The sequence below is a fragment of the Melampsora larici-populina genome, assembly GCF_000204055.1.
Source record: "Melampsora larici-populina 98AG31 unplaced genomic scaffold MELLAscaffold_32, whole genome shotgun sequence".
Taxonomy (NCBI): Eukaryota; Fungi; Basidiomycota; class Pucciniomycetes; order Pucciniales; family Melampsoraceae; genus Melampsora; species Melampsora laricis-populina.
Window position 1 is genome coordinate 135110 of NW_006768796.1, and position 70414 is coordinate 205523.

The 70414-nt window shown below is 40.6% G+C and overlaps 13 protein-coding genes across 13 annotated transcripts; 8 read left to right on the forward strand and 5 right to left on the reverse strand.

The window, feature by feature from the left end:
- Positions 1–3622: 3622 nt before the first annotated feature.
- MELLADRAFT_72467 (uncharacterized protein) lies at positions 3623–4918 on the reverse strand (the record flags this gene model as incomplete). The annotated part of the gene is made up of 1 exon (XM_007412762.1): positions 3623–4918. The coding sequence occupies one exon, from the start codon at positions 4894–4896 to the stop codon at positions 4048–4050; it is 849 nt and encodes a 282-aa protein (XP_007412824.1).
- A 4497-nt stretch (positions 4919–9415) lies between these two features.
- MELLADRAFT_65188 (uncharacterized protein) lies at positions 9416–10358 on the forward strand (the record flags this gene model as incomplete). The annotated part of the gene is made up of 2 exons (XM_007412633.1): positions 9416–10170; positions 10250–10358. 2 exons carry the CDS (start codon positions 9416–9418, stop codon positions 10356–10358), a joined length of 864 nt encoding a protein of 287 aa, XP_007412695.1.
- Positions 10359–16406: 6048 nt separating this feature from the next.
- Positions 16407–16728, reverse strand: MELLADRAFT_89696 (uncharacterized protein; the record flags this gene model as incomplete). Its single annotated transcript, XM_007412761.1, has 2 exons — positions 16407–16525; positions 16596–16728. The coding sequence occupies 2 exons, from the start codon at positions 16726–16728 to the stop codon at positions 16407–16409; spliced, it is 252 nt and encodes an 83-aa protein (XP_007412823.1).
- A 9107-nt stretch (positions 16729–25835) lies between these two features.
- Positions 25836–27448, reverse strand: MELLADRAFT_65189 (uncharacterized protein; the record flags this gene model as incomplete). The annotated part of the gene is made up of 2 exons (XM_007412760.1): positions 25836–26196; positions 26277–27448. 2 exons carry the CDS (start codon positions 27446–27448, stop codon positions 25836–25838), a joined length of 1533 nt encoding a protein of 510 aa, XP_007412822.1.
- Positions 27449–27740: 292 nt separating this feature from the next.
- On the forward strand, positions 27741–30752 carry MELLADRAFT_49296 (uncharacterized protein; the record flags this gene model as incomplete). Its single annotated transcript, XM_007412634.1, has 10 exons — positions 27741–27834; positions 27910–27942; positions 28024–28131; positions 28264–28707; positions 28795–29062; positions 29182–29240; positions 29324–29332; positions 29413–29557; positions 29649–30142; positions 30245–30752. The coding sequence occupies 10 exons, from the start codon at positions 27830–27832 to the stop codon at positions 30303–30305; spliced, it is 1626 nt and encodes a 541-aa protein (XP_007412696.1).
- A 266-nt stretch (positions 30753–31018) lies between these two features.
- On the forward strand, positions 31019–31686 carry MELLADRAFT_37697 (uncharacterized protein; the record flags this gene model as incomplete). Its single annotated transcript, XM_007412635.1, has 3 exons — positions 31019–31098; positions 31172–31423; positions 31551–31686. 3 exons carry the CDS (start codon positions 31019–31021, stop codon positions 31684–31686), a joined length of 468 nt encoding a protein of 155 aa, XP_007412697.1.
- A 1099-nt stretch (positions 31687–32785) lies between these two features.
- Positions 32786–34631, forward strand: MELLADRAFT_108806 (uncharacterized protein; the record flags this gene model as incomplete). The annotated part of the gene is made up of 6 exons (XM_007412636.1): positions 32786–32939; positions 33390–33471; positions 33550–33591; positions 33683–33700; positions 33815–33902; positions 33975–34631. The coding sequence occupies 6 exons, from the start codon at positions 32786–32788 to the stop codon at positions 34629–34631; spliced, it is 1041 nt and encodes a 346-aa protein (XP_007412698.1).
- Positions 34632–38553: 3922 nt separating this feature from the next.
- Positions 38554–40896, forward strand: MELLADRAFT_78438 (uncharacterized protein; the record flags this gene model as incomplete). The annotated part of the gene is made up of 2 exons (XM_007412637.1): positions 38554–40242; positions 40311–40896. 2 exons carry the CDS (start codon positions 38699–38701, stop codon positions 40894–40896), a joined length of 2130 nt encoding a protein of 709 aa, XP_007412699.1.
- A 673-nt stretch (positions 40897–41569) lies between these two features.
- MELLADRAFT_124168 (uncharacterized protein) lies at positions 41570–42322 on the reverse strand (the record flags this gene model as incomplete). Its single annotated transcript, XM_007412759.1, has 5 exons — positions 41570–41595; positions 41668–41736; positions 41822–41935; positions 42033–42092; positions 42178–42322. The coding sequence occupies 5 exons, from the start codon at positions 42320–42322 to the stop codon at positions 41570–41572; spliced, it is 414 nt and encodes a 137-aa protein (XP_007412821.1).
- A 1898-nt stretch (positions 42323–44220) lies between these two features.
- MELLADRAFT_124165 (uncharacterized protein) lies at positions 44221–44949 on the reverse strand (the record flags this gene model as incomplete). The annotated part of the gene is made up of 5 exons (XM_007412758.1): positions 44221–44240; positions 44312–44380; positions 44453–44566; positions 44662–44721; positions 44808–44949. The coding sequence occupies 5 exons, from the start codon at positions 44947–44949 to the stop codon at positions 44221–44223; spliced, it is 405 nt and encodes a 134-aa protein (XP_007412820.1).
- Positions 44950–46472: 1523 nt separating this feature from the next.
- MELLADRAFT_117181 (uncharacterized protein) lies at positions 46473–49557 on the forward strand (the record flags this gene model as incomplete). Its single annotated transcript, XM_007412638.1, has 10 exons — positions 46473–46671; positions 46703–46809; positions 46893–47005; positions 47105–47190; positions 47262–47484; positions 47559–47628; positions 47873–48231; positions 48321–49109; positions 49222–49329; positions 49399–49557. The coding sequence occupies 8 exons, from the start codon at positions 46473–46475 to the stop codon at positions 48457–48459; spliced, it is 1296 nt and encodes a 431-aa protein (XP_007412700.1).
- A 1289-nt stretch (positions 49558–50846) lies between these two features.
- Positions 50847–53909, forward strand: MELLADRAFT_65196 (uncharacterized protein; the record flags this gene model as incomplete). The annotated part of the gene is made up of 11 exons (XM_007412639.1): positions 50847–50968; positions 51064–51268; positions 51341–51433; positions 51496–51708; positions 51773–52003; positions 52068–52298; positions 52363–52593; positions 52655–52891; positions 52953–53189; positions 53249–53509; positions 53571–53909. The coding sequence occupies 11 exons, from the start codon at positions 50847–50849 to the stop codon at positions 53907–53909; spliced, it is 2400 nt and encodes a 799-aa protein (XP_007412701.1).
- A 6439-nt stretch (positions 53910–60348) lies between these two features.
- MELLADRAFT_89705 (uncharacterized protein) lies at positions 60349–61845 on the forward strand (the record flags this gene model as incomplete). Its single annotated transcript, XM_007412640.1, has 7 exons — positions 60349–60639; positions 60955–60978; positions 61023–61139; positions 61228–61242; positions 61321–61496; positions 61560–61784; positions 61827–61845. The coding sequence occupies 7 exons, from the start codon at positions 60349–60351 to the stop codon at positions 61843–61845; spliced, it is 867 nt and encodes a 288-aa protein (XP_007412702.1).
- Positions 61846–70414: the final 8569 nt, after the last annotated feature.

The following is a 70414-nucleotide window of genomic DNA, read 5'->3' on the forward strand; positions in this document are numbered from 1 at the left end:
TGAAGGTTATAGATGATGATGTAATATTACAGGAGCCAGAGAGTAGGAGCAATGGCTATGTAAAAGGGTAAAAATGGGTGAATTTTGTCAAAAATGAAGGTTTTCAGCTGATTACATATGTCAAATGATGTCAGAATTGGATGGTAGATAGCTCATTCAACGCAGAAGAGTGGATCACATAATGTACAAAATTTAGATCATTATCAACAGAGGTTTGTGAAGAAAGGTATAAGAGGAATAAGGAATTGGTGTGAACTTTGAATTTTACACTTGCATGCATACATGTAACAGCATTTACATACAAAAACCTTAACTTCACAACTCAATAACTCATTCATTACTGATCAGAAAGATCTGATATAGCACCAATTATTGATCAGTGTCACAAGCTCTAGAAGACGCACTTTAGTAATTCAAATTTGGACATCATCTGAAAAAGCCCATGAGTTCAAAAGTAGGTTTTCAGCCAGTTTACAAGGAAAAAATCACATCTAATTACATCATTGATCACTTTGGCTTAGGGCTGTGGCCCGGACCTGAGAGATCAGGGCCGGCCTCGCAACCAGACCCAGACCTGATGTGACCCGATGGCTTCCAAAAACAGCTCGGCTCACTCAGGGCAGGGCCAGAAGTTGAGCCCAGAGGCTTGGCAGGGGCAATGGGTGATGATCAGCTGGCAGGTAAGTTGTATGTCACCTGTTTTTTCATTTGAACATTGTTTTTTGATAGGCTTAATCACCAGAAAAGCAGTGGCGACCCGGTTGGGTTGGGCACCCGAGACGCCCGCAGGGCCTTTTGGAGCATAGGTCTTGTGGCCCCGGGCCCGGCCATGTGGACCATTGAGATGTGGTCGGGCAAACCCGGTTGGTCAGGGTCGGGCCCGGGCCACAGCCCTACTTTGGCTGTGTAAATTAAATCATCTAATAGTAACAAAGTCATTATGTTGCGTCATTACATGGTTTTTAGCGCTGTTGACCATTGTAGGAGTTGTCACACATCAATATATAATTTTGGGATTGTTGTTCCCCTTTCTGCATCTTATTACTTTGTTGTAGTGTTATAAATCATCATTTATTTACTACATTTGTACTAAGTTCACTTAAATATGCCCCTTCAACACAAGGAGAAATTTATTTACATGTGTTTAAGACTATAAGTCTCTTTGGGAATAATACTTACCACAGTATGGCTAGTAATTGATATTGTTTTGTGGTCTTTTTGCACTTGAAAACTGGAATAATACTTATTAAAAGTATTGAGAACATTTCCCTGGTGCCTATTATCTTTTTCTCTGTTATCACAAAGGGGTCAGCAAGTGCCCTTGTGCTGGTTTCTTTGAAGAAGGTAGTCTTTAGGCAACTTTTACTGTTCTCACATTAGTAGATTATCCCTTCTTAGGTGTTGTAAAGCTCTTGTTGAGCTTTAAATACACACCGTGTGCGCAAGGAAAGTTTTTTCCTCACATCTCCCATCCACCGTTTCACCACCCTAGTCAACTCTAGACTAGTGTGCAACTTTGAAAGTCCATCATTCATCACTTACAAAAACTCAAAAGCAGATGCTTCACATCGTTAGAGTTTTTTGTCCAAAAGACCTATTAGATAATTTCATTTTTTTTGCTATAACACAATAAAAAAGATGGAAGAAGTGATTGCACAAGCCGAAGCTAAGGCCACAAAACTGACACTAACAAAAATGAGGTCAGCCCCAACTGGGCAACAACCAGGCCTCCCTGTAGCAACACCAAGAAGGGGTGGTGGAACAGCACCAAGGGCAACAGCTGAACCCTTAGACAACAAACACCTAGATGGGGAACCAATTGTCAAAGGTGAAGAAGAAATTGATGACTGGACTGAAGACCTTGATGCTCTGGCCATTCTAAACAGATCACTAATCCCATCAGACAAAAGGGGTTCTCAAAGTAGGCCCGGTTTGTAAAAACCCGGTTGACCCAGTTGACTTTTTGGCTGTGATCTGTCAAAAAATGTCAACTCGATACACAAGGTTACTGCCAAAAAGCAACCGGGTCAACTGGGTTTTCTTGAAACCGGGCCAACTTTGAGAACCCCTAAAGAAGACAACACCTTGTGGAGACTGGGACAACAACCTACCACAAAGGGGAAAGGACAAGCAGAAAGCCAGTCATCCTGGAAGTCTCATCACCAAGATTCAATTCTGGTGACAAAGCTCAGCTACCCTCCAACAATGGTGAGCCCACTTTTCATATGTAAAACTGATGTTTCAAATTACCACAATTTGTTAAATATGATTAAAAACATCCTTTCCTTTACCTCCTTATGATACTTTCCATACCAAAAAAGAAATTCAAAAAGTATGCAGTGTCATATATTTATCCTTTGAAATTATGTTTTTGATATACAAAATGTCATAAACTGATATTTTCAAATTCCCACAATTTGTCAAATATAATTAAAAACATCCTTTTACTTACCTCCTTGTGATATTTTCCATATCCAAAAAATCCAAAAAAGTATGCAGCATCACATATCTATCACCACATTTAAGGGTACTCAAAGTAAGTAAGTATGTGTATACTTTTTGTTATCTACTTTTTTTTTGGCAGGGAAAACAAGTCCAAAAGGATATTTGTTTTTTTTTCCCATTAAAAAAAGTATATGTAGCACTACTTACTACTTTGAGTACGCTTATTTGCTTTAATTAGTATGTATATAACCTTCTTTTGATCATTCCAAGTTTTACACTTAACATACCTCAGGCTCTACCTCTTCAAACTGGATAAAACTAACTAACATTTCTTAAACCCAAAAACCAAATCTATAACCATTCAAAATAAAAATCCATGTCCCAAAATCAAAAGTAAAAAACAAACTCATTTCTGTATTCCAGCCATTACCTTCTAACCAAACCTTTTCAACATTTTCCACACATTTTCTCATTTTGTTTTCTTTTGTAATCAAGTCTGACTCCCAGTAAGTCTCAAACACACATCCAATAGTAAAGTATACAGTCCTCAAATACGTTCTAAGATTCTTATCCAAGCTATCTTTGTTTTAAGTTCTTTCAATTCCTTTGTGATTTGTTCAAACTTTTACTTCTTGGTATTAGTAACATCACCAAACCACAATACTCTACAGAACAGAAACCTCTAGGAGTTATTAAGCCTAACATAGACTTATTTGTGGCACTACAATGTATATTGGATTTCAAGCACCTTTAGAATATAAGGAGGTATACAAGACCCAAGAACATTTGGTCATAAAAGAAAAGAAATTTAAAATTGGTTAAAAAAGTTTATGAAAAAAAAATTTGTAAGTGAAGCAACTAATCATGGAACAGATGTAAGAACACATCTTATCTTGATTTTCTTTATTTATAAATTCATTCAAATTCATAATAATATTAATCATCTTGACTTCTTCTTCACAAACACGCAAAAATCAAACACACAAAAATAAAAAAAAAATCAAAAAAAAAGCAAAAATCAAAAAATCAAAAAGAACCAAAAAAATTAAAATTAAAACAACAAAAAAAACAAAATCAAAACCAAACTCTTCAAAAAAACCCATTGAATTCATTCAAGCATTAAACGAAAAAGAAAAAACCCCATCATCCTGGATTTTCAACTGGATCATCTATTCATCCATTCAACTGGATCATCCATCCATTGATCTAGATCAAATCCATAACACAAAACAAAAACCTCTCTCTCTCTCTGATGATAAAAAAAAATGAAAAAGAAAAAAACACTAATACACCCAAATTAAAATCATAAGAAACCACTCAAAATGAAAACCAGATATATAGAATACAAATACAGAACACTCAAAAAACTTAAAACGCAAAACCAAAAAGACCAACACATTTTTCTTTTCTTATTTATATATCACTTTAACTCTTGCAAAAAAGAAAAATCATAGGAAACCCTTAAAAGAAATCGTATTCCAATCTACGACCATTAACTACCAGCCGATCACTCATCGCTCATCATGTTTCAGTCTTTCTCTCCAAATTCTTAAACTTAACCCCACTGAAAAAAAACTAAAACATTCAAAAAACCCATCAAGTTTACCAAACCGGTCTATATAATCCTTTTGTATTAAACGGTTTAATCACTTCTTTCTCAACTCCTCCATTTCCCTTTCCAACTCCAGCACCAGCACCAGTTCCTTGATTCCCATCAACTTTAGGTTTCAACCCACCACCAACCAAACCATTCTGCTTCTCCTTCTCCTTCTCTTTCTCTTTGAGTTTCATATTCACATTATTCACATTCCCATTCATCATCAAATTAGACCCAGACGGATCATTCATTCTTCCTCCAATCGGTCCTGTACCCATCAAGTTATTCCTCAACTGTCTTTCCCACAACAAGTTTCTTCTAACCGATTCAGTCATCTCATTAGCCAACATATTCCTACGAGTAGTTCTAGGCGATAAAGGAATTGCCGCCACTTCTCTTGTTGAAATCATCATCTCATCATCATCATCTTCTTCTGTTTCTTCCTTGCTCAGTTGATCTTCTTCTTCATCATCTTCATCTGATGAATATTCAACATCTATCGGTGGTTTTCTTCTGATCGGTGAAATATGTGAAACAGCCTTCAAATTCGTCATGACCGATCTATGAATCCCTTGGTTAGGTGGTTCACTAGGATGACTACCAGATTGTAAGATCGGATCTTGTGAATGATTCGAAACTAAGATCGGCACAGCTACAGTCGACTTAGATTTGATCAACGAACTCGGTCTCATTGCTGCCGTCATGATCGATGATGAACCACTCATGCCTTCAGTTCTTCTTCTCAACTCAATCGCAGATTGGTTTCGTCCAAGATCTTCTTTCAATTTGTTTTTAGAAGAATTTATCGTCTTGGGATGATGTCTAGACGAATTCGTTTCAGGATGAAACAACATCGAAAGTCCTGCTCGTTTGATCGGTGTACTAGGCGGATCGACCGTAAAGGATTTCTTGGCAAACAACTGTCGATGGTACTCTTCCTGTGCTTGTTTTTTTCGTTGCAGTTCGGCTTCCTCTTCTGCTTCATCTGATGAATCTGTATAGGATGAATCCCATTCATCTTCATCATCTTCTTCTGATTCTTCTGCTTCTGAAATCACTCGTTCTTCTACTGGTCTTAAACGTCCGTTGATCGGATTGCTTGGATTGTTAGAAGATGTACTAGCTATTGTACCTTGTGAAATCGGATTAGGTGCTAATAAGAATCGACAAAAAAACTCAATTAGTTTAAAAGTCAAACCATGAGCTAAAGAAAACGAACAAACCATTGATAGGCGCTGGATTAGGAACTGAAGGTGGAGAAAGTACACCATCATCCTCAGTTTCATAACCATTAAAATAAAACTGAGCCTTCTTTTTTCCATTGACCGCTTGAAGATTAGGATTCGGAATTCGAGCAGCAGCCATAGCATTTGATTTTTCAATACCAGCTGACATGGTCGTCGGTAAGGGAACACCATTCTCAGCTGGTGTAGGAGGAGGTGCAGATGGTAAGAAGATTGAAGGACTGTTGTTTGGAGAGTTCATCTTGAAGACAGGTGTGTTGGAGACTTTTGAATTATTAGGTGTGACTGGGATAACAGGTGACATGAGACTACTACTTGAACAACTGGTTGGATTTGAATGATTCCCACAAGTTGATTCGTCTAGCAAGTTCGGTAAGAGTGAAGAGCTAGGTATAGGAGAAGGACGAGCAGTAGGAAGGATGAGAGGACTTGGCTCATCGACCAGAAGGTTCGAAAGCTGAGATGGACCAGCAGCTATAAGAGATGGACTTTCAAAGGTAGGGATGCTGGGAAGTTGATGATCTTTATCATTCCATTCTTCTGATTCTTGTTTAGAAGGCCCTAGATTAGGACTCGCAGATCTTGTTGTAGTTCCACCACCTGAGACCGAACGAAGATATGAAATCGGTCTCCGTGTAGATCCCAACCTGATCCCAGAGGTTGAATTCGTTCGTCTTGGGTTTAAAAGATGTTTAGCACCAGCAGGTCCACGAGTTGAAGGTTTTTTAGATACAGTCTTTCCAGAGTTCGATGTTGATTCTCTCTCGTCAACTGAAGGTGATGTACCAATCGATTTGAATCCAACACTACTTGTGGTGGTTGAACTTGAGCTATATCGTTTCACACTCAACGGTCGACGAGGCTGAAGACCTGAAAGTTTGCTCTTTGAGGTTTGTCGAGCGGTAAGATTGGTGGTGTTGATAGGTTGAAGGCCATCTGATTCATGAGAAGGTGAAGAAGTGAGATGAGAAGGTAAGGCCAGTGAAGGAGAGACTGTCAAAAGGCTTTGAATGTGAGAGAAAGGTAATTGGGTAGGTGATGAGGATGAGACGGGACCCATGATAGGACTTGTAGGTGCAGTGACAGCAGGAGAAGCTGAAGGAGGAGTAGGAGCAATGTTGACGATTCGAGGAGGAGCCTTGAGACGGATAGGAGTATCGGAAGAAGCTGATGAGGAATGATTGGATGAAGAAGATAAAGCCTTCAAGTATGGTTGTTGATGAGTGCCTGGATCGGGAGGGTGTTCGTTGTCGAGAAGAATGACATGAGGAGTGAGTGAAGTGGCATTGAGCTTGGTAGTAGTGGTGATGGCGGTGTTGTTAGTTTTGGTTGTAAATGCCAGGAGTTCCTTGGCATGTGCTTGTTCAGCTACCAAATCCATCGGTAATAAAGTGTCAATGATGGCACCAAATGAGATGGGAGTGATAGAATTCGGCCTAGGAGGTGGTAAGATATGAGAGACATCACGAGGAGATTGAGGAGATTGATCTGATGATGGATGAGAAGGTGAATGTGAATGTGATTGAAGTTGAGAGTGAATTGAAGAAGGACGACGACGGATGAGCGGAGTTGGAGTGGGTGATAGGTGAGTTAGATTAGTGTTGGATTGAAATGATTCAGGTTGATGAGAAAAGTTGGAGATTGAAGGTGAGGTTGGAGCTAGATGAAAAAACAAAAGATTGATTTAGTAATCAGACTTCAACCGAGAGATGGTCAAAAGAAATTACTAACTTGTGAATGAAGAAGAAGAAGAAGGATCTGATAAGATTGAATTGGGTTTAAATGAAGTTGAAGTCTTGATTGAAGAAGAAAAGAGATCATTTGAATGAAGTTTAACACCCGAGACCAGAATCTTTTCTCTTTGCCAGAGTCTCCAAGTGATATTTTCAAGTCGATAACCATCTGAAAGTACTTTTTTACATTTAGTAAAAGCTAAAAGGAAAGAAAGAAAGAAAGAAAGAGAAGCTGATTAGTTTGATGGTTTAATGAATTGATGATTTTGATGAATTGATTACCATTCCAAAGACCAGCCAAATCATCTGAATCGAGAGTAGTAGTATCCCAAGAAGTGAGACTGATGGTATCGAGATGAAGTAGAGGTGGAGATGATTGTTTTGATCTTAATTCAGAAAGTGCTGATGAATGCATTTGAAGTTAAAGTAAGTAAAGTAAAGTAAAGAGTAAAGAGTAAAGTCAAATCAAGTGAAGTGAGATGGTAAAGAAGAAGGTAAACAGTCAAGATGATTAAATGATTTGTTTTTTTGAATCGAATTGAGAAAATCAAATTTGGATTGATGATTTTGAAGTTTCTTCTTCTTCTTCTTGTCTGCTCTTGACTCTTGACCAATCACATTCAAGTTATTTGTAAAAATTAAAAAAATCAAGAATCAAGAAAACTAATTTTGTAAATTTACAAACTCAAGTCTTTCACCCAGAAAAATGCGGGGAAACTCACTCACTCACTCACAAACACCAAGATTGGATTCAGATTCTATCCTGTACATACATCTCTCTCTCTCTCCACATGACCTGTAGATTTCAATTCCATTCAAATCTCAATCTCATCCTATCCAAAAAAAATTAATCATCATCATCCATCCATCCATCATCCGTCATCTGATGAGGAATTTTTAATCATCTGAACACCCAACTCTCATTGATCACGCGCAGTGGATCCAGTTGATCAAAACAAACTGAATCAAATATCACACCGAGCTGCGTCTTAATTTAAAGTCTTGGTTTAACTTGGATAAAGTGTCATGTATGTACAGAAATCGATTTTGCTTCTCGATTGTTACGTAATGTACATAAACCCATTTCTACTCAATACAACCGGTTCAGCTTCCGGTTCGAAATTTCAACTTGTACATACACTATTTTTACATACATAATTCATTTTGATAGGAGATACATATCTCCACCAGATGATCAGGAGCGATCTTGTATACACTTATCTAATCAACATCCTTTTATCTCCCTTCTATGACCCCTTTTCTTTTTTGACTTTCCAAGTTTCGGTGGTCAGGCAGTCAAGACGGTTTTGAAGATCACTTGGACTTGGTTTCTTTCTTCGATCGCTTCTTTTTAGGTGCATACAGTCAAACCTGCTCAATCACATAATTTGGGTGGAAGACTTTTCCTATGCATTTTGACGGGTTATGAAATTCCGTTGTCAAATTTGGCAGTAAAAAGCATCAAGATTGAGGAATTTTTCTATGCATTATCACGGGTTATGCAGCTGCGCGGGTATGCAATTGCGCGGGTTCGACTGTACATTGCTATTTTCTTGATCATCGGATCAAGGATTTTTGAGATCGAAAAGATTTATGGAATCTTTTAGGTTTCGGAATGAGCATCGAAAAGATCTTGGCTTTGGAGTAGAACGATAAGAATTGAAGGATCAAAAGCTGTAGGAAACTTTTCATTCAAAGAGGTTTATGTTGAGAGACAACCCAGTCTCTCATGATCTTACTTAGGTTTCAGCTATAGTGAAAGTCTAATTGACACTTGACTTATTACAAATACGCTACCCCGCTTAAACTTAGATCATAGTGGCTGAAACTGAACTAAATCTAACAATACTATTAAGTCAAACCTAAACCTAGAAGTTCCTTTATTTGAATTGCGCCTCCATCAATTTGGGCTAATACTCTTTTCCTTATCCGCTATTCTACGGAAGGAAAAGAGTAAGCCCCTTTCACTATTTCAATTCTATCATATTCTTTCTTTATCTTTCTTTCATTTCTATATGGATGTTACTAATTGTTTCTCGTCATTCATATCTTCATGTTTCACTTGTTTGTTAATCGGCGCTAGAATCGTAGCTAAAACTTATACGCGCCGATTCCTTTTCTCCATCTTATTCTGTGACCTGACTATACCTCATAGGTTAGTGAATCAGGTCTTGTGACTGAGGTGATTGAGACTCATCTCTAGGTATTGTCACGGGGAAAACAGGTTAGTGAATCAGGTCTTGTGACTGAGGTGATTGAGACTCATCTCTAGGTATTGTCACGGGGAAAACAGACCTCATAGGGAAAACAGATATCTCGACTAGGAGACTTGTCGCTTTTCATGGTAGCGAGAGTTTGGTTCAACTCTTATCTATTCTAATCGAAACGCAAGTCTTATGTCAAATAGAGAAGATATTCTAGACGATTCCCAGTTGCCTACACCTGCATCTACCCCAGCTCCAAGTTCTGAAGAGATTGACGATAATCACGTCGATTCTGATTCCAGCTCAATTGATTCAACCCATTCAGCGCACACTATGGTCCCAGCATCTCATCAACAGATCAACATGGCAACTACTGCCCCTGAGATTTTAGATACTGATACTCCAGCACAACGACAAGCCAGTAAAATGACTTCGATTTTACATAAGGTTGCTATTTCCACGAAGCTGTCGTCGTCTAATTACGTTGCTTGGTCAGATAGCATACGTTTCGGATTAATGGCGGCATCATACGATCATTATCTTGATGCTGAGGAAGTGACAGGACAAACCATCGACCCTGAAATCATCTTAGCCACGAAGAAAGCCATCTTCTACTGGTTGCTCGCTAGCATCGAGTCCACCCAATCCACCCGATTCATATCTATGATCTCGAAGTTCGAAAACGGCATTAAAACTACCCCTCCATCGCCTTCGCTTCTATGGAAGACTATCAGAGATTACCACATCAGTAATTCGGAATCTGTTAAACTCATGCTGAGAAGTGATATCACCGATTTGTCTCAAGGCTCTACGAAGGATCTCCTTGATTACATTGATACTTTCAGAGCAAAAGTGGACGCTTACCTCGGCTCGAACGGAGAGATGTCTGAAGAAGAACAAGCGAGACAGTTTGTTAGGTCACTCAATCGGGAGTGGGCTGAGAAAGGGTGTGACCTTTTGGACGCCGGTCATGTCAAATTTCGAAATCTTGAGACCGAGCTGAAGAAAGCTTACCAAACCCGGAAGATGTTTTCATCGAATCGCCAACAAATCAGTCGAGCTGCCGAATCCTCTGAAGCCAGTCAAAGTCGTCGAACTGGAAGATGGTCGACGTGTAACAAAAACAAGTGCTTAGGACGTGATCATCCGACTAAACCTCATGAACAGTCCGAATGCTACCATCATCCAAATAACGCAAAGAAGATGGAGGACTGGAAGCGATCAAAACAAGAATCTGGGGAGTGGGTGGAGTACCCTCGTGGCAGTCGTGGTTTAAATCGAGGTGGTTTTCGAGGAAGAGGTCGAGGCCGTGGCAATCCACAACCGGCCAGAAATCAATCTAATCTAACCGATTTCCCAAATTCCGACGATCTCTACTCGGTATTTGAAAACCTTCGACTTGAAGACAGAGATGTTAGCTACAATGTTGAAATCGATGGTCAGTTTTCCTGCACTGCTCGTCCTCAGTTAGCATGTGTTGGAGACCGGTGTGATCTTGTGGCGCTCATCGATACTGGAGCGTCACATCACATGTTCCACGACGCCAGCTTGTTTGAAAGCGCCACGCTGATGGCTAACCACGACCCGGGTGCCAAGTTAAATCTGGCTGGAGGCGGTGCCACACTCGACATACATTCCATTGGCAACGTGAATCTATTGAATTCAAAAGGGGAAATTATCAAACTTAAGGATTGTTTATATGTACCTGACCTTTCTCGAAATCTGATCGCTGGTGGGAGATTATTAAGAGCTGGAGCTGTGACTACTGTACTTGCCGATCCAAATTTCAGAATCGATCATGGGAAGAAGGAATTGTTTATTGGCCAATTCATAGGAGAAGGTAGTATGATGTATGTGCCAATCAAATCATCGGTCAGTCATCATGCTCTTCGGTCTTCAATATCAACAGCAAATCAACTCACCATTCTCAAACTCCACTATTCTCTAGGTCACCCAAGCGAGAAGTACTTAAAGAGAATGTGGAATCTGGGTTATTTTGATGATGTCTTACCAAATAATGTTAATACCAACGACTTTGCAATTATAACAAAGTGTCCTATTTGCCCGTTAGCCAAAAATCATCGCCTGCCATTTTCTTCAACCAGACCCAGAGCGACTAAGTTTCTTGAAAATGTACATGTGGATTTGAGTGGCATCATAAGAACCTCAACTGTAAATCAAGAAGAATACTATATATTATTCACAGATGATTACAGCAGTTATCGTATCTCTTTCGGCCTGCCTAATAAAAGCGCCGAGACTGTTTTTGAATGTTTCAAACGATACATCTCTTTCTCAGAAAGACAGACTGGGGAGAAATTGAAGATGTTCTCATTTGATGGAGGAGGCGAATTCATAAATGGAATTCTTACCCCGTACTTAGAAGATCTCGGCATCAACACACGAATCACTTCTCCTCATACACCAGAGGAAAATGGTGTTGCTGAGCGTTCTAACAGAACTATCAACACAAAAGCAAGGTGTATGTTAATTCAATCATGTATACCTGTAAAATACTGGTATCACGCAATCTCGTACGCTGTAATGCTACAGAATAGAACCGTAACCACGTCTCTGAATCTCAAAAATACCCCACACTCTCTCTGGAAGAATCGACAGCCTAGTATGAAAAGATTTCACCCATTCGGATGCCTTGCTTATCGCCACATCAGGAAGGAGATCCGTGGAGGGAAGTTTGAACCTGTCTCTCGACCAGGCGTCTTACTAGGAGCCGCTGAAGACAATCACAACTTCGTCGTACTAGATTTAGAATCAAATAAAATTTACACAAGTCACGATGTGACTTTTCAACCGCTAGTCTTCCCTTTTATGAAGGATGCCGAGAACAATCCAGACTGGATGTTCATCGAAGACCTCCCAGTTGAACCTACTGAGGATGGTGAAGAACTTATTGATCTCAATCCCAATCCACCTATGTGTCCTGATCTCTGTGACGAGGAGGATGATGTGATAGAGGAGCGTCTCACTCCCAGAACCATCACAGAACCTCCCGCTTTAATTGAGGAAAGCGAAGTCGAAACCGAAGAACCAATTCCTGAACCTATTGAAAAGGAACCCACTCCTGCTGCACCAACTCCGCCTGCTATTGAACCTAGAAGGTCAGGAAGAGAACGTCATCCTGTGGAGCGTTACTCTCCTGGAGACTCGAACTGGATTGAAGCTCACCCTATGCGAAGTATTGTACCAAAAGGTATGAGATGTGATATACTATCCAAAGTATACCAATGTCGTGAAGCAATGAAGGCAAGAGCTGAACCAAAGAGCTACAAGATGGCAATGAAGATGCATGATGCTGAGAAATGGAAGGCAGCGTGTGATAAAGAAATGCAAAATATCAAGAATATGGGAGTCTGGGAAATTGTTGATCGTCCTAAAAATGCGCCCGTAGTAGGAGGAAGATGGCATTTTAAATATAAAGTGAATCCCGACGGAAGCATATCAAAACATAAAGCTAGATATGTTGCAAAAGGCTACACACAGACTGAAGGCATTGATTTCAATGATACGTTTGCTCCCACTGGACGATTGGCTTCATTTCGGATTCTGGTTGCCGTTGCCGCTGCTAAAGACTGGGCTATTGAACAGATGGATGCAATAGCGGCGTTCCTCAACAGCGACTTAAAAGAAGAGATTTATTTAGAATTACCAGAAGGCTATGATGCTGAACGTGCAGATGGAAAGGTAGCAAGATTGAGAAAGGCTCTATACGGCCTGAAGCAGTCTGCCCGATGTTGGAGCGATGAAGTCAAATCCAAACTCACGAGCATTGGATTGATACAAAACCCTCATGATGCGTGCTTGTGGTATGGAAAAGATGAATATGGACTAGAGACATTACTTTACCTTCATGTTGATGATATGGCGATCACTGGAGACAAGATTGATGAAATTAAGGATTTGCTGAAGCTGAAGTGGAAGATGGAGGACCTAGGACCTGCTCACTGTGTCGTAGGTATTGAGATTCATGCAACTGACGATGGTGGTTATGCGTTAAGCCAATCATCCTTCATTCAAACTGTTCTTGAACGATTTAACTCAGAAGACTGCAAGCCTGCATCAACACCATTTCCAGGTGGAACGAAGATCCTGAAAGCCAGTGAATCTGATGTTATTGAATTTCAACAATCAGGACTCCCGTACAACAGCCTAGTTGGAAGCTTAATGTACATAGCTCAAGGAACCAGGCCGGACATTGCGTATGCTGTTGGTGCGCTATCTCAACACTTATCGAAGCCATCTCTCACAGCTTGGCAGATGGGAATGCACGTCTTGAGGTACTTGAAGGGTACTCAATGCATGGGGTTAAATTATTCACCCAAAGACAATATCATTTCCGGTAATCAGAGCTGGTCCTTCCCGGAATGCCATACGGATTCAGACTGGGCAGGAGACCCAAGTACTCGACGGTCAACTACTGGGTACCTTTTCAAACTCAATGGCGCCGCAGTGAGCTGGAAAAGCAGGCTTCAACCTACAGTTTCGCTATCGTCAACAGAGGCTGAATACAGAGCAACAACAGAAGCAGGTCAAGAGGTGGTATGGTTAAGGGGTTTGTTATCCAACATCTCACTCAAGCAGAATTTTCCTACAATCTTATGCAGCGATAGTACCGGCGCAGTAGCTCTCACTCAGAAATCTATATTCCACGCGCGCACGAAACACATTGAAGTGCAATACCACTGGATAAGAGAACAAGTCGAGAAGAACCTGATAAAACTTCGACACATCAGCAATAAAAATATGTTTGCCGATACTTTAACTAAGCCTCTGCACCCTGGCCCTTTCAAAGAGCTACGAAACCAGATAGGGTTAGATGTTGTAGTTGGACAGCTGAAACAGGGGGTGTGTTGAGAGACAACCCAGTCTCTCATGATCTTACTTAGGTTTCAGCTATAGTGAAAGTCTAATTGACACTTGACTTATTACAAATACGCTACCCCGCTTAAACTTAGATCATAGTGGCTGAAACTGAACTAAATCTAACAATACTATTAAGTCAAACCTAAACCTAGAAGTTCCTTTATTTGAATTGCGCCTCCATCAATTTGGGCTAATACTCTTTTCCTTATCCGCTATTCTACGGAAGGAAAAGAGTAAGCCCCTTTCACTATTTCAATTCTATCATATTCTTTCTTTATCTTTCTTTCATTTCTATATGGATGTTACTAATTGTTTCTCGTCATTCATATCTTCATGTTTCACTTGTTTGTTAATCGGCGCTAGAATCGTAGCTAAAACTTATACGCGCCGATTCCTTTTCTCCATCTTATTCTGTGACCTGACTATACCTCATAGGTTAGTGAATCAGGTCTTGTGACTGAGGTGATTGAGACTCATCTCTAGGTATTGTCACGGGGAAAACAGGTTAGTGAATCAGGTCTTGTGACTGAGGTGATTGAGACTCATCTCTAGGTATTGTCACGGGGAAAACAGACCTCATAGGGAAAACAGATATCTCGACTAGGAGACTTGTCGCTTTTCAGTTTATCAAATCATTAAGAAAGTCTAGACACTTATTTTTTAAATCAACTGATTTCCAAACGCAAACATGTCTTGACTCTTGATGGACACACAAGTACAGAGAAGATGTTGCATAGTTCAGAACTTTGAGATCATATGTCATATTATTTGTTTTAAACATTCAAATTGATGATCATCTGAATCTCATCATCCCAAAGATTTGAAAAAAAGAATCATTTGTAGAAACCATGAAGAGAGAATGGAAGAATCTGGTTTTCTTGCTTGCTTGTTTGTTTGTTAGTGACAGATTAGATCAAGAATGATAAGATCTCAAACCCTGAACCATTCTTGTACAAACATCTTCTCTTTTTTTGATCTTATTTATCTGATTCAGTTGATCATGATGTATCAAGATCATAAATAATAAAGAAAATCATTTTATACATCAGAGATTTTCTAGTTTGTATGATTTTTTTACATATTGTGTTGAAAATTTAAACAAGTGGTTCATAAGAAGAAAAAATCTTCATGAAAATATATAACTTGGGAGTAGACACCTAAAAAGCCTATATAGTCCTGCTTAAACAGGTTTTCCATGTCATACAAGTAACAGGCAAGATTCAAGAAACCTAAGAATAAATAGAAAAAAAAACTAAACTTGGAATCCCTTGTTATCAAATTCCAATAAAAAAATAACCACTTGGTTTGAAAGATATGGAATAATTAAAAGAGGATGAAATGATCTAAACCAAAATTGGTATCATGCTGAACTTGCAACAGAGCCACTATACTATACAGTAGGAGTGTTCAAACATGAAAACTTCATATTTTGAAAGAGATTTTGAAGCGAAAATCTTTGAACCGTGATTCTCGTACAGAAGAACTGTGATTCTGGTACAGGTATGTATGGATGTATCTCGAGCTCTGGAGTGTGCTCCACTTCAAAATGATAGGGAGGCACATCCATACTCAGTGATACTCCCTTCTGATCATATCTGTACAAGAATCAATGTTCATCTGTACAAAAATCACAGTTCAAAATTCTCGCTTCAAAATCTCTTTCAAAATGTCAAGTTTTCAGCTTTGAACACTCCTAGTATTGTGATACTGTAGTATAGTACTGAGTTTTCACTACTATACTTTGAAAGTATAGTATCGGACTACCTTTTTATATGGATCCCACTATTTAGCGCCCTCGGAACAGTATCCGGCGCCCCCTCTCGGGTCGGACACCAGGCTACAAACATTTCAGGCGCCCCTTCTTAAAAAAGGGGCACCACATTGGGGCTCCACATTGTTAACTTCATCTCGCCTTCTTCTTTGTCGATTGTACAACAGCTCTTTTGTACATATACACGCTTTATCTGAAGTAAGGAAAGTAAAGTTGAGATTGTCACACTTCTTTGATGTTCGCGAGCGGAGCTCAATGAGCACCCAAGACTGTTGGCATAAACATATCATTGAGCCCACAGCTTAGAGTGCGGTTTACTCTGGGGGACCCATGTTAGTCTATCTCAATTGAAGAAAAAGTTCGACTCACATGTTTCAATTTAGCCAAAAAGGATTCCATATTTGACTTATTCAAATCACACTCAGATGAGTCAACTGTGACATTTACTGAATCGACTCTTGCAAAGACCTTTTGATTGAGTTGTTCATAAACTTGATTTGATAATCCTTCAAGAGTCGTAAACCTTCCACCTCATGTACCTGGATTGAGATGTAGATCAATCTCTGGCACTGATAATGATGCACTCTCGCTCTTTGAGATATCACGACTTGAATCTTCTTTATCTTCAACATTTAAAGTGGGTCGGGTACCTCAAGGAGAGATAGCACCTCCAGATTTGATTCCGATATCTTTATATCCACAAGAATGACAAAATATGACTTCTTTGAAATGAGGGATTGAGATAGGTGGAAGGGAAAGAGTAAACTTTGTCAGGTTTCTCAACTTCATAATCGTCCGTTAGAGTAGTCTCAGGTAAAGGTTGATCAGCATCGGTTAGTAAGCCAAGTTCCATATTTTGTCGAGCAGTTCGATTAAACTCGCGTTGCAACCATTTTGGATCACTTGAAACCTCCGATAGCTTCAATAAAACTATTCCCACTAGGGTCTTCAAGTTGAACAGTCACAGGTTCAGCATCAGGACCAATGATTCGTAGTAATCTTTCGAGTAACGCTTCAATCTTTTCAAAAACAATTGGTTCAGTATGTTAACAAACAGGCTGATTTAAACTTAACTCATCGATACAATCTTCAATTGATCCTTCTACTGTTGTCATCTTGCCTTTTCCTTTGGGTATTTCAAGTTCTAGCTCTGTGATTTCATAACGTAATATTCAGATTTAATAATCAATATGATATTGCACCAATTCATCATCTTGAGGGGTTGATCCACAAGCCAAGGCTAAGTCTCCTGTGGCAGAGTCAATCCGAGAATGCAGGTCATTCAACCATTGTGAAACTATGCAAGACAAATTCTATTGAGATTTTGATTCTGAGTACGGTGATTGTGTGTAGTCTGGCTTCAAGTTAAAGTTTTTGGCATGGCTGCGCTCCTTCCATGGCTTGAAGGGCCATGTCTGTGCATGCAAGGGGCCGGTCCGGGCACAAAACAATTTAGGAGCCCTTTAATTTGTTTTCATGATATTTGTTGCCCCATCAAGGATGGAGGGGCACCAAATACGTTAATTAACAATCAAAAAGGGGCTCATTCGCAATTTTGTGCCCTCTTAGGGAGCCCTCGAGGAGCCCTCGAGGTCCGAACGTGCGAAATATAGGCTAAAAACAGTGGGGTGTCATCGGGTCACGCGGGTTTTGGTGAGAACCCGGGGGGCTCCGGATATCAGCCAAGGGGGCGATAAATAGTGGGATCCTTTTATATACTATACTTTCAAAGTATAGTACTGAAAACTCAGTACTATACTACAGTATTGAGTATAGTATAGTCAAGAGGGAAAGGCACCCATAATTCCATCAATCATCAATCCAGTTCCAAATGAAAATCCAACAAAACCTCAACGATTAAAATTCAAATCAAACTACAGCCCTTTGCAGAATTGATGACTTTGGAAAAAGAAAAAACACTTGAGTTTTCAAAAAAAACCTGCGAGTTTTTTTCAAAAACTCATCGAGTTTTTCAAAAACTGAGCGAGCTCTTGTTCGTGAGTGTTATATCGATCAATTGAACCAAGTTCTTGCCCAGTTTTTGAAAAAACTCGGTCACTTTTTGACAAAACTCGAGGTTTCTTGTTTGAAAACTCGAGGTTTTTTTTTCTCCAAAGTCATCAATTCTGCAAAGGGCTGTACTCAAATCCTCTCATCCTACATGAGTTATTGAGAACCCCATCTTTTCAATCTTGTCCTTCTTGACACTAAAAACAAAAAAGCATCAAAACATAAAAGAATAATCAATCCATCATTCGATCAATCATTGGAACAATCACACAAAGAAAATCATGATCAAATTAACAATGAACCAAAATTTAAACCAACCTCTTGAAAAAACTTATTGAAATCAAATCAAAACTTATTGGAATCGAATCAAAACTTATCATGAAATCGAATCAAAACTTATCATGAAATCGAATCAAAACTTATCATGAAATCGAATCAAAACTTATCGGAATCGAATCAAAACTTAGTGGAATGAAATCAAAACCAAAATCAAATCAAAATCAAGACTCGATCTCAAAATGAAATCAGAAGAATTGACAGCTGATTTCAAAAGTAACGATAGATTCAAATTCAAACAAAGGATGATCAATAAAGAGACTCGAGGTAATTTTTCTGATCGAGGGCTCTCATCCTCCATTGACTATCTCCATGTCTGATCCTATCTATCTCATTTGTAGCCAACAAGTGTACAAATTGTTTTGATTTTCATTGAAGTACTTGAAATTAACAAAGTAGGAGCTTGATTTTCTGTTGGGTTATGATAATAGATAAGCTGCAAGAGAATGAACGAGACAACTTTGAAACTATCTATTATCTAATGCCAATAAGGGGGAAAACCTTCAAGGGTCCCTTCATTCTTGATGCCTATATCAATTCTACATTAACATCAATTGATATAAAACAATGAAACTAGATGATGCTTGCTGTGTGATCTCTATAACATTCAAAACTTCCAGTCTACATGATTTCAATCTTGATATGAATTTAGAACCCTCTTCATACAAATTTAGAAACCAGGTCATCTTGTCAAAGCTTGTGTTTCAGCTTTGTCTTGTTGCTGACTTTGTTCCGTGATCTAAAGAGATGTTTTCTTTGATCATTTGTCAATCACAAGACCATGATTGACATTGTTTTCATACTTATAACAATATTTTACATACATACACGGGTGGGAGGATGAATTTGCAAGTCAAGGAGCTTTTTGGTTTTTGTTGTGGGTAAGTTGGTGAGGTGCTTGATGGGGAAAATCTCCTCATGAAGTTGATTGGTCATGCTGTGATTGATCATCTTATTAAGGGTACTCAAAGCAAAGTATGTAGCGCTACATACTTTTCGCTACATACTTTTTTTGGCGGGGACAAAGAAAAAAAATATACTTTTGGCCTCGCCTTCCCCGCCAAAAAAAGTATATAGCAAAAAGTATGTACACGTACATACTTACTTTGAGTACCCTTATTGATTGTAAGGAGTTGTGGTGAGGTAAAGATTGTACTAGTACTACAATACTATACTTGGTATAGTATAGTATAGTATAGTACAGTGTAGTCAAGTACTATACTATACTATACTGTTGTTTGTTAAGTATAGTCTAAACTATACTATACCTGGTATAGTACTATACTGGTATAGTATAGTATAGTGGCAGTGTTGGCTGAAGTACGGCCAATTCAAGAAAAGATTAACCACATTTTTGTTAAAAAAAATCAGACTGTAGCAGTGATCAAAAGTGTAAACCAACCCAAAAGTCTTTCTACAGGCTCTGTATTCTCAAACCCAGAAAAAAGTAAACCTTAATAAAACATATATCCAGGTTTGACTTTTACACCATCCTACATGCACATTTCAAAGAAAAAACCCCATTCATTCTCAAATTGATTGTACCTAATCCTGTATAAGATTTTGATAAGGTAGTATAGATCTCAGATCAATTTTCCAAAGTTATAACTCTTTGATTTCTTAAACTTTACCAAGTCTTATACTTTCTGCTTGTAAGTTGTTGAACAAAGGTAAAGGATTTACAAGCTAAGTTTAAACTCATCTGGTATTTATTAATTTTTTCTGATCTTGTAATGAACACCCAATCAACATGAATTCAGATTTTATGGTATTGAGAAGTTAATTTTTTAATGGGTCCCAAAACTATATAGAATATCACCACTTTATACAACTCACTTCAGAATTTCATTTTTCATCTATTCCTTTTGCTGAAAAAGGAAACCCACAAAATCCCAGCCTGGCCCTAGTGCTCCACTGCAATGGATGTGAAGCAGTAGACATGTTATACCACAGATAATTTGAAGATAAATGCCCTGCATGATCTATTTCAACCAATTTTATCAGCTGAGCCAGTTTTGAAAAAAGTCTGCTACTAAAAACAGACAACTTGATGAATTCTCTCAACTTCATTTTACCAAGCTTTTTTCTTTACTTGTCTTCTTAATGAGGTTCTGTAATTATTTGGATGATACCCAAACTGATTGCTGTTGGCTGGATCCTTCAAGGACTTTCATCCAACAGTGACTCCACAGCCTGATTTTGTGGCAATCATTTGGTCAATGGATCTCTACCACTACCTGTTCAGTCATCTACAAATACTGTGGTTGGCACCAGAATTTGACTGACACAGATCAAATCTTCATGGAAGAATTTAGCATTGAACAGCCTGCACTGTTCCTTCACAAGATTCAAGAGAATGTTTATAATGTGTATGGGAAGATATCTTCCATAAGAACTGTTCATCCCAAATTTCAGAGCTGTCTTATCATAAGCTTAAAGAAAGCCTGTGTTAGTAATGCTTATACATCACTGATTCCAAAGTTGGAATGAATGTATGATATGATAGGATATCCATCTGATTTTTGATTTTTTATAGATCAGTCTGATTTCATTTTCATATATGTCCTATTGTCTGACTGCCAATTTTTGACTATTTTGGATTGAAATCCTTTGCCTTTTTACTGGTTGAAGACAAGAGATTGGTATGTGGACAGGATCTGCTACAAAAACATCAGCAAAGCAAAATTGGCATACACACTCCTTGCAAGGTTTCCCAGATCTATCAAGGTTTTTATTACTTCCTTCCAGCCATCACTTATGATGAATTTCTGGCTCTCACAATCAGAATTGATTTGAGAAACATTTGAACTATAGATTAGTTTGTATTTTTCTCTATACTTCAGTAGTCATTGTTTTAGGCTGATCTCAGTCCATTGTACAACTTCCCAACATGAATAAATTCCTCACAGACAATAGTGTCTTATAGTATTCGAAAACCTCTCAATCCATTGTGGTCGATCAATCTCTGACCTATGTTTCAAGAGAGGTGTGCCTGATCTCTTGATCTCATCTTCCCATGTCTTGTTTTCAATTCACTGACCTAAGTGGGACAATTTCAACTTTAGGTATTCTTGGAAGTGTGTTTGTCCTCTCTCAAAAAAAAGTTGTGAAGCATACAACACTCCTTAGCAAGTATTCATCTCACAGAATCAGTCTGTATTCCTTCAAGATCTGAGAGCACAATTTGAGCATACCATTTACATGCTCAATCACAGTTTATGCCTCACTCAGTTCTTTGTTACAGGAATTCTTGAGTCTGGAAATTTGGTAGTCCACATTTCTCTTGAAGAGGAACAGGGTACTTTGAGGCACTGTAACCTGAATCGGCAACTAGATACTCACCCTGGTGAAATCATGACCATGGTAGCATTATAGCTACAGAATCCATCAGTACCTGTGTTGGAAGATTAAAAAAAAGTTTACTGATGAAATTCTGAAAACTTGCTGGTCATTTACACTTCCACACCATCCATAATGGGCAAAAGTGACTAAAATACTTTTGGGTCCAATAATCCTCTGTGCAAATGACTGCCCCAGGGCCAAATGCTAAGGGGATCATTCTCCCGTCAACAAACCCCACACATCCCTTCAAAGTTGAGTAATTTTGAACAATTTTGTTCTTGATCTTTGAACTATCCTGGGGGAATGGCCAGTTACAATATTGATGTCAGCCCTGAGCCCTGATTACAGGACCACTGGCTAACAACATCACATATAATAACATAATATTGTCAAAAGCCATAAGTTACATCTCAAGGCTCAGTGTCAAGAGCCACTTAAACACATATACGTAATGTATTAAACACATAACAAACCTAACCCAACCATTGAGACAAGAGTCACACGGCAACCACAAGTTGACACATGCCCTTGTGAGTATATAAACCCCTCCTTCTTCCCTTGATTCATCCCACATCTTTTTACACACCACAACATCAGAATCACATTATACTTGAAATCCTATTGAGAGGATCCTTGAGTACGTGATTAGTTGTGTAGTCTAAAAGACCATCTTTGAGCATTACGGGTTCCATTGCTGAACACCCTTGGTATTGATTTCTACAAGCCCTGGGCCATAAACGTCTCTAGAAATAAACCATAAAGCAGCAAAGCTTCCTCCCTCACCAGGAGTCTAAAGTAGCCTCAGGATCTTTGGTTTACCAAAGTGTAAAGCCTGCCCCTTGCAGTCTCACAAGGTTTTAGCGTATTTACGTGTAATAGCCCTTTCCTTCCCCTTTATTCCCTTAAACCCTCTTCTCAGAGGTCAACTAACTGTAGTCTTCACTTGGGTGTACCAATTGAAGACCAGTTTTCCCTTTCCCTATGCATTTCTCAGTGAAGAGTACGCCTAACAGACGCGTACCCCTCACAATTGAGATTGTAATTCAAGAATTACTGCTATATATTGTGTAATTATGTCTGAATTACAACACTTTTGGACTGTAGTGTACTCTCCTCTTAGGCTTTTGGTGCTATTAGTGTTGGTCACCTTGTGTCTCAACACACTCATTGTATTCTCCACCACCCCATTTTCATCAAGATCTAGCATTAAAGTTTGATCAGATTTATGATTGTATTGGGTGACTGGAATCAGAGTATTGGTGGAATATCACACACATTGCATCATCTCTTCTTCTCAATTTTGAGTGATCTAAGTCTTAAAACTGTTCAACTCTTCACTCAAAAGATGAAGTGCTGACAAAAGATAAAGTCTTCACTTGGTACACCCAAGTGACAAATACAGTCAGTTGATCTCTAAAGAGAGGATTTGAAGCCAGTGGGATGACTGAGCTGTCCTTTCTTAGGGTCTGGCTAGGAGCTCTGTTTAATCTTACAACTCTGGAGCCTGCAGTACTTTCTACTGTCAGGATTCAGAGGTGCCACTGGGTACTTGAGACTCCTTAACAAGGCGTCCTTTGTAGATTCCATGCTTGTTCTGCTAGATAATAATCCCAAAAGCTCAGAACACCGCTTGAGGTTTTACAAAGACCTGGATGGAAAGTAGAACTCAGATCATCAAGGAAACAACTGAAACACTGTACTTGATATTCTTTGTGAAGCATCAAGTAAGATGTGATGAGGATTTGTGGTATGATAACAAGTTGATTTGTCTTCCAAAGTGGGAAGCGGAAGGGTTTATATATTTCAAGACCTAGGTGTCAACTTGTGAATGGTGCTTAGGTTTGAACTTCAGTATTCAGGTTATAGTTAAGTCTTATTGCTTAAGGGACTCTTGCTACTGAGCCATGAGTTGGAATCATTATGGTTTCAGACAAGTTACTTATATTTACATATGTATTACATATATTTACATGTGTGTTTGTTAGCCCGTGGCCCTGTACTGTGTACACACGGCTGACACAGACCGCCACTCATGCCAATGCAGCACCTGTTTTGCTACACCAGTAGATGATCTTTGATATACTCACAGATAATCACCCATGGTCAGATAATACAGCTGTGCCAAAAACAAATATTTCTGCTGTTATTTTTGATGACATTTTTTCAGATCTGTTCATAATTGATCTTTTGCCCATCTGCCTGGTTTATCCTGATTAGAATCAGAAATGGAGCTCAACCATTGGTATCTGCAAGCACTGAAGCTCATGGCTCCAAGGTAAGCAATGCAATTTCAATATCAGCCTGCTTTATTGACCATTTCCTTGCTTTCTTTACCAGATTTCAAACCCTGGATATGCAACATAAAAAGTCAAAATAATAGCAGGAACATCTATTTCCAAAACAAGTTTCAATTTGCACAGAAAAGCTGAGTATTCTGCATATGTGCATCTTTATTTGATGAATGCAAATATAGACCATCAGTGGGTTAAGTTCAACCACTGTTGGAAGCACGGCAAACCTCATACATGGAACCCTGTCAGCACGCAACAATGTGTGGACTATAATTAACACAAATATAACATAGTTTGTAAGCATTTTCTCTGATTACCATCCATGGCTTACTCCAGAGGTAAGCTTACCTAAGCCCCTCTTCCAAAACGCCAGGTCTACTCTCACAGAGTGGCTTAAGGGCTTATAAATACCCCAACTTTAGTCTGAGACCAGCAGGAATTTCAAGCACTTTTGTTTGAGAATCCATTTTCAAGGGCTCTAAACATTGTGCAACCTCACAAGAAGTTGAACAAAGCTTCATGTAAGCCTTTTTTGCACACATGTACATGTTAACTTTAGCGCCATGCTACTCAAATAAAGTGATACTGTTGAGTCCTTGAGTTCTTGTAAATCTGGGTCTTATTCAGCCAGCTTGTAGGCTTGCGCGCTGAACCCTTCAAAACTACTTGATAATCATCAGGATCCAGTTTATTCACAATATAAGTGTGGTGAGAGGCTAAAAACAGTACAAGGAGAAGCAGAAGAGTTTGCATGAAGAAGCTCTGCTGGATTTATTACAAGGTTTCACGGTGTTTAGAGCAGGGATTACAAGCAACGGCACTTGAAAATCTTGCTGGTCTCAGGCCCGAAAGCCCTAATAAGCCCCTCTTTGAGAGCGGACATGGGCTTGTGGGAAGAGGGGCTTAGTTAAGGTTTCCTCAAGGGTGTTCTGCCTCAACATTGAACACAATCCTATAGCATGTTTAAACAGCACACATGCAGACTCCTACCACTATAACCCTCAGTGACATCAATTATTCATGATAAGAGACTTTTATCCCTTCCAGAATGTCACGCCTACCAAACAGCGAGCATTCCTCATTAATGATCATTAGCAGTGCCATCAATGTCAGTTGCCCAGAAACAACTTATACTCAAAGCACCTTATCTGGGCGTGATGTGGTGCGATACCTTCAAATTTTTATCTACCATTTTCTCGTTTTGTGTCTGTCACATCCAATACATATTTGTCTTATTCTCCTTTTCTTGTACCTTCTTTGAGATATCAATTCAAGTTATTACAAAAAAATCACGTGGGAAGTTTTTCAGATAACCAGAGTATTGTGATTCTATAAAATGCTCTACTAGAGCTCGATACAAACCAAATAAATATCATAATGCCTTTGTTAATATTAGTAGGACCTGAAGATAACCCTGCTCCACCAAGTTTAGATCTCATATCGATCCACTATCTTTTAGTCCTCAGTTTGTAAATATGTGATGATGATTTTTTTTTCGATAAACAAATTTACAATATTTAAATACCCTGAGGTCTTGAGGTTTTTACAAAGTTCCAAATCAGATAAGATTAAGAGAAGTAAGATCTCGTACAAGACAAGATCATAACATCTCACCAAAAAACTACAACCTCTTGAAGAATGTATCTCCTGAGTTTCACTCTTGATTGATCCATGATACTTCAACATCTCTTTTCTCAACATCATCGTTGAGAAAGGCTTTTTCTACTGAGAGGATAATATTGTTGATCACTCTTGATCTTCCAAGTACTATAACACTTTTACCCAGAAACCCAGCGCGATAGCGTTCAAGCACGATTGCTACAAAATGATCAAGATCATTGATTCAATTATTCAGTTCCAGTTCTGTAAAATAAAAACAAATACTTACATACACCTCTTCAATCTGTAATCAAGAGAAAACCCCCATTTTCCCCCCTCAAAAAGGATGAATGTCCGAATAAGAACCGTTTTTTTTGGTTGATCAATCCAAGTTTAAATCTTCATCCCATTCAGCTAATTCAGGAAACATCTTAACCAGCACAAGTTCAAAGAAATCAAACATCAAAAACACATTAGAAGTTTGTTGATCGACTCCGTGTAAAAGGTTTTCAGCAATTCCTGATGGTGAACAAAATTGAGAACATTGAGTTGGGATTTGATGTTCGATTGATTTTTTCGCTTCTTCTCTCAAGATCTTAAGATCTATCTTTTCGTCTGATTGTTCTTCTTGGTTTGGTTGGTTTGGATCGGTTGTCTGTTCAAGGATTGTGGTGATTTGTACGATCAGATTTGAGAGTGAGATTGGACTGATTATATTCGTATAAAACAAATGAACCAATAACCTGAAATACCGACCCAAAAAACCAAAAAACTCAGTGTAACATGCCAAAAAGGGATACAGAATCTAAACATGGCAACAGACCTTGTAAGGATAATTTGAAACATGCGTAAGAAAAGGCTCAAGATCCAACATAGTTGACGAACATGAGTTTGTTGATTAGCACCGAGAAGAGTGGCTAAGAGTGAAAGACTTGGTTCGAAGAGTGTAGGATCACGTCTTGTTCCGATAGGTGGAAGTTGAGTAAGTGATTGATAAAGTGATGGTAAGAGAAGTAGGAAGTGGAAGATTCGATGTAAGAATCCTAATATTCGACTCGGTAAGGAGATAGGTGGAATGACTTGAGAAGCCAAAGCAGGTGAGGTGGGTGGTGGATCGTCTTCAGTTGATGGTAGATGGACTGCAATTAAACTATAAATCGTGGCAGGTTCACTTAATTTACAAAACAATGGTGCTAAAATCACATTGATAATGATTTCACGTATGATCAATCTTTCAGTTTCAGGTGCCCAATCTTCAGCAGGTAACAATTGTTCCATCAAAGCTTCGATCAATAGCCTAAGATACATTGGAGAAGGTAAGGCTCGAGCGTTTGGAAAGTTTGGAAGAGGATCGACCAATTGAGGAGAAAGAAATGAGTTGGCTTGTCGATTTGTACTGGCTATCACAGTGGTGAGTTGGACACCAGGATGAGGTCTCAACCGAACAAACACTTCATCAAAGGTTGAGTCTGGTTCAAGACCACGTTGACGTTGAAATGAAAGTCGACGATGTGTTTCTTGAACATCAAGTAAATGACGATTCAACAAACTAGGTAAATCAAATAAAAGCAGTTGAATAGGATCTAGAGTCGTCAATCTACGTTCTAATTCGCGGATCAAATGAATTAAGATTTGTGTGACTCTTGTGATGAATGGTTTTGAATTTTCTTTCAAAGGTGAGATTTGTGTATACCAACTTAAAATAAATTGTTTGGAGATTATTGTTAATAGGTTTGATAAGAGTGGATCTAATAGATTTCCATATCTTTTATCAGTTAAGATAGGTGAAGGTACAGATGCGAATAATCTACGTAATGGCGGATGAGAAGCTGTTGGATTTGAACGAGGTTTTAAAGAAGAAGAAGATGGTGAATTGGTTGGATCGATGTTCGAAGTGGTTCCAGTTGTGGTGATGGCTTCGCGTGCTCGTTTCCTTGGTCTTGTTCTTATATCTTGATCTAAGCTTGAATTGTTTCTGAAGCCGGTCAGTGTCATCCTTGTGGGTAAAATTACACGGTCAATCGAGGTCGATCGTAAGAAATGGTTGATCGAGAAGAAATGCTGAGCTACCGCTGCGTGAGTGGAAAGTTGACATTTTCATAATCAGAGTGACCCTGAGTGACCCCGGACCCAATATCCTTGGATGTCGGTGCCCATGAAGCCGTCCAACAGTCGGGGAGACCGGCTTATGAATCAAGGACACTCCTGAACCCGAAGCCCCGAGAAGATGAGATTTGAACCCGATTTCAAATTGGTCGATCAATTTGTGTTTCATCAAGAAGTGGTGACGTCGATCAATTAAACCATCCACCGTTGATCCAAGACCAACAAATCGAGTTTCCTAAGACCAAGAATTACCTCATAGAACCATCAAAAATGAGGTACGCGTCAAGTTTTATCTCAACTATGATTCATGATCTTGATAACTAACACTTCAAGTTCAAACCACCTTTCAGTCGATTCGTCCGTCAAAGTTCATATCGTCATGTGTGCGTTGTTAATACGGTTATCTTGATTTATGTCACGTTCATGAGAATAAGAAATGTTGATATCTGGATTGGAAACTTTAGGTACGGTCAATCTTCAAAACGCGAGATGTGTTTTGATAATATCAAAGTATCGGCTTCGGCATGGGACACGAACTTGGCTGCTGCTAATCCCAAGTTCCTTTCAGTCAAGTATGTGAATCTTTCTCAAGATTTAAATTTTCGTTCATTTTTGTTCTAAGAAAGACAGGAAACCGGGCGATTGATGGTCCTACCTACATCGAATTACTGAATCACTAATCAAAGTTTTGTTTTGTGATTTAGTTATCAAGCTTCAGGTGGAGGCGCCTTTTTGGTCGCACCTCTTTCACACACAGGAAAATTACCGGATCTATATCCATTATGTCGAGCTCATACAGCTCCAGTCTTGGATACATCTTTTTCACCATTCTGTGATACATTAATAGCTTCATCAGGAGAAGATGGAAAAGTAGTATTAACACAAATAGATGAAGAAAAGTTAAATGCAGCTTTAAGATCGGAAAAACCTGAAGTCTCGGATTTAGAACCGACGGTTAGATTGAATGGACATGTTAGAAAGGCGGGACATGTTAAATGGCATCCGGTAGCTGAAAACGTTTTGGCTAGTGCTAGTTTAGAAGTTAAGGTTTGGGATGTCGAAAAAGGTAGTTGTGTGGTGGAATTACCTCAACAACCTGATATGGTGGGAAGTATGAGTTTTAATTGGACTGGAACACTCTTAGCCACGTTTGTTTTTCGTTGCTTCATCTTTTTCTTTCTAGCGTAAAGAGGTGACTGAGTTGGATTTTGATTATGATTTTGATTGATATGTAGGACTTGTAAAGATAAAAAATTACGAATCTTTGATTTAAGATCAGGACAACAAGCTTCAATTGCCGATTCACATACCGGTATCAAAGGATCTAGAGTAGAATGGATGGGTAGAATGGATCGAATCTGTACGACGGGGTTTAGTAAACTTTCAGATCGACAAGTGTTTGTTTGGAATGCTGGAGAGATTGGTAAAGGACCTTTGAAACAGATGACTGTGGATACTAGTTCGGGAACTCTTATGCCGTTTTGGTCTGATAATGATATTTTGGTATGTGATTGCTTTTGGTGTGATTGATCATCAACAAAGAAAGATGTTGAAATATCTGAGTGGGTCATCGTACTCATCGTATCTTGACTCTTGTTTAACATCTGTGATGGGGTTTTTAGTTCTTGGCTGGTAAGGGTGACGGTAATATCCGTTACTACGAATATGAAGCAGATGATCTGTACGTATCTTAAGTGTCCAGATATTCTACCCATCAATACTAATCTTTTCGTCTGTTCATCAAACTTATCAAACCTGATATAGACATTATCTGTAAGTGGAGATGGCCTTTTGACATGCATACACCAATGTGTCTCAGTTATTGATCAAGGCTCTCTTACTTCTGGTTATAGAACCGAATATAAATCAAGTGACCCACAGCGTGGGATGTGTTGGTTACCTCGACGAGCGTTAAACACACAAGATTGCGAGATCGCTCGTGCTTACAAAGTCACTAATTATCTCGTCGAACCTATCTCGTTTATCGTACCACGAAAAGTAAATATTCACTCAACTCGATCTTCACCCATCTCCCTCTTTTTCCTTGAAATCTAATTCAAACCTCTTGGGTTTTGTGTTGATTTGATAGTCAGATTCGTTTCAAGCCGATATTTATCCACCAGCCTTATCAGCTACTCCAGCACTTTCGGCCAGCGAATTCTTTGGTGGTAAAACTTCTGAACCGATTCTTGTCAGTTTAGAAACCCAATCCGAAACGTCTGCACCACCATTAAAATCATCAGCCTATGCAGCTCCAGCTCCAGTCTCTGTGTCTACTTCTGTGGCAGCTAGTTCTGTTCCTGTAGAAAGTCTTCCAAGTCCGATTGTACCTAAACAAGAAGAAAATCTAGAAGTCGAAATGGCTCCACCACCTTCATCTTCGATCAGTTCGAATCATCGTATGGAAAGTTCACCTAGATTGATGGCTAGAGGACTTCCGTTGGTTCCTTCAAATCCTTCTGGATCTGGAACTGAAAAAGATAGGGAAAGAGATCAGCAGATTGATAGATTGGAAAAGGAAAATGAAGGGTTGAGAGAAGAGTTGGAGGAAAAGGATTGTGTGATTCGTAATTTGGAATTACAGTTGAGTTGATTGTTTTTATTTTTTTATTTTTTTTTGATTTGGGAGGAAGATAAGATTGATCTGATTGAGGTGTTTTCTTTTTTTTTTTGGTTTGGTTTTAGGTTAGAGAAGTTAAAGACTAATCAGAGAAAGATTATGGAATTGAGTCATGATTCATTATAAAGTGATGGACTATTGTTTTGTTGTTTTGTTTTTTGGTCAAGAAAAAAGTGGTTTATTTTTTTGATAATTATAAACTTGTTGTTTGTTTCGAAAAAAAACAATGAATTAACAATCATTTCATTTTTCGAAAAGTTTTTTTTGGCTTTCTTTTCTTTTTTTCGTATGATACAAGTATACAGTATATATATATATAGCTTTTGTTTTGTTTTGTCTTAGTTTATGTGTGTGTGTGAGTTGCATTCATTCAATTTGTTTTTTTTGTGTGGGTTTTGTGGGTTTGAAAACATTAAGGGTCGTGAAGTAGATTTGCAAAGTAGAAAAGAATCAATGGTACATATATTCAAGACGATGAACTAGTGATTGTGATTTGGCCAAGTTTGTATTCATTTTGTTTATTTCCATCATCTGTTTTCCATAAGCTTTAAGATTTAGTTTGATTGTGGTTTCAGTTTGTGGTGATGGAAAGGAATGCAAGTCAGAAGAGGAGAGAGTAGAGTGAGATAAGATATGATATGATTGTTCTTTGGAATTGTGATGGAATGATCTGGAATATACTTTAAAGTCTTGTACAGTTTAAATTTTCAAGTCATTATTTTTATTTTTATTTTTTTATTTTACCCCAAATCCAAATCCCATTTACCAAACTTGAAAATCTCATTCTCGATCATCAAAAATACCAATTCATCAAACCATCTTATCTTTCTAATCTAATCATGTCTCAATCTACTCCACCTGAAATTCTTTGGGCTCAAAGAAGTAGTAATGAAGATCCATCTCATAACATCATTTATCTGTAAGTAATTCCCTTCAAACCCATCACCATCAAACCTGATATCCAACTGATCGATTTCTCAAAAAAATAACAGAACGATTAATGTACCAGACTTACAACCAGGTTACACACTAGACTTTCCAACCCCATCTACTTTTTCTTTCAAAGGCATCTCAGGTGGTTCACAAAACCTTGGATCAAACGTACCGGCTAAAACTTATGAAATCCATCAACTCGAATTCTTTGATCAACTTGATTTGAGTGTAGAAAGAAAAGAAACGGTGAATGGGAAAAGTCTTCAGATTCAGTTGACTAAGAAAGAACTCAAAACCGAGTATTGGCCTCGGTTAGTGAACTTTTTTTTTCTCTCTTTTTTGCGAAGAATCAATCTTATTCTCAATTGGGTTACAAACTCATTTGGTTTGGTTTGGTTTGGTTGATGTTTTGTTGATTTTTACTTTTTTTTGGTTTAGTCTTACGAAAGATAAAAGAGTGAATTTTGTGAAAACTGATTTCGCTCGTTGGGTTGATGAAGATGAACAAGAAGGAACAGCTGTAGATGATTTTGCTTCTACAGATGCTCCAGCAGGTGCAGGTAAGTTAAATTAGGTTCTTTCATTCAAAAAGTTCTCTTTTGGTAATAAAAATTGGTTTTGGTTTTTTTAAGGTATGGATATGGAAGCTATGATGGCTCAAATGGGTTAGTTTTAAGTTCATGGTTCTTGGTCGGTTCGCTTTGAATACTGATGGATTGGTTTTCTTTAGGTGGTGGTGGTATGGGCGGTATGGGTGGAATGGGCGGTATGGGTGGTGCAGGAGGTATGCCAGGTATGGGCGGTATGGGTGGTGCAGGAGGTCAGAATCTTTGATCCGCTTGTATCGTATTTTCGAGGAACGCTTTACTAATCTTTCTTATTGTGGGTTTTTAGGTATGGATATTCAAAAGATGTTGGCTCAAATGAAGGCTTCAGGTGGTGATGTTGGTGAAGGAGGTGATAGTGATAGTTCAGATGATGATGAAATGCCACCACTTGAGGTGAGTAATTCAAAATTTTGTCTAATCTTTCAAAAATTTAACTTTGAATCGAACAAGAAAAAAAAATTGGTAAAAGAAAGATGACTAATTCTTTTGCTTTCTTGTCTTTTCTTTTGTAGGACGCTCCTGCTCCTGCTACTACTACTGCTTAAAAAAAGTTATTTCTATGAATTAAAAAGAACATACCTTCTTTTTTTTTGTTTTGTTTCGTATATCAGAATTGTCATTTTTGATCATATAATTGTGTGTTTTTTTTCGAAATAAAGAAAAGAAATCAAAAAGCAATGAAGTAAGAGAACAAAAACAAAAACTCAATGAATTATTTTACATTACATATTGGTTTATCCTTTTTTTTTCGCGGATTTTGTCTTGAGGTAATTTGGACTGAGTTCATTGGGTTTTGTTGGAGTTTTATATTTCTTGGCTACAAACAAAGGTTTCATATCTACCAACCAACTCCCTAGAAAAAAGAGATGAGAGTTTAGAATCATGACATATTTTATGGGTGTGTTTTTTATTAACAGGCGTTTGAGGGGTTAAGCTTTCCTCTGTGTGCCGACTTCGCACAGCCAGCGCGTTGTGTATAACGCCGCGCCCTTGGTACGAGTGCATTTGGCCGCACCTGTCAACGTGTGCCCGCCTTCACCGATTTTCGTATTGACTCTGTCTATGATGTCATTTGTGAATACCACGTCCACGGCTCTTAATCACAAGTTCAACGCATGCCGCCGTGTTCAAGTCACATTCAACAATCCTTTGTCGGTGCCATTACTTGAGGGTCTTTGTCCTAAACTTTGGCCGTACTATCAGACTCAGATTCTATATAGTAGTTAAGAAGCTGCCGAGAGTATAACTTCAGGTTTTGTTTTTTTGCTAATAACTAGTATATGTTGTGATGATTTACCTTGCTAAGGGTCAAAAGATTTATAAAACTCGCCTTGTTCGGAGTCAAAGATAAGTTTTGCCAATGTGATGGATCATGTCAATCAATCGATAAAAAGAAGTTGAAGATTTAGTTTTTAACTTCTTTTTGAAACTGTTTTGACCTCGATATTTGTACTTTCATTTATATCATTTGTCTTTAAGATTCTTTTAAAAGTTTTTCGTCTTAAATCTTAGTTTAAAATTTTCTTTTGTTCATAATCTTTGGTTTAATCAATTTACTTTAATTTACTCGTTTTATTCACTTTTCTTTTGAAGAATTAAATAGTTACTTAATAAATCATCATGAGATCTTTTGGTTCGGTTTTGGTGATTTTGCTTGGTTTGATTTTAGTTAGTGGTTCACTCAGTCATAGTTTTCGAAACGTTAGGCGGTCTATTAGTACTAGTAAGATGGTATCTAGAAATATAGTCGAGTATGTGGATTTCTTTTTCTAGAATTTTTCTTTTGGACTCACTGTGATCGTGGTTTTTCTTTGTGACTATCATCACAGAACTCGTCAGGTTGAGGTCCGTGAAGTTGATGGATTAAAACGGTGAGTTTGCGGGTTGATATTTAAAGGATATCTTTATTGATTTTGTTAAAATGATGCTTGGGTTTTGGTTTTTATCTTCTCTTGATAATAGTCGTGATCTTCGATCTTCGTAAGCTTTCACAACTTTTTCCATATAATCTTTTTTTTACCTCATTCATGATCTTTTTTTCAAAGGATGGTAAACTGACAAGTCAATTTGATTTCTTTGGTTCTGATTTTTTAGAGTTTCACTTCAAGCTCGAGATGTTATGTTATATGTTAGTGGTAGTGCTAGTGGATTTGGAGAAGGACAATTCGATATGGGACAATTGGTAAATCCTCCTCCATGAATCTGCTCGAGTGTTTTTTGCTTACCATTCTTTACTTTGATTTTTTTTGTTTAGCTTGGTACATTCATGACAGAAATGCTTGATAGGTTTACCGAGAATGGATCTTTGAAATCGGATGATGATTCATTAACATCAGATGATGATGAAAACACAGATAATTCGACTTCTTCAAGTTCAAGTGATACTGGAAACACTACTTCTGATATTACATCTGATTCTTCTGGAAATGGAACATCCACATCCACATCCACTACCCTTCCAACTCAAAGTTTCGATACTAGTTCTTACCCCGCTCCAACAAGCTCTAATGACACATCTCCGGGGTCAGCTAACAATGTGACCTCTTTACCTTCTCAGACTCTGAGCATCAACGCTACCTTTTCTCCTGTTCCTGCTCCAACTATCAACGCCACATCTCCTATGACCTCAAACTCTAATTCTTCGTCCTCTTCACCCCCAATCATCATTGCCACTGCTCTCCTGACACCTAACTCTAATGCTACATCACCTTCATCACCAAGTATTGTGGCTACAGCTCCTTTAAGCTCAAGTTCAAGTAGTGCTACTAAATCTGGTGACGGAACTGGAAATGGAAAACTTTCTGGTCAGGGTCATGGGCTTTCGGTTTTCTTGGAAAGCGATTTACCTAATCCTTCGAGTTTGGGGGTTGGAACTTCTGGATTTACGGGTGGATTTTCGGTTACCCGTTAATAGCTTTATGTGGGTTTGAAAAATTTAAGGAAGAGGTTTGTTTAATTGATTTTTGTAATCCTTTTTTTTAATTCTTGATTAGTTATTGAACTTTCATTTGTAAATTGTAAAAAATCTAAATTCTGATTTTCTTTTTTCTTTTTCATTTCTTATAATTCTTTTCATTTCTTGTTTCTTTCATTTCATTTTTGTATGGATTTTTCTTCAAAATTTAATACAAAAAACTTGTTGTAGTTAATATTAAAATTTTGCTGCTAAATCTAATGATCATATGAATTATGTACAACTTGTTTGATCATATTGTTCTTCATTTCTTTGATGACAAAAAACAAATTCAGTCACTTGGTAATAATATTTTCTCATCTGAGTTGACTTTTGATGATACAATAAGATTTTTTTACTTTTTGATTCTTTTTATCTGTTTTTCTTTTGAAATCATGAATCAATCCACCAGAATACCTGAATTTCATCCAAAAAAGCAAGGTCTTGAAGTTTTTGATAAGGTTATAAATCCATGGCTAAATATCTCTTGATTTGAATTTGTAGATGTGAGTTGTGGAGTTACATGTATTTGTGACATCTCCCTCAGACTCTCGAGCTGCATCTTGATGACTTGTTTCAGGGATCGCGCTATTCCGACCCCCCCCAGTTTGCTAGTCAGACCCCCCCTCCGACCCTAGGCCCGCTTAGGTAGCCTTAAGCAGCTTACCTAACAGCCTCGACAGTGTGCCCGATGCATTCTACATAACCTCATCATCCTCAAGATGATGGCTTTAGATGTAGAACATGATGAACTGACCTGAGAGGATTTTGAGGGCTCTGAAATTTGATGACAGTCATTGTTTTCTCAAAGATGCGAGTAATCAAATGTAACAATTATAACTTCTAAAAACATGATTTGGTGTAAAAGAGCATCAAAATCGAACACGATCGAGCTACTGTTGTAAATTTTGGGTGAACGAAGATAATAAATTTGAGTGAACAAAGGTAACAAAGATAGTGTATGTAGTTGTAGTGAGGATAGTGATCGAGTGATCTTGAGTAACAAACAAACAACTAATCTATTGTGATCGGTTTGAAGGATGGACATCGAGCTAATTTGAAGTGAATCACCCTCTGTAAGTGCAAGTACGGGCATTATGGCCTGTTTCTTTACATTTGCCACACTTTGGACCTGGAGCCCCCAACTCGGCTGCAACGTGTTCATGACGCGATTTGAGTCGCTTGGTCGTTCTCAAAGGTCGTCCACGAGTTTGTATTGGTTCGGGCTCGTGGATTGTGTCGGAAGGATTCTGGAGAATCAGCTCCAGTCGGTCCTCAAAGAGACGCTTTTGATGTGGTGGTAATTGGGTGTATTGAGCTTGGATGTGTTGTAAAACTGTAGGGAGTCCAACTCGCTGGATTGAAACCACTGGATGCTTTTGTTGAAGATGCCAGTGAGTATCAAAGTGGTCAATTGTAAGCCTGCTTCGAGAATCAATCAGGTGCTTCAAAAAATGAGAGCACGGAAGTCCATGAGAGCTTGAGAATACATATGTACATGGAGTTTTGTAGTTCGGGAGGATTGCTTTCCGGTATTCTTCGTAGACCTGGTTATTTTGAAAGTCAATTATTGGATCAGACCCAGAGGTGGTGGAGTGTTGACTTACTTTACCCAGCGCATAATGCGATATCTTTCGATTGACATTGGTCCAGAACACTGCTCCGAGACGAGTCAGCGAGTGAGACTTCTGATTCTCGATCTTTTGAGACACTTTGTGTCGTTGAAGCTTGCACGCAAGGACGAGCCTATCGTATACAGTAGCTAGATCACCCGTTGAAACCGATATTGAGATTTTGATGTTTGCATGTGCCCCTTCAGCGCGAGACGTGACTGTATGACCAAAATGTCTGACATCTTTGGTCCAGGCAAGTACAAACATTTCTTTGTATGGGATCCAGGTTTTCATCAGATAGTTAAAAGCTTCGTTGGTGATCTTTGATTGGAGGATTTGTAGTTGGTCTTCAAAGCTTTCGGGAGACATCGAATTACATACGAGTCGCCACTCGGAAAGGAAAGCGTCCCAATCCTTGTCCGACATGCCCTTCTTGATGTTTGAAAGGATATTTTTCTCGATGTGCCACATGCAAAGGAGGTTCTTGGCATTTGGAAACACGTTCTTTATCGCTCGCATGACTGCTAGCTCACGATCCGTGACCACAGCACCTAGCTTGGTCAATTGTGATCCAAAGCATATCTTCAAGTGCTCCAAAGCCCAATTATAGTGCTCTTCAGTTTCTTGTTGCATAAAGCAAAAGGCCAAGGAGAGCGAGTTATGTGTTGGAGAGACTCCCACAATATGCAAGAGTGGCATATGGTACCTTATATAAACAAAAAGACAAAAACCCATCAGCTAGAGTTCATCTTTGGGTATGAGGGAGGTGAGAACTTACTTGTTTGTCTTGTAGGTTGAATCCATCAAGAGAATATCACAAGTGGCGAGCTCCTGTGCATTTAATACACAAACTTCTGGAGCAATGAACAGACAGGTCAAAGACCCTGATGAATTTCTTTGGTAAGCATGATATACACCCTCAGTTTGAAGTTTGTCGAGTAGAGCTTCAAGGGATGTCCGGTGCTGAAGGATCTGGTTACGAAATTTTTGCTTGAGGTTGTAGATATCGTGTGGTGTTGCTATGATAGTTGGGTCGGAAGCTTTCAGCGTGCTCAAGATAACTGAGGGACTGGCACCTCCTTTACACATGTCAATGACCGTTTGTTGCTGTTCATCCGTGAGGCGTCGTGCTCCTGGTATGTCGGCTAGTGTCTTTGAAGGTGGGTGATTGTGTGTATTATTGATTATCTTCACACTCCAATCAAGAGTTGTTGAGTTCCTCAAAATTTGACATGACCAATGGCAATTGATCAAGTGGCTAGACGTTTGTCAAATCTGATCTTCATTCGGCTGATAAAGACCTCCGTGTGTGCAGAACAAAACCACCTTGCGTACTTCATTTTTCTTGTTTTTTTTTGAACGTTTTCTTTTGAGGAAGTAACCAGAAGCAGTGGCACACTCTTGCAGTGCATCTTCAGCCTCTTCCAGGCTTGGGTAGACTGAGAGGAGGGCGTCCAGATTCATCGGTTTGGAAGGAGGATCATCTAAATCAGACAAGGTTGACTCTTGGTGGGTTGGCTGTGAGGTAGCACCTGTTAAGGAAGGGTCAATGACCATGGTGGTGGAAATGTTTATGTTGATATTGGTGCACATTGATTTGCATCAGGAGGCAAAAGACAACTTCTCAACTCTCGGGCACACTGTCGAGGCTGTTAGGTAAGCTGCTTAAGGCTACCTAAGCGGGCCTAGGGTCAGAGGGGGGGTCTGACTAGCAAACTGGGGGGGGTCGGAATAGCGCGATCCTTGTTTCAGACCTGTTCTGTTCTGAACATTTGGTCATCTTCACGCGCTTGGGGTTTCGATACAGAGTGACGCGCTGACCCTTTCTTTCTTTAAGCTGCTATGACTGAGGTTAAACGACCTCATTCATCCTTGTTCTTTCTCAACTAAATTCTTCATCCTCAATACATTTCAATGCCTTCTGAGCGACAAGCCATACCAAAGACATCTCGATCAACTGAACAAAGGAAATCGCGAGCGAAAACTGATCACATCACTCCTTTCCGATCAACAAAAGCACCTAATGATCCACCACAACGTCAAGGCTTGAGCGAAACTAAGCTCCGACAAACTCGACTATCTGACGCTTTTAATAAAAAACCTTCCTGGACAGACCCACCGAAGCGTAAACGCCGTGATGTGGAGGCTTCTGCATCTACTTCGAGAGAGCCGATTTCTCAGTTAAAACTTATCGGTCGCACAAAGCCAGTTATTCTGAGAGACGAAGAACCGTACTCAAAAAAGCGTCCTCAAAATGAGGTACAGGCGTTTCTCGATAATGAATCTCTTGTCGGTTGCTCTACAGATGCATCAAAGCGGAAATCCCGACATTCAGAACCCTTTGGCCGCTTTAGAACTTCACCAAACCTACAGCAGCATCTTGATATCATTAACAGCCGCAAATCGACTGCAATGCCAGAAACGGTCGAAGTAGGTCATTCGACTGGTCTACGCAAACGATTAGGTGGAATGAGTAGCTCAGAAGTGATTGAGACAGAAAACAATCATCTGACAGTCACTAAGAATGCTTGTCCTACGATCTCATCTGATACAATCGAGCAACTTCACACATCCTCTCCTGGTACCACTCCTCCTCCAGTCTTATCTCAGCGTTCACCGATACCGCAGCAAACTCTCTTTTCCTTAGGGATCGATCTCGACTCACAGTGTTCACCTCTCACCTATCAAGTTTTACATCCCAAAGATAAGATACGGTCTGTCAATAGGGGACACGGCGGTTGGTTGGAAGCTAATCAAGATCCCCATTCAAATGAACCGGCAGAAGATGATCTATTCAATTGTCTTCCTGCCCCAGTTGCCAAGCAATCTCGTCACCGTGTGGTTTCTGATGAGCTTCTTTGCCTGCCAGGAGACTTGGGCACATCTCAGAGTCGGAATCAGGGTATTGTTTTAGAAAACACTACCGATCAGCAAGGTTGTGATGCTGTCATTCTACCTATACCGACAGATAATTCCACTGGTCAACATGAAGCTGAATGTCATCCCGATCGTGATAGAACTCAACACACACCTAAATCACGAGTCCTCTGTGAAGCATCTCCCACCCCGAAAAGGCTATCAACTCCAGCAAAACAACACGAAAATTCAATCCATCTTTTTGACCCTGGGCCTTGTGTTGTACCGAGTCTGCCTAGAGATAAGCTTGCTCCGCGGTCTCTCAGGTCTATATCCCCCCTCGAACACCTCAAAGATCCGAAGACCATATCCGTAGATGATGATATGCTTCAGTCGTCACCTGTGCCAGCTCAATCACAAGATGGTGACAAGACTTTATTCTTTCCAGAGTCTATGGCACTTGGAATATCAGATTGGGAAGATCTAGGCAGAAACAGTCCATCACCACCGCTTTTGAGTCGGGTTGAAGAAGTGATTGAGCAAGCAACCACTCCCACGCCTCGACGAAGCGGTCTGATTCCTGGTACTCAATTAGGTAAAGACATTGCTTATGACAGCGTATTGAGCATCTTCACTGATAGATGCCATCTATGTGATCCAGGTTTCCTCGATGAGCGTGGACCAGTATCTTCACCTATTCCACCATCAAAGGTCATCTTGGCAGAGGAGACCCAAGAAATGACACCAGAACGGCCCTCAAAAGGTCACAATCTGCTTACTGAGCTGATCGAAGGCTCACCTGTCCTTCCATCACATGTTTTGGCTGAAGAGACTCAAGAGTTATCACCAGAACCACCCTCAAAACGTACCAAAACACTTGATCGACCTAGTCAATCCTCTTCTCATCGAAAACCTTTAATTAGATCACTTGCACCACCTACACCTATATCAGTTAGGACTCGTCAACAACAAGAAATGAGTGCTTTGAAAGAACGAAGGACACTTTCTAAGTCTGTTAACTCGACACGTGTAGCTAGTTCTAATGTATCAGCTCACAAAGCAAGGACTCCTTCACCTTTGAAAAAGGTCAAAAATGTTGGGTATGTTTTCTTTAACATATCTATGTATCAATGTCATCTCTTGGCTGAGAGTGAGAATTTGTTCATAGATCTTGGAAGGAACGAAATCGACAAGCTTGGACTACTAATCCTGATGCTCAGATAATCAATTCTCCTTTTGATCGACAATCCAATATAACCGAGTTTTTTAACCAGCCTGGACCATCCACTAGTTCTATGTCGACAACTCAGAAGAGTAAAGAGATTGATTCTGTTTCACAAGCAGGGTTGACCAAGGCACTTTTACAAGAAACAGCCATGAATCGTTTGTTTGGTAATATTTCACCAATTAGGAAGACTAACCCGGATCACTTAGAGGAAAATGATGAAATTGAAGATATAGATGTAGATATCATGGTTCCTGATTCACAGATAATCATAGAGGGACAAGGATGTGATGATTCACAAGATGAGAAAGAAACTGGTAGAATTGATTTTGAGAAGTATCTTGAAAGGAAAAGGTATAGGATCATGACTTATGGATTTGATCAAACTCAAAACTTGATGGATCAAGAAGAAATTCATGGTCGTCAAAGAGAAGTGGATCATCGATTTAAAGATACTAAAGATTCTAGAGTTGATGATGATGCTCATGCTGATGAATTGGTATCAGACGATTTTGATGTTCACTTTTAATTTTTTTTCTTATTTAAATCATTTTTTTACGTGTTTCTGAGCAGAGTGGAATAAATATGGACGGGTTTTTTGTTTTTTGACTTTTTTCTTTTTGTAAACTTGCCTGTCTAGTGTACTTTTTATAGTGTATATCTTTGTTGCAACGTAAATTTGATTTTGAAACCTTTATATGAGTGAGTTTCTGGATTGATAGATTTTAGTGGAAAAGAGCAATGTTATAGAATGTTTGGTTGAGAATTCTGATGATTTGAAGTGTTATTGTGTGGTATGATTGATAACTGTAAGTTGGTGAAAGGTGATTGTGGGAAAGATTGGACAATTTGGTAATTGGTATGTAGTTCTTGTGTTGTTTTTTTCACTCTTTGCGCAAGGGCTTGAAAGGATTTTAGGACAAACAGGATAACACACCGTCGCGATGTGCCGAGACTTTCAAGTGGCGCCCACCAAGTTTCAACTAATGGATTGGGACTTGAAATTTATTTCACTTTTGTAGATGAATGAACAATGAGCATTGATAAGAGCTTTTGTGAAGAACAGATGCATTTTGACTTTGAGATCCCAAAGTTCAAAGCGCCAAGTCGGTTTATGGAATTACTCTTGATTTATTTTTTAGGATCATGAGAACCGTCTACAAAAAGATGTTCAATGAAGATGGTCGGACACACCAGACCAACTAGGTGTAATCGCAACTAGTACAAGCTGAAAATGATAAAATCTGCTGTCAATGGTTGAACTTGAAGGTTCACAGAGTTTTTTTCAAATTTGACCCACTTATGTATGGGGTAGTCTGGGGGGTAAGATCGTAGCAGCTATATGTTACCTGATGGGGGTTGGTACAAGCTGAAGAGGTTGGTCCCAATGTCCAGATAAACAAAAGGTTCAGTAAAGGAATGGAAAATAAGATAGGATTAGAATGACTACGCACTGAATGTGTTACCACCAACCCAAACATAGTCCACACAATCCTGCGCACTTACGCGAGGGTCGTCGGGGTGTGAGCCATAGGGTCGACAGGTGTTCATTTTGACCCATTTATTACCTACATACATATCCATTTATGATATTGGTGTGGAATCATTGGCTTCCTTGTGAGAATCAATCATTATACAAAGAATTTGCAGTGAAAGAATACCTACCACCATGCCAACAGCTTTTGTAGTTGCACCATAATGGCCGATTATTTAGCCTATCACATTCTTTGAAATTAAGAAGAGAAACATTCAGTTAAACTGTTAGAGCCTCAGGTGGAGAATTGTCATAGGAAAAAAACAAACGACGTACCTACGCCATTACTATGGTCAGGAAAAACTCCCGTTAATCCAAGATTGCAATGACCAGTGAGTTTGGATGCTGAAGATCCAATCAGTGTGCTAAGATAAAAGGTACAGAGTAACACAGCAACTTTGAGAGGGTATTGGTGGAACATGATGCGGATGAAGGTGGTTTGCAAGCAAGATTGTGTCCTCTAATATACAAATAAAGAGGTGCACAGAGTCCTGAGTTGGTGACTTCGTGTTACAGGATAACTCGCCCCAAAGACGTTCAAAGCCTCAGGGCATTTCACCGCGTTGCATTTTTGTGAAGCCACATGTAGAATAACCATTCAATGGCTATACTGTTGTTCCGGGACCACTTCTCAACTTCCTTGAAAGTTAACCCTTCCCTGATCCACCAAGACGCTGAATGTGGAGTCGGACTACAGTGGGTAAACCCGAGTACGTGTTCCGACCTGCCCTGCAAAATCAAATTTCACCTTTCGGGTCAATGTCGGGGCACTCAATTTGAATGTTTGAGACTGGCACCCAGACCATTGAAAAGGCATTGCTTTGATGAATCTAGGAATATGGTTTTGGAGACCAAAAATGTGATTTTACTCTTTTAGACGTTTGGATTTTCGGACCTAGGCCTCAATTAGGTACCTATCTAGCTACTTAGCGGCGCACTAGGCCTATAATTTAATGAATATGGCTGCTCAAGTGGCAAATAACAACCAAATTTGCTTTTTTTTCAAAAAAAACCAAAAGTTTTGCAGCCTAACACCACCCCTCAACCTTACTCTCCCGCCAAAAAAAGCAGAAAAAATGGCAAAAATTTCTCAAAAATTTCAGACCCAAACCTCTATGCGGACTGGCTTGGAACACGTACTCGGGTTTACCCACTGTACGTATGAGGGAAGGAGAAATGGATTATCCAATTCCTTCGACTGACATTAGGGACTGGGCGAAGCTCTGCAAAATTGCAATTCAACCGTAGTTGAAAGCGAGTTGCAAACAGCTAAGCCACTGTTCAATCAATATGAAATTTCCTTATTTTTTTTAGTAAGCTTTATGGCACTAAAAAAAATAGGGTGGCGCACAGGCATGACCCTCCCTAAGACGAGCTGTCTATTCAAAATTTCCCCCCCCACCTCAGCCAAAAGCCTATGGCAGAACGCTTCTGGATAGCCTGATATACCTTTCACAGGTTGCTCTCGCTCTGGTTTTGGTGAAATCATCTGACAGTCGGGTCTCTTGGGCTTGTAGGAGTAATCCTGACACCTCCTGTTTGCATAAATCGCTTCGGTTGACTTCCAGGGGATTCATGCGCTTATTGAGGTGGCTAAATCCTCTGTCGGTCAAAACCTCGCCCAGTCCCTATTCCCGCCGGAGGTTGCTTGCAAGGTTAACTGTCCCCATAGCATCCGCACTCATCAGCTCACGCTTGCTAGATTAGTTCAAATATGTAGTCAACTCATTCTTACCGCATGTTGTACGACCACAAGTCACAGCGCCAGCAAGAGTAGACTTATCAAAGTCCCTTCCGTCATCGCTTGCTATGTGTGAACCCCGGCACGTTAAGTTTGGGCACAAAGTAAGTCTTCAAGGATAAGGCCCTTCCTCGAAGACTTGTGAGGAGCGAGAGGTACTTTGATCAGTTTGAAAAAAAGAGACATTTACCAAACTAAACAAATTCACTCGCTACATTGTGATCTCTATTATGTCTTTTGCAACACATTTTATTTCAGACCCTCCAAAGTGACACCTTGGATTAGTGTATCTTAAAATGGTTCTTTTGGGTCCGATGATATAGATGAGGTAGTGAACGAGTATGCTGATTGAGAAATCTTATCACGTGGTATAGAATTATGGGATTTGAGACTGAAATTTCATGTTTTACACTAGAAAGAGAAAACCACCCCCTCAGCGAACCTTTCCTCTGAAGAAAATATAAATCATCTTTTGAAGATTCCAGAACTTTGAACCATCACTTTTTGATCACAAACAACTAACTATGTACATCTCGACAAAAGGTGATTGAGGGACACATCGGCTCAACTAGATAACTTTATTGGCAATTACTACACGCTGGAGATGATAAAGATATCTTGTCAATGTCAATGATTGTAGGCTCCTAGAGCGTTGTGGATTTGACTCACTCATGTATGGAGTGGTAGCTGGGGTAAGGCCGTAGCAGCTATAATGTTTACCTCCGGGGTTGACACAAGCTGAAGAGTGGAGGTAAAGACAAGGCTGAGGTAAGCAATGGAAAACGGGATGTTAATATGATGGCTACGCACTGAATGTGTTAGAATTCACCCAAACGTAGTCTGCGCATTGTTGCGCGCTTATGTTAGGGTCATTGGGGGCTGAGCCATACACTCGACAAGTTTTCATTGGAATCCACTTATGTCCTATAGTTGCAATCACAAAATTGATATGGAATAGTTAGCTTTCTTCGTGAAGATTGATGATCAAATAATGAATTTGTATACTGAAGATTACGCACCGTTATTAAAACAGCTGTTGTACTTGCACTCGTGTTGCTGGCCATCATCCGATGAGCAAGCTTTGGAATTTGGAAGGGACAGATTAATTTGGATTGTGATGGATTGGGTTGAAAGATGGACTGGAAATAACACAAGTACAACGTACCAACTCCACCTGAAGGGTCAGGAAAAACTCCTGTCAATCCAACATTGCATTTGTATGTTGATCCTGAAGATACATTAATCAATGTGCTGAGAAAAAATGTAAAGAGTAGTACAGAAATATTGAGAGTATATTGGTGCAACATGCTGATGAGGAAAGCAAGAGGAAGGTCAGCAACGTAGGCAATGAAAAGGTGAACAATGATTGATGAGTGTAAAATGATGTATGTTTAGGAACGAGGAAGCTGGGGGGAAAGTAGATGAGTTTGGACTGTGGGTAGCGTATGTGCTCCGACATATATGTCAGAAGAGAAAGGGATCCTCAACCGGTGAATTCACATCACCAAAAGACTTGTCGAAAAGAATGTCAAAGTCTAAGGGTGCAAATGTAGACTCGTCCTTCAATGGCTTGGCCCTGGCTCCGGGGTCACTTCTGCCGTCATCCACCAAGGCGCTGTACATATGCTGGCCATTCAATTTCAAGAGCTGAAATCCCCGTAGGAGGGTATTTCACCAGATCCTTTATAGACATTCGGCGGCCAGTCGTCAAACAGTTTCAAGTCACAGGGAACCCGAGTTATCATGCAGATGTGGTATAATGGCTCTAATTAATCGAAGCCTCGACACTCGTACATCGAGAGCTCTCATTATGAACTCGTACGACAAAATCCATGAAGATGCGTTGATAGTACTGATAACGCCCTCTCAAACATCTTCGTTTCGCTGATTGCATAGATGTCTAGATGTATCGAATCCGAATCGCTTGCATTATTAGATATGAACGTTGTACTTGATCCTGTCGATAAATCTGCATGATGATACCTGGTATAAGATGATTTCGACGTCTAGTTCTAGTTCTAGCATCAGTCAACTGTGATACGTCACCTGTTTGTTTTGAACCGAAGTATCTCAATTGATAACCTGTTTTTTATCTTTTCCGCCTAATAAGCTTGAAATATGAACACTTCTTGTAGACTTTTTCCTTCTAAAACCATTTGTCCCATGTAATCTCTGTATAGCGTAGATTTTTGCAACCTGATATGACTATGCAAATCGGACCTTTAGATGGTACCATCTTGATTTGATAGACAAATACTATGATGAATTCTCTTGGAAATGTTTATTTCTGAAGATAGCACAATGAAGGAGACATTGAGAAAGGGGTATTGGAGAAACTTTTCACAGATTCAGGCAAGGATCAAAGATGGTTTTAAATAAACAAATCCTGCCTGTGAGTATAAAAGAAAGGATTAAATCTTTCTTTTGTCAACTCTGATCAAGCGCTCAGTTCTTCCTTGTGAGGAAATGAATTTGATCTAGGAATTCTGGCAGGTATGATGCACAGGCATTGTATATGTTTTGGTGTGGTGCTGCCATAAAGCTTTACCCTTCTGTTTTGTTGATAGACCAGATACCCGAGGCTAGACCCAATTTCTTATGAAGGCAATCCAAAGTCCACTCGAATCCCAGAATATCCAGTGTGCGCCTGTGCAGTGTGCGTGCCATGGCTCGGGTCGATACTCGCATGTCTCCAAAATTGACTATCCGGTTTCCTGTGTAATTGGGACGGATCATGGAATCAATCTCTGAACTCCGCATACATACATCTATCGTCATTTGAGAACCACTTACATACTCGATTGTAGTCAGCCAGTGCCACCAAGACAGGATGGTCATCAGGAACTCATCAATCTTCGCTCGATGTCGCTTTTCCGCTTCAGCCAGTCTCATTCACTCTCCAGTCATCCTCAGTAGCTCGCTTTTAGCTCGAGACCGTAATTATTTCAGAGCTCATTTGGGAACTGAAGCTGACAGTTCACTGAACAAAGGTTGGGGACGTATTGCATCGATGTGTGACAAGATCTCAAGTTGATGAAAAACTGACTTGTTCCTACACAGTCACTTTGGAACGTCTTCTGAGGTTTTGTCCACCTCTCTCCCGTGAAGCATCTATTGAGAGCGCAGAATTGACCCGAGTAGAATTAACTCAACGATTGGAGCGCCGAGTATGGTTGAGATACTTGTCGAAAAGAATTCTAGCAATACTTTCGTGATCTGATCAGACCCTTGTCCACTTCTTTCTCTTTAGGTGAAAGTGCAACTAAGCTTGCCATATCTACCTGCCTCAAATCCTCATACAAGCGAAGTGATGTCGATATACACCAATGCGCTCACCGGGCTGAGAGAAGTCTTGCCTATCACGTGTGATTTTCGTTCTCAATATTAATTCTGCATGCTTTCGCTGCGTGAAAAATTCTGATCATGAATGTACGTCTTTTCCATATTCTCTACCTTATAAAGGTCTATGGAACAGAATGCAGAGCTTGTGAAGAAATTGGAGAAGATGGTAGAAGATGAAGCAAATGTGCTTCCGTTATTTGCAAAGGGTGAGCTTCCTTTGGGAAAAATCGATCAATTCTCTTTGGTCTGGCCTGAAATCGTCGTGCGTGTTTTGTAGGGTTCCAGGAGTGCAAGCGATACCTCTCGGAAGAACAGATTGGCTCATTTTTGGATAAGGCTATTCGTGCTCGCCTATCAATTCGGCTGCTTGCTGAACAACACATCGCCTTGAGCAAAGGATCATTGGAAAGCACTAGGATTGGAATAGTTGACACCCAACTCAACGTCCGGGAATCTGTCGAGCGGTCTGCAAGATTTGTTAGCGATCTTTGTCATGGGACGTGAGTCGTCGAGCTTCTATATGGACCGGCGCGCTTTTTTACCAATTTTCAAATTTTCGGCGCTCGGTCATAAGATATGGGACTTCGCCAGATTGGAACATCAAGGGGGATCTGGATGCAAAAGTTTGTTTTGTTGGCATACATGTCAGTCACACGATTGAATTACAATGTCCTCCAGAACGTGGTTGATCACTACTCAACAACTCCGTCTTTATAGCTCGAGTGAGTTCTGGCAATTCAGACTCCGGGCTTTCTTCACTATTGCATCCCTCAGCCGCTTTCTTACTTACACTTCACCGTCTCTGTGAACTAAGATACGTCCTTACAGAAATTTTGAAAAAGTTGGTAAACCCCTCCACTACTGAATCACTTTCATATTGCTAATCAGCAAGTTATTTCCTATATTTTAAGTGCATTCCGTGCAACAGTTGAGCGTCAGCTACACCTTACAGAATCCAGTAATCTGCCCCCGGTTGAAATCACTATCTCGGTTTATGAACCCTCACCTGTGCAAGCTCACCCATCTGATTTTCTACCATCGACAAAGGTATCTAACGATTTGCTCTGTATTCGAATTCGAGATTATGGAGGTGGGATTCGCCCCAGTGACTTTGAGAAGATCTTTTTATATGCATTCACCACTGTTGGTCAACATGAGCCCGAAGCAGCGGAGTGGGATGATGGCTTGTTTGGGCAGACCGATGGTCTGAAGTCTGGTCTTGGGCGCATCGCAGGACTAGGTTACGGGTACGTTGAAGTCTTAAGATCCTCATAGGCTTTTCTTACAGCTTCAAGGTATCACGATCTTTGACGAAAGACTGTTTTCGTGGGTGTAGCTTACCGATGGCTAGATTATATGCCCGTTACTTTGGAGGAAATCTAGAGTTGGTTAATATGCATGGACTGAGTGGAGGGACGGACGCGTATGTACTATTCAGGATGGGCCCTAATCATACTCTATCCCACAGGGAATAGTTGAAAGGTGCAAATTGTAAGCTGTTGATTATTTGGCAAGGTATATTCTTGGTTGAAACACGCGTCGGAAATCCAGGATCTCTACCTGAGTGCATATTCTTCAATGTACCGGTTATTATTGTAACATGGATACCACTTTAGCGGTGGGGGTTCCACCAACTGGGTGGTTAAGGTGTAGGTGTTGATTGAGGGATTCGAAAATTCATTGCTAGGCTATAAAGACGAAGAAGGAACTTATGGTCTAATTTCAAAGGGCTTGAATGCTATATGTACATTTTCCTCTTGAATTCATGAAAAAGAAATGTGACAATCTTGATTTCAAATTAGTATCACAATGCACATACACATACATGAAGCTATACTACAAGAAATGTGTTCGGATTTCCTTGCGATTTTGAATGCTCATTTAAAGATTGTTTGAAGATGAGACACGTGTTAGAAGAGATTTGCAGGAAAAGAGGAACTGATAGTCATATGGTCCAGTACTAGATGTCAAGCCACACGATTCTAAAGCTATTTTGGAGAAGCGGTAGAAGGAGTCTTAGCAATCTTTGCTGCTATACCATTCTTTTGTTGTGCGGCTTCAATTTCAGCTTTCATGACTTTTTCTAATTCAGAGCAAGAGTCAATAGGGCGAGGGTCTCCAGCAGGTACGTGGCGATCTGATTTCTCTTTGGCATCGTGTGAACTAGCTGCTCTTCGCTCGGCTCTGCTTTACGACACATCAATTGTTAACAGGCGGTTATTGGCGTGACTATCTAGTGGCTTTTGCTTACCTCAAGGAACGCGAGTTAAAAATACGGGCACCGGTAGTGTCTGGTATTGGGTGAGAGGGGGCGCGGACGTCGGGCAATGTCTTTTTGTGATCAGGTGAGTTTTCTGCTCTTCGCTCGGCCCTATTTTATAACAGATATCGATGGTTAACACTGGGGTTTGAAGTGAATTATCTCGTAGCTTTTACTTACTTCACAGCTGGGATATTTGCTGGAGGCTTAGTGTTGCTAGAATCAGTTTTACTTTTGATGTTTTTGAGGATTTGATCACACGTTTCTGTTGGTCTTTTGGTTGCAATGGGTGTAGTTTCAGTTTTGACAGTGGCACCTTCTGCTCTGGGAGACAAGCTACATGGTCGGAAAAACACCACAAAAGTTAGGATTATGGATGCAGGTTGGCGAAAACTAGGTCAGGGTAAATTCACCTCATGTCTGCTTTGTTGACAAGACCTCGAACTTGAAGAGCAGGATTCCATGCTGTGGCACTCTGAGATTGGCATAAGGCTAAGATGACACTTAGCAAAATAAAGCGTAAAGAGATTGAAGTGTGCATCTTGATCGAGAACAATAGATTGTTGAGAAACAGACGGAAGTGAAGAAATTTTTAGAAGTATGAAAAGGAAATGTGAGTATATCAAAGCGGATTGTAAGAAGCATTCAATGCCAATTATAAGCATTTTTTAGGATGAGGTTGGAATGGTGCGAGAAGTCTTTCTTGCCGTTCGGTTGCTTTCTCAAGGTGCGAAAATACATTGTTAAACCCTTTGGGGGATTGAGTTACGTCTCCCCAGACCTTGTAAGGGTAAATGTTATGCCTTCAATTGACGACAATGCCAAGGCACAAGCAATCGCAACAATTTTTGGGAGTCAACCCTCGACTCAAATCTCTAGTGGCTTGAAAACAGGCTAGCATGCTCGTAACTCGTTCTCTAACTGCTCACGGGTCTTAAACCAGAAAGCTGTCGTCAGTGTGACTGACACTACCGGGTGTCTCAAACCCATCTTCCAGTTGACCAGATGTGTGGTTAATTGACCACTTTTGAAGTTCGATGGAGAAACCATCCAGCTCATAGTGTCATGAAATCTATATTCTTCAGTTTGGCCACCCGACTTGGAAATATGTTGTATGTACACTGGTGTGCTCATGGGTAGTGACGAAGAAGTATCATTTCAAGTTATTTCTTCGTCTACCCTTTCCCCTTGCCGCCAAATTAAACCGAAGATATGATCAAGTCTGGAGGTCTATGATAATCCAGATAGAGAATCTTTCATCAATGCTATTCCCCGCGTAACATATACTTGGCCGTCCAGGTAAATGAATGAGCCCTGTAAAACAGTCTCCGAGACCGCGAGGGACCCTAAGATGTTGCTTGTTGACCTGCAACATGACCTCAAAATAAACGCTGCCTGTTGTGCAATATCCAGGGCCTTTCGCTACCTTGACTTGGAAGCCTATCAAATCTCAGCATGCGATTCTGAAAATCTTGAAGAACCTTCCTCTACGTGCGTATCTGATTGGGCTATCCTTGAAATCATATACTCGTCAATCCGCCTCGCCTTTCATTGTACATCGACTTTTCACATATCTTTCGAGTACTGATTTCTTTCATTACCATGGTATCCACCTTGACCGTTTTCAAATTTATGATTTCCTTCACTCTTTTTGGTCAAATTCACTCAAAGGCCATTGGCATCACCTCTCGTGGTGGTGTTGCGGATGTTGAGCAGCCGACAGCGTACGTCAATCAATTCCAAACATATGAACTCATTTATGAGAAATCGAACCCTTCTTTACCTTTCGCATTCCCACTGACTCAACATACTTTTTTAGAAGTGTGCCTTTAGCTAGAAGAACTTTTGGACTTCTCTCAATGCTTGGAGGTTATAGTTTATTTGGTAGCCACTCTGGAATGGGAGGCGGATACAGTTCGATAGGTAGTAGTCAAAGCTTTGGCGGGACAGCCGATTCTACAGCATCCTCTAGTGCTGGTGGGAATTCAGATTCGACAGCAACCACCATGGATCTTACAAAAAACGTGAGTGTCGTGAAAAATAACCGATGAAGTACATATATAGGTTGTATTAACCGTTTCTTTTTTTTGATACAGACAACCCTATGTGGATGTGGAAAGGAGGGTGAGAAGGTTGATTCGAAGGAGGGTACTAGTGCATCGGGAGTAGTCTCTGATACTGCAGACGCTGTTGGTCTTTCTCTATCGACTGTTGATCTCAAAAAATAACGTCTGACTTGTCTTTATCATAGACTACCAATGCCAATCTTCCAGTCATCTCCACCGCAGACAACGGCAGTGACACTGACACTAGTTCGGCAAAAGCAGCCGCTGACGCTACCGCCAAAAGCTCGGCGAGTGGTAAAGATGCTTCGAATTCCACCGCTGGCACTTCGGATAGCTCAGCTGGCGATGCCAAAAAAGCCGATGTCACTGGTGGCTCGGAAGCCGACACTGGAGACAGCGTTTGTTTCTATTCATCATTCGTTTTAAGACATACATCTGATTTATTTTTCATTCGTATCACAGACATCCTCTACCGGAGGAAATGCAACCCCCATCTCCACCGCAGATAACGGCAGTGACACTGACACTAGTTCGGCAAAAGCAGCCGCTGACGCTACCGCCAAAAGCTCGGCGAGTGGTAAAGCTGCTTCGAATTCCACCACTGGCACTTCGGATAGCTCAGCTGGCGATGCTGTCGCCAAACAAGCCGATGTCACTGGTGGCTCGGAAGGTGTTGCCGACACTACAGACAGCGTTTGTCTCCATTCATCGTTCGTTTTAAGAAATACATCTGACTTATATATCATTCGTATCACAGACATCCTCTACCGGAGGAAATGCAACTCCCATCTCCCCCGCAGATACCGGCAGTGACACGGAGACTAGTGCGGCAAAAGCAGCCGCTGACGCTACCGCCAAAGGCTCGGCGAGCGGTAAAACTCCTTTGAGTTTCACCGCTGGTACTTCGAATAGCTCAGCTGGCGGTGATGTCGCCAAGAAAGCCGATGTCACTGGTGGCTCAGAAGGTGTTGCCGACACTGGAGACAGCGTTTGTCTCTATTCATCATTTGTTTTAAGAAATACATCTGACTCCTTTTTCATTCGTATCACAGACATCCTCTACCGGAGGAACCGCAACCCCCATCTCCACCGTAAATAACAGCAGTGACACCGAGACTAGTTCGGCAAAAGCAGCCGCTAACGCTGCCACCAAAATCTCCAAGAGTGGTAAAACTGGTTCGAGTACCAACGCTGCGCCTTCGATTAGCTCTGATGTCGAGGATGTCGCCAAGAAAGCCAACGATACGGGTGGATTGGAAAGTATTTCCGACACTACAGACACCGTTTGTCTCTCCCTATCCATGAATCATCTCAAAGAAACATACCTGACTTTTTTTATTCCAGACCTCCCTCGCCAAAGGAAGTGCAAAAGGTCCGGATATCCCTACGGCCAAAACTTGTACTTGTACTAACATTCGTCCAGCAACAGGATCAGGCGCGAAATCTACCAAAAGCTCGAACAGTAGCGCAATCGCTTCCAGTGCCACATCTGCGCCTTCGATTGGCTCGGGTGGTGAGGATGAAGCTGATCAAGACAGCGCTACCGGTGACTTGGGAGATGTTTCCGACACTGCAAATACCGTGCGCCTCTCTCTTTCGATAATTGATCTAAAAAAATATTAGTGACGTTTTTTGATTACAGACCACTCGCATCAAAGCAAATGCAACAGGCTCAGATCTTTCTACCGCAAAAAACAGTAGTAACATCGAAACAGGATCAGCAACAGGATCAGGATCCGGCGCAACCTCTACCAAAAGCTCGAACAGTAGCGCAAGCCCTTCCAGTGCCACATCTGCGTCTTCGATTGGCTCAGGTGGTGAGAATAAAGAAGGTAGCGCTACCAAGGGCTTGGGAGGTGTTTCCGACACTGCAAATACCGTGCGCCTCTCTCTTTCGAAGATTGATTAAAAAAAATACTAATGACATTTTGATTACAGACTACTCGCACCAAAGCAAATGCAACAGGTTCAAATCTTCCTACCGCCAAAAACAGTAGTCAAATTGAAACAGGTTCAGCAACAGGATCAGGATCAAGCGTAAAATCTACCAAAAGCTCGTACAGTAGCGCAAGCGCTTCAAGTTCAAGTTCAAGTTCCAGTGCCACATCTACGTCTTCGATTGGCTCGGGTGGTGAGAAGAAAGCCGATCAAGGTAGCGCTACCAAGGGCTTGGGAGGTGTTTCCCACACTGCAAATACCGTGCGCCTCTGTCTTTCGATGATCAATTTAAAAAATTACTACTGACGTTTTTTGATTACAGACCACTCTCACCAAACCAAACGCAACAGGTACAGATCTTCCTATCGCAAAAAACAGTAGTGACATCAAAACAGGCTCAGCAACAGGATCAGGCGCTACTTTTTCCGGAAGCTCCAACATCACCACAAGTGCTTCCAGTAACACCGCTGTCCCTTCGATCAGCTCAGGGGATGCTGTCCCTTCGATCAGCTCGGGGGATGTTGCCCCTGCGATCAGCTCTGGGGACGCTGCCCCCTCGATCAGCTCAGGTGGTGATGTTAAAGCTGGTAACGGCAGCGGTACTGGTACTTCGGCCAAATCAACTACTTCTTCGAATGGGTCGACTCCAGGAGGAAAGTGAGCTTAAGAAAGCAAATGAGAGCAAGTCTCGTCCACATCAATCAATTTCCGGCGTTATGATCCTCTATCCAAATTTGTATTACAGTATGCATTTGCCCAAACTCAACTAAGTCCAATCTCGTGCACGGGGTTTGAGCATAGCAAGCTATGACCAAGGTACGAGGGACTAACTTCCACAGTTAACGGGCGTGAACAGTTGAAGACTTTAGTAGGGAAAATCTTGATTCTCATTTCCTTGATTTTTCCCTTTTATCAAATTTTAAAAAACCATAAGGCCACCAGCGGTGCCTTCTTCTCTTTCGTTTGCTCTATTCAGATTTGTCTTATCTGTCCTCTTGTATCGTTCTTTCTTTTGCTCAAAATCAGATCATTTGAAATTTCAAAATCAACGGTTGCTGCAAGATTATCACAAAGACCTACATGCTCAACACTGATTTCCTAGGGAGCGACCTTTGAATTCTGCTGAGCACCAGAGTTTAATCCATTGAAAGGTTAGGTTGGGGAAAGGATGCTACTACTACTATTTCAATGGCAAGACTTAAGGCTATTTTAAATGAACCAGCTCTTAGATCTTTGTTCTGAGACTTCTACATATCTGCAAAGAGAATCTACATCATTAGATTGATGTACCCAAAGAAAAAAACCTCAGCTACATCGGCTATGGAACAACATCAAGAGAAATTAGTGTGAACAGCCTTATTGATCTTTATACTTATCTTGCACCTGAATCACCACCTGAATGAATATTGACCATGGATCAAGAGGAGATGTGATTAGCTATATGGTCAAAGCTGTAGATGAAGTTGAAGAAAACTCAATACATAGTCTAGATATTTCTATGGCAGCACTTCAAGCTATGTACTCAAGCTCAAGCTCTGTTACAACACTACAAGAAAATTCCGGATCATATCTATTGGTAAGTGTCTATTTATTTTTTGAGATCTGACAGACTCCAAAATCGATTTTGTCATTCTAATGTGCTTTATCATTTGGTGACAGATCAGGCACCCAAGATTTGTTGTAACTGACAGGTTTTGAGAACTTTTAGCATCACACCAACCAAGTACTACAACTAATTATGGAAAATGAAAATCAATCATTAAAATCAACAAATACTACTACTTCACCTAAACCTGTTATCAATTTCTTGTATGCCTGTTTTTCCTTCCTGATTTTTGACAAATCTGATCTTGCTTCTCTTTTTCTTTTGGTTGATGTTTACTTTTGTGTGCTTGAGTGTTTCCCTTTTTCCTTTTCTCTCTCAATATGATTTTGTGGACCCCTAGTCTCTTCTTTGTTTTGCTGGATTTGTTGTGGTTTTATATTTTTTTCATTTTCCATTTTTTTGTAACAAGCTTTTACTGGATTTGGTGGTGTGAGTGTATTTTCCCTTGGTCTCTGGAGATTCCTTCTGCAACTGGTAGCATTCACAGTAATGGATGACTGTTGAGAGCTTAGCCCCTAACTGAAAAGTTTTGTTTCTGACATGTTTGCTTTCTTTGGGTTTGAAGAGGCTGGTGCTTTTTTCTTCTTCAGATGGAAGCCTGCTGGTATCACCCTGGAAATAAAATTCAATGCAAGGGAGGATGCAATCATGAGATCCATGACAATAAGATAAAAATGTGCTCACTTCTATAGGCTTCCATTTCGTACTGGGTCGGTGTTTTCGATGTTATCATAATTTAAATTACCAACCAAACTTTAAGTTTGATAATTCGTTTATCAACTTTAAAGCTTTACGGGGGGGGCGCCGCCGGCGGCCTCCTGGTTTTGCGTGGATGAGAAAATTCTCTCTCACGCGAAATCAGTGGTACGTTTGTTGAGCCGCCTACGGTTTCTGAGGGTTCTCGGGGTTCTCGGCTTACCCGGGTGCCGATACGAGCCTGTGAGTCTTGGCTTGCCGAGCTTCCCGTTCTCTCAGGTACGTTTCGGTGGTGGCTCGTTTTAAGGTTTTCTTACTCAGTCACTGTGGCTCATTTTATTAAGGTCCAGGCGCATTAGCGACCGTTTTGTTGGCTGCTCCTCGTATTTAGAGTGGAGTTAGCCTTTGGGATCAGCGGGCCAGTTCGTTCGAGTGCAAGAGAGTTCATTCGAGCTCGAGTGACATCCCGCCGGGTGTCACTCGCTGACCTATATAAGGCCATGCTTGTTTTGGGATGTCCCCATTGATGAAACCTCCTGCAGATGAATCTTGGACCGGACCGGTTCAGTTTTTTCAGTTTCATCTGGTCAGTTTGTGACTTTTGCACCACTCACCACTCTCACACAAAACCTCAACCTCTCCATCCGGACCCCATGTCATCCGATTTGTTACTCTTCCACAAGACCTTTCACACATATCACAGGTCAACCCGTTTGACCACGATTGTGCCAATCCCATAACTTTGACCTTTTTTTCACGTCACAGATGGCATGCAAAGCATCTCAAATGGGGAGATGTGCAGGATGGACGACTATCAAATCGGAAAAAAGCTAAAAAGACCTATGAGACCACCTTGCATAACAAGCAAAAATCGAGGTTTAGAAATCCGACTTTCTTTTTCTTCAAAATCATTTCTTGTTATCTGACAAGAATGCGACATCAAGGAAGATGTGCATTTACTTCTATTTCCAGAGGAGATGATGAGGTTGGGACTCAATCAAACCTTGAGAGGCTTGACCACAAGCCTCAGAGTATGATGTTTGTCCGACAGCGCAGCACGTTTCAGAGTTGTAAATCGGACTCATCACAGACGTAAAACTCGAAAAAACGTGAAAAACAAGGTCAAATTTGTAATTTTGTAAAATCGAAAGCCGGGAATTTGCGCCTGGTCTCTATTATCTCTCGCGTATACCACGGTTCCTGTCATGTTCAGTACAGATCTGGCTTTCCTGAGCATTCCATTGTTTCCGTCAGTGTAGATAGATTTGGATCTGCATGCAATCTTATACATTCTAAACTCTATTCATGTTCCTCAAGTCTACTGCCTTCAGTAGTCTCTTCGTCTCGTCTAGTTCTTCCTTGCTGTAATCCTTCAGGTACAGATCGACCGCCTTTGATTCCCATCTGCCTTTCCTCATTATCTTCTCTTTACTCCAACCTAAATTCCAACGTAGGGATGCACCGCCAACTCTGAACGAGTGGCCCGACCATTTTCCGTCCTTTGATCCGTCCTCTCCCCAGACTTGTGCCACTTTCTTCATAAATATTTCCTTCCATAAGGGTTGTCTGTCTCCACCGGCTCCAATTCCGAATAGTGCGTCCGACTCCGTCCTTCCCGGTATCTTCTCCAATAGTCGTTCTAATGCTGCGACTGGATCCAGCACTGATCTCTGCGTATTGATCCTGTGCTTTCCATTTGTCAGTCTCGTTCAATCAAGGATGTCCTTTCTGTCTTGCTTCCTCACCTTATTTCCTGTGTTTGCCCGGGCTTAGCCGTTTTCCCTCTCCACAAGTCAATTATCGCTACCTTTGAGGTCCCGTGTCCTTCAAACCTGAGGTCACCAACTAGTATCATCCCGTCTTGCCTACTCTGCCTGGTTAACTCGCCCAGCCTCATCATCCCCCAGAAGGCCACGAGTGCTGCGGTTGAGATTAACTCGTCCAGCTCGTCTTTCCCCGCGAAGTTGAAAGCTAAGTGTAACATCTCCTTCACCATTACTGGTTTCTTCTCTCTTCTCTCTGCTCCCTCCTCATCGGGTCGCATCATCTTTTGCTCCTCTGCTCTTTCCGTCGCTCGCAGTATCCCCTTTATCATTCGATGGTCTAAATCTGGTGGTCTCAAGTGTGTTGCCATTTGCCACGCTTGTAATCCTGCTAAATATTTTTCCAACGTCTTTGCCTTTACTACCCTCTTTGCCGATTCTTCTTTCCTCGCCGGTGACTCTCCCGCCCAAATTAGGAATCCGTAAACGTCTTCTGCGACTAACGGTACCACGTTCTTCCAGTCCTTCCCTTGACACTCTATGTACTCTCTGAACTTGGTGACTGCGCTACTGTACCCTTGCAGGGTTGTTTCCGCCCATGTTCCTCCGACCAGGTGTCTTGCTACTTGACGGGTTTGTCTGTCTTCGATCTCGTCTTCGATATTCGCAAAGTTAACCTTTTTTCTCTTCCCTTCTGTCATAACTACGGGGTCTCTTCTAGGAAATCAATTAGGTCCTCTGGTAGATCGAATCGGACTCTGTTGTTATCGGTTTTTGTTGTGTCCGTGCCTCTGGACAGCGCGTCTGCCTCGTTTTTCTTGGAGGTCACTCTTTTCTCCTGTAAGTCGCAGTCTAGCTCCGCTAACCGGCATTGTATTCGTCTCCATTCTTTGTTGACTGAAACGTGTCTGGATTTTAGGTTCCTCACCGCTGCCTCTGCCGTGGTGTTGTCCGTTAGAAATAGGATCGTCAACCCTCTTACGTCCATTGTTCGTGTCGCCACTTCCAGTCCCAGGCGAATCACTATGGTCTCTGCCCACGCAATGTCTCGCTTGATCCCCAACGCGTCGACCTCTGACCAGCCGTCTTTCAGTCTCCATTGGTTCCATCTTCCATTTACCATAACCCCTACACCGTAGTCCGTGGATGCGTCGCCTACCCAGCCGATGTTGACTGGTTCTCGCTTCGGTACAATCTTCCTGTTCTTGAATGTTTTGAGGGTTCTCTTCCATTCCCAAAGGTCTTCTGTTACGTTTGGTGGCATCTTTCTCCTCGCTAGTTTGTTTTTCCACGTCGCCAGCCACGCATAGAAACTTGGGGTGAAGCACTTCATTTGCGGTAAGATGTTTGCCAGGTGTACTAGTCTCCCAATCAGTTTTTCGACCTCTTTAAAGGTGTGTGTCTCTTTCTTCAATGCTTTGTCTACCTGATCTTTCCGAATTTGTAACTTCTCTTCCGGTAGCCTTACGGTCTTCTCTTTCCCATTCCACAGGAAACCGATGTACTTCTGCTCAACCGCGAACTCGGCGTACTTCCCCTCGTTGGTTTTTACTCCTAACTTCGCGCTCAACTCAACCACTTCTTTCATCGATGTTTTCCCCACGTCGTTTCGTCGCCTGATGAAAAGGTTGTTGTCTACCCAGCGGAAGATCGCGAGGAAGTCAAAGTATCTTTTCATGATTTCCTTCCATGCGTCGGCCGGGCCGCCGAAGCTTCCGCATCCAGCTACCCCTCCAAAAGACACTCGTAAGTCATAGTAAATCTCGCCATCTGGTCCCCGAACCATCAGGTACCTCCATTGGGAAGGGAGAGTGGGTATCTGACGATACGCCTTCTCCCAGTCAAAGATTCCCATTTCTAACTCCTCTTCGTTTTCCATCATGAACTTTAGGACTCTTGCGAAGTCGTCCCATGTCGTTTCGAACTTTGTCTTGTCTACGAATGAGTTTACCGAAGGTAGGTTTTCGTTGTTCTTGGGGAATGACAGGTCGTTGATTATACGGAAGGATCCATCGCCGTTCACGACGCTCCCCATCGGGCTCGTTCGGAAGAACCCTATGCGTTCGAACACTTCCTCCTCGGTGTATGGGCCTCTCATCCGACCGGCGTCTAGCTCCTTTTGGATTTTCTCTCGTATCACTTCTTTCTCTTCCTCTGTCTTCACATGGTTCTTGGGTGAGTAGAACTTATAGCCAGGTAGCCTGTGGTCCGGTATCCCTTGGTCGAAACCGCTGACAAACCCTTCTATGATTTCCAGGTGCTTCTTCTCTAGCTTTAGGACGACTGCTAGGTTCCTCCATTCGCTCAGGTTCATCTCGCAAGTGACTCCTTCCGGCTAGGTTCGATTTGGTCTTACTGTCGTTGGTGTCTGCCGTTTTGCTCTCTTGGGTGATATCTTCTCGCTTTTCTCTCTCTCGCACTCTCGTGCGTCTGTCTCATTTGGCATCTGTGGCTCTGGTTCTGCTACCGGCTCGGTTTCTATTGAGAGTTCTCGCCCTGTCGACCTATCCCGAATGCAACATAAACATGCGTAAGCGTCTCTTCTTCCTGTTTCTGTCGTTGTCTATGTGTGATTGAGTCATCGGGTGCATTTCTCATGTAGTCTCACGTTGCAGCTGTTCTCTCTCTCTCTCCCGTTTCATCAGGCGTCTCAGTGACTTTCTCTACGCGCGGTCAGGTTCGGAACAAAAACGTCTTCTCTTGAATTTCAATATATTTTGTGTGTTTCCCTTCAATGGTAGAGAGCATAGTTCTTGGGACATAGAGAAAATAGGACGGAGACAAGCGGAGGAGAACAAAAGAAAAAAGGACAGAGAGGAGACTGGAGAGAAAAAGGTGCGTGGAGAAAAAAGAGAAAGACCGGGACGTTCTGGTTTGTGTGACACTAGGCATGCCGCTGCTGACTCCACTCACTGGGTTGTCTTAGCGCTTCCTCCTCCCTTTGCACCTCCACTACCCGTTCCTGTCTGTGCTCCCATGTTTCCGTGGCTTGTGCCCTCACCGAGGTTTGCGTTTTGTGAATACGATCCACCTTGATGGTGGCTTGGTTCGGACCAATTACCGTACCCGTTTTGGTGTTGGTATCCATACGTTTTGTACGAGGATTGATAATGTGGTTGTTGGTATTGTTGGTGCGGCGTGAAGAAGCTGCCTTGGTTCGGGGCTCCGTAGTTCCCGTAGGGGCTTCCGTGGTGATAGCCGGTCTGGCCTCCCTGGTTCGCGTAATATCCGCCTCTGCCTTGCCAGTTGCCGTTCCCCCTCTTTCCACGTCCTCTCCAACCTACTGCACTCCTGTCTCGACCGTTTCCGGCTCCTCTTTGATTCTGGTTAGTCGAGGCGAACTGTCTCTTTTCTGCGCTGGAGGTTGTGCTTGTTGTTGTGGGGTTAGTGTTTGACTCCAGAGACTTTTGCCCCGTGGCGTAAGGATTCTCTGTGAAGTTCCTCTCTCCCGCTGACTCCGCTTTATCTTTGGCCGCTCGTAACAGGTCTTCTTGTAGCGCTCCGGCGTTGCACATCTCTTGCTTGCCTGATTCTCCGAGCTGGACTTGCATTACAAGTCTTCGTACCTGGTCGACCCGGCAGCATCAGTCTTCTGTCTTGTCTAACTTTCTTCACCTTTGGTGCTTACTTTCATGCAGTAGCGTAGCGCTACCATCCAGCACGCGGTGGATCGTCTGATCTCTATGACGTTCTCCTTGTGCTTTTTCAGCATCTTGGCCGTCGTACCCATGTGGTATCTTTCTTCGACGTATCGTATAAACAAATCGATCGCATCAATCCACTCTCCGCATGTCAACAGGAGCTTGTCTTTTGGGGTCAGGCCTGTGTAAGTGAAAATTTCGTTGCCTTCTTGCAACTCCTTCACTGACTTCGGCTTTTTTGTTCCGGCTTTGACGAAATCCTTGTCAATCCAGTCTAGATTGAACACCGTAAGTGGCACATATGCCCTAAGCTTTGTCATTCTTTGATTTATGCCGGCTGACAGTTGTAGGAGGTTGTTGTTTGAGAATTGCTTGTCGACAAATATGATCTCACTTTCAGGATCTACCAAGTCTTTGATATCGCGGTCTCTCTTCTTTGTCTTCACCGCTCGGGAGGTCACCTCGTCTTGTGCCGCGTTTTGTGCGTATTCATCTACCTCGCTCCCTCCTGCGATCAAAGATGCTGATCTCTGTCTATTAGGGTGCGCCTCTAGTTGCGGGCTCTCGCGCATTTCGGCTAGTGTCGCCAGTCTTTTGGATCGTAGGGCTTCTGGGTCGTACGGTGGTGTCCCGTACATCATCGTGAAGCCGTGGAGCATTGCTCTTCCGAGTTCTAGGTCGTCGTTTCCAAACGCCTCTACGATGGACTTCCACCACAGGTCCTTACTCCTGTTCCCCGGTGCCGCTGGTTCCGGTGGGTTATTGTCTGTGGCACATTCACACATGTATCAGCTGTCTGTTATCTTTCTTTCCCCACTGGTTTTTAACGGGTTGGTGGTCTTTCTCTAATGGGGTTATCTTTGACTCGTAAGTCTTTACGGTCAGATGTAGCTCTGCCTGCCTCGGTCTTTCCGGATAGTTATGCTGATTTCAGTCTTTTTGTCTATTTGTGGTCAGATATAGCTCTGCCTGCCTCGGCTTTGCCGGTGTCCTCGACAACGTGGTCTTGTATATCCAAAGGGACATATGGATTTTTCCATTTATGCAAGGATGTAGCTCCTGCTGCCTCAGCGGTTCGCTGGACCCCATAACATGCGGGGTGTGTAGGAAAAGAGAGAGGACTAGATGTATGTACTCGAAAAAAAGGGGGGGGGAGTTGTATATCTGTAGGGAAAGGTGGGGGTCTTACCATTTATTTTTATGCGGATCTTCGTGCTTGGTCGCTGCTCTCGTTGACCTGCCTCTTCCATCTCCTCGTCTTCTTCTTCTGAATTTTCGGTCCGGCCTCCTGAACCTCCTTCACCTTGTCCGATCATGTTCCTCCCCTTTCCTTTCCCTGGTTCTGTTCTTGCGCTTCCGTCTTCTTCTTCTCCTTGCATTTCGTTCTTTTCTTCGCCATGTTCGTCTTCCCTTGTCTTGGATCTACTCCGTGTTGTCGATCCGGTTGCTCCTTCTTTCAGGGCCTCTTCTGCTAGCCTCCTTGACTCTGCTAACACCTCATCAAATGTTGCCATTTCTGATCTTTCTTCTTTCCGTTGTGATGATTTGTTTTCTGATTTGTTTTCTGCTTGGTTTTTCCGTTGAGTGTATGTTTCCTAAATGTTTCCAATTTATTTTATTTTTAAAATTTTTATAACAAATATTTGAATAGAAAGATTAGATGAGTCGTGTTCAGCTTTCGAGAGTTCTGCTATCTGAGGTGGCGCGGTAGTGAGGGGGAGAAATTCTTTCCCATTTTACAATTGAGGATTTCCTCACTGGGGCCACCTCGCTATAAGCATATCTAGAACTCTCATCTGTACACGACTTCGTAGCCATGGACTTATGCACCAAGTCGTGCCTTTGTTGGTGCGTGCAATGAAAGTCTGGATTACAGTCTGCATGGAGCAAGGCATGTTGCCTGCCTACCTTACAACACCAGTCTTATGCAATGCAACACATTAAACACACTTTTTGTGCTTCTGCTACAAGAAATCAAGTGTGGACAAGCATAAGAAACACTCTTCTTACTCATATCTGTGATTAAGTCAAGATCAAGAGGATGTGATGTTCTGGCCTAATGTTGGATGCATTGAAGCAAGCTTTTAATAAATCCCACACAATAAGGAAGTTTTTATAAAGACACTAAAGATCCTTTATTATTTCCCTCTTCAGTACAAATATCTATAAGGCCTTAGATAGCTATGGAAGAATGGACACATCTCAAAAGGGACCAGTGAGGATTGTTTCATCAATTATCACCAAGACAGATCACTGTGTTGGTGATGATTGATGTGTAGGAATTCTTGATCAAAGGACACCACCGGCTATCCCTGCCAATGGGATGTAAGGGATGTAAGTGATATATGTTTGATATTCAGGTTGGTTGCCTTACATCTTGATCCTTTTTGATGAAAAGTCTCAATTCCATGTCTGACTAGATATGTGTACCATCAAATATATGAAAACACAGAATAGATCACCAAAGTTATATGAAACAGCATTTTTGTACTAGATGCGGTCATGGGAAGGAATGCTTGTCATAGATACCCTACCAAAATAGGAGAGAAACATAGACAAATTACCATCTGATCAGTCCAGTACATTCACATGATTTGAATTGAAGAATGAACTCAAATCTTTGTCCAAATTACAAGAGCTTCTTGAATGAGAGAGATCGAAAATTTCTCAGCAACATTTCCATAGAGCAAGCTTCAGATTGGGTAAAACACCCAAAAAGTCTGTTTTTGTTTGACCAGTTGAAAACCCCACATGATCAGCTTTGGGACATGATGCTCAGCATTCAGAAGTCCAATCACTATTTGTAGACATGTGTTTTGATACTGAACCAATTTTTTGCTAAAAAAAACCTGTACAAAACCTGGAACTAACCATGTTTGCACCTAATCCTGGTTGCAAGAGCTGTTCAAAGAAACTTTTTTTGACACTCATCAAAATCATTCACATCATGATTTGAATTCTTAATAAGTCAATCTCAAAACTCAACCTTACCCTGTCTTACAAACTTTCTTTCCAGTTACTTAAGACCTCATAAATTTGAGATCATAAACCTCCTGACTGATTTTATGTCATATAGTCTCTATTTTTGTTCTAAAATGACTATTACACTCTTCACTCTTGAACTAATTTTCAAAATGAGCAGTTTATTTTCTTCCAGCATGTGCTGGTTATACTGTGTGTGTTGATGGAGAAAGAAAAATTGGAACCAAATGAACAAAAAAGGCACAATTCCATTAGATCATGTACAAATGGCCTCATGAGACGGAAAATGCTACCATCCAGAGCAACATATTTTTTTGCCTGTGCATATCTTATGAATTAGATTTTCTCAGATGGGCTTTCCTAGAATGCAGTGTTTGTGCTATGGGAATCTGCAAAAGTATGATCAAGTCTTTCTGTGTTCTTGAAAATCTCTTCATGATTTGCTCAATGAAATGTAATGTATCAAATGATTATGTAACATTTGGCTTCAGAGTACAAGATCTTCCTAATGCACACCCCCAAACGCCTTCATTCATGAACAAGCTGAAGCAGATAAATATGTGGTTTTCAAATGTTCAATATACTTTCACCGACTGTTGACCTTCAGATTTTGAGATACAATTTCTACTGCAGTATGAGTTTTTCTGTTGTAGAGGTCATCACTTGGCAAGGCAGTTTAGATGTTTTTCAAGGAAAAGGCCAAAGAAAGGGATGGCCACATGCAACAAAAAGATAACCAGGTCAGAGGCTTGCTCCAAGATCTTAAAGAGAGAGAACCTTATGATTTCAAAAACCTTATCATCCAAGACTTCATCCAAGCAGGTAGTGGAAAGCTTGCAAAACAAAACATATATGATGCTTCTGAATCCATCCAATGTAGTACAGATCATTTCAAGATACTGTTTTCAATATGAGTCAACCATTACAGGTCCTTTCAAAGGCTTGGTAAGATCTTTCCTTATTCATCATGGACAATTTGGTATGTAGATTTGATAATTAAGACATCTTCCCACAAAATATAATCTACTGCGTTCTCCAAAGCTATCAATCAAATATCTATTGTGTAAGACTTTCAGATTCTGTACATCTACTTGACTTTCTCAAAGTTCATATTTTGAGAATAATAAAATCAAGGTCAAAGCCAAGTGTGGCTGGCAGCGCTACCCAGCGCTAAAACCCCTGAAATGGGCAGCATAGTGGAACAAAACCACATTTGGTCGTGATAGCTTTACAAGTAGGTCATTTTTTGGGGGGCCCAAAAATAGTAGCTGAAAGCGTAATTCATTTCTGCTGTGCCTGGCAGTGTTGCCAGTGGAAAAAGTGTTTTTTTAAGTAAATAAAAAAATAGAACAAATGGAAGGCAATTCCAATTGAACAAGTGTGAAGGATTTAACAACTTCAATGAGTGTATAGAAAACATGTATAAGTTGATTGAAAAGAGTGTAAAGAGATGATCCATTACAATCAACTTGATCATAATTTCCTCACCCAAAAGGTCTTAACAAGTGTTTTTCTGACAAGTTTGTTGAGGTGTAGGTAATCCAACTACTTCATCAGCATTAGATTTCTCATTCTTTTTAGATGTTTTGAAATGGATTGATTATATCTTCTGTTGAGTTGGGTTTGAATTTAAGTTTGGTTGAAGGTGATGATGATGGAATATCATTAGTTGAAAAAAGTAATTTAGGGGTTGAGAGTGTAAAAGGTGACTCACCAGTATTATGCAAATCTTCTCCTGAATCATAATGAATTTGTTTATCACATATTAAGAATGAAAAGAAAAAGTATCCAAGAAAATCAAGAAACATGAGTAAAGAATAGTTTTTAATAAGATTCAAAAAGGTGTATTGATGAACTCACGACACATAAACTAATTTACAAGATTTCTCATCATGAAATGACCAGGTTGACAAGCGGATTCGCCTTCTTTAGCTGAAAAAGGATCATTAGGACTATCCCTCAAACTATGTGATAATGATTTCCATTATTATTTTGGGATCAATTATGATTTTCTGGTTTTTCAAGTTTAGTATGTTTACATTTATGGATTGATTTAAAATGAGTAGGACTATTCAGAGGTGAAGAGATTGGGGGACTAGAAGGTTTGATTGAAAAATCAGCATCATTATCATCTTGAAACAATCTCTTATTAGAAAGTGTTGAGATTCAATGATTTGTGTGATTTCACACATTTTTAGTATTTTTTTCTTAGGATAAGACAAAGGTCAGGCAAAAATGATAAATTAAACAATTGATGGGGATAAAAGATATAGGAATGGCAGAAACCTTTGTACCCTCAGTCCTCAGTCCACCAAAACCACGGGTCAAGAGATGATATCCCACCGGCACCATATCGATATGCCAAATGAAATTTCACAGAGTATGATCTAATAATCCAATTTGAGATCATATGTATTTGGCACCTTAGAACTGGATGGGTGGAGGTGGAAAGGTGTCTGATTGTTGATGAATAGTTTGGTGACTTGAGGGCTTGAGGTCAGATCAGAGGCTGCTGGAATCAAAAGTCAAAGGTAGCAACCGGTGGCTGATACAGTGGCAAAAGGCGCAGCGGGAAAAAAACCAGCTCAAAAATGTCAGCACAGGGTGTAGCTACCCGGATCCCACAAGTCCCGGGTCAGGAGGCAACAGTGCTGCGCACTTTGCACTTTTTCGTGTCATGTTGTGGGTGTGGCGCAAAAAACACGCTCTGTTGCGCCAATTTGTGGGCGCCCACGGTGTCAAATAAATTCACAAAATCAGGTTCGGCGCACCTTTTCAAAAAACACACCAAATCTTTTGAGATCTATGTCCTGTCACCAATATTGGAGACTTGGATACTCACTGTGAGCTTTGAAGACAGCTCTTTTTAGCTTTTCTCACCTTGAAAAGGTAATTCTGTGGTGTTAGATAGCTCTAGCAATACAAACATAGAAAAAAACAATGCAAAAACAAAATTTTGGTTGTTGGCGTTTTTTTGGTAAGAAAACATGCCCCGCGCACCAAGTGGGGCCTAGGTGCAAAAAATACAGAAAAAAATGCCTAGGTGTGCCTACAAAAATATCATTGTGTTTCTCTAATAAGTTCAGCTGGTGATAAATGAGATATGAAAAACACACATAATCAGCCAAAAATAAAAGTACTTCATCATGTAACAAGGAGTGTATGGATCAGGATTTGAGCGGTTGAAGGATAAGATGTCTTAAGATAGATTAAAAAAATGTCTAGGGTATAAGTGTCCCTACCATGAAATGCTACTTATAATCTTGAAAACTTCAAAATACTTTCAGAAAGCCCTGCCTGAGGAGCACATCCTGGCAATTTTCATTGTTCAATTTTGAAGGCCTGGGAGGCCAAAGTACAAATTTTTTCTTTTTGGCCTACTTGAACTCCCCTATATTTAAAGGGAACATATTTGATGTTCTACATGTGAAGTCCATGTCTTTCCACAAGTTCTTTCCTGTTCTATCAAGAGGAATCAGTTGGCTTGTTAAGACATGGGACGGTGTGGTTTACCCGTGGATGCTGGCCCTGGGCCTGAATTCGCAAGATGACAATTTTTGGAGCAAGAGAGTACTGGTGGGTGGCCACACACACGGTGCTGAGCAATCCACTGGACTGCTTGCCTACTGCTGATACAGAGAAAATGATAACACAGCCCAAAACTTAACCCAGTGTCTGACAAGAGGGTGGTGGGCGTAAATTAAAATAGAAAGAATATTGAAAATAGCTAGATAGTAAAAATTGAAACAATAACCAAATTTTCTTTTAGAGAACTGTTTTTTGGATGAAAAAAGTTAAGTATTGAGAATCCTGTATGGATTTTGAAGTGTATTGAAGAATTTGTAGTGCAACAACAATTTTGCTAAAGACAAAGTCTTGATGCGATCAAGAGGATGAAATCACACTGGGAAGTTACAAAAAGGAAAGCAACAGTGTTGAAGCTGGGAACCCATGGCTTGAATTCCCATTGGGGGCATGGCAACTTGGCTTCTTGATGCACCTCTTTTGTAAACTGTTTTCTCACACCTTTTTCCATGGCTGGGTTTCACTTGACTTACACATATTCCAATCTGTTAACACTTTGTGCCAACTCCTAAGAAAATCCAAATAGAAGGATTAATAAGAAAATGATTTCAATTTGATACACTTGATGTTCATCTGAAAATCAGATGAGAGATTTGAACAGTGATAGAAATTGTCATGATAATAAAAGTATGATAAGACAGCTTTGAATGAGGAATACTTGAGTTCAAAGATAACTAAAAATTGACGAATGAAAATAATTCTGATCAATCATGATTTACTTCTTTTGTTAGAAACAAGGACAAGTACAAATTGAGGCCAATGATAAATTCTCAACATTTTAACAATGTGAGAGAAGGAAACAAAGTTTCACGGTAGGTGACATCATGAGATTCAATTGATTGACTGTGTATGAGATTTTTATAAAACACATGAAGAGACAAACCGTATCAAGAAATTGAGACAATAATGGTGTATATGAATACAAAAAGAAACTGGGTATCAAATGATTTGCTGAGCTTGAAAAACTTGAGAATATCAATCAACTTCCCAAAATTAAAATGACTTCCATGTATCAATTGATTTGAGGTGAAAGTTTGAAGAAAAGCGGAAGAGGTTTGGCACATGAGGTCTTGGACCAAAAGCTTGAGCTTTTTATACTGCTAAAACACTGGATGACCCCGGAGGGCCTGAGCAGTATTGCAGTGCGAGAGATAAACCAGAGACCTGAGGGGCAGAGTACACTACAAATAAGAATACCAAAATGATAACCACAATGGGTGGGATGGTGGGAAACAAAAAAATTTCAACTAAAACAGAGATTAACTAAGATTTTTTGTCAATAAAGAGCTGGATGAATACAAAAGTGGTAAACAATAATTGAAAGAGGAAACAGATGTTGAAACCTAAGATGAATGATAATACACATTTTTGCTGAAAACCGTCACAATGATTCTTTACCATGTCATACAGATCATTGGAGAATATGATAGAATAAAAACCGGAGAAAGATCTTTTGGATTCCAGGAACCTCACTAAGCCATCCACCTATTCCCTTTAGTTAAACCTTGTTCCAACTTACAAGAGGTATTCTTGCTCTGCACTTTCATGAATAAGGCTATGTAATTTCTAGATAATGTTTGTCTAGGCACCGCCAACATATTTACCTCAGATTGAAAAATCCAAGGTATTATCGGATTACCAACCTCTGAAAGAAGCTGTCCAAGGTTTTGATCCAAGGCAATTACCGGCGCAGAAGATTACCTTGGACAAAAGCCTCAGACAGACCTTGTCCGAGGTTTTACCTCCAATGATGCCTTGGATTCCACAACCCAAGGCATCTATGTTGGCAGTGAGGGGGAGTAGTTGGGTGTGGATCAGTGCAGCTGCAGAAGGTTTGAAAATATGGAATGTCTTTTGCTAAGTAGAGCAAATATCAGAGACCAAGAATCATTCCCAGTAGCCCAAGTTGACCAGCAATGGGGCCCCAGGTGGCTGACCACCTCTAGTGCCCCAAATTGGAACAAAGGGGCACCACAATCTGGGACTCCAGTAATTCAGCTCTGAACTCAATTTATACATTGATAATTGAAGGTAAAAGTATCTTAAAGACTAAATTTTCAAAGTTACTTGCATGAGTCCTATCATTACCTTGTCTGCAGGTTGAGTGATTTTGTTCCTTCCAAACCAATATGATGTACAATTTTGAACCTGTACACTGCCTGCTTTTCATTCACATTGACCACTGCTTTTTTAATACCTTTGAATTTTCCACCCAACATACCAAGGTCCAATAGGTCAATTTTTCTACTGTCTTTGTTTCAAAAACAAAAGCCTTCAACATCAAATCACCTGTCACGACAAGGTGAAGATGAGCAATTGAGTCCATGACAATTAATCAAGGTCTGTTCACTGTTTCACCACCTATCCAGACCAAATATATATCCATCTTATCATACAGCTGTCTGTTTGATCAACAGGTTCATATTGCCCCTCATACCACAATTCAAAGTTAATAAGATGATTCTCCTTGCACAGACGCCATTTCCTTACTTTGTAATGGAAATATCTTGGTCTCCTTCATTGATTCACCTGGTCTTATTTGTGATACACTCCCAACTATGGAATTATTTTGAAAACAATATACAATCAATGTTGTAGTATTTGTACTAGGTGCTGAGAACCAATTCACACTCTCACCCCAAGCCTTCTTGTGGTCTGAAAGTCAAGAGAAAGCCTTATATATGTATTTGTACTAGTAAATAAATGGAGTGGTACAGCTGTTTCAAAAATAAATGTTGCTGCTGTTGTTTTCATTTTTTTTCATATCTGTGGTCAATTGATATGCTGCCTGTCTAGGTTATTTAGCCCAATTGGGATCAGAAATGGAGCTCATGCAGGCTCAATCCTGCTCAAGTATTAGCATTGAGGGTTGAAGCTGGCTTTGGGCAAGCAA